At 32.4% G+C, this 70,126-nt stretch overlaps 9 protein-coding genes across 11 annotated transcripts in view; 5 read left to right on the forward strand and 4 right to left on the reverse strand.

The window, feature by feature from the left end:
- LOC133689828 (uncharacterized) overlaps nt 1-718 on the reverse strand; it is a 5,876-nt gene extending 5,158 nt beyond the window's left edge. Inside the window, exons 1-2 of the mRNA XM_062109892.1 lie at nt 515-718; nt 79-236 (exon numbers count right to left, since the gene is read on the reverse strand). Of these exons, the coding sequence (XP_061965876.1) occupies nt 79-236; nt 515-575 (219 nt within the window). The 5' untranslated portion in view covers nt 576-718. The remainder of the gene's footprint in view (nt 1-78; nt 237-514) is intronic.
- A 5,599-nt stretch (nt 719-6,317) lies between these two features.
- Nucleotides 6,318-12,290, forward strand: LOC133688673 (protein EARLY FLOWERING 3). The gene is made up of 4 exons (XM_062108250.1): nt 6,318-7,128; nt 7,976-8,847; nt 10,926-10,977; nt 11,083-12,290. Exons 1-4 carry the CDS (start codon nt 6,913-6,915, stop codon nt 12,082-12,084), a joined length of 2,142 nt encoding a protein of 713 aa, XP_061964234.1. The 5' UTR covers nt 6,318-6,912; the 3' UTR covers nt 12,085-12,290.
- A 405-nt stretch (nt 12,291-12,695) lies between these two features.
- On the reverse strand, nt 12,696-15,381 carry LOC133688674 (protein neprosin-like). The gene is made up of 6 exons (XM_062108251.1): nt 14,797-15,381; nt 14,308-14,580; nt 13,791-13,952; nt 13,616-13,669; nt 13,362-13,508; nt 12,696-13,270 (listed from the first exon to the last, which is right to left on the reverse strand). The coding sequence occupies exons 1-6, from the start codon at nt 14,911-14,913 to the stop codon at nt 12,887-12,889; spliced, it is 1,137 nt and encodes a 378-aa protein (XP_061964235.1). The 5' UTR covers nt 14,914-15,381; the 3' UTR covers nt 12,696-12,886.
- A 2,170-nt stretch (nt 15,382-17,551) lies between these two features.
- On the reverse strand, nt 17,552-20,048 carry LOC133690353 (protein neprosin-like). 2 transcript variants are annotated; one of them, XM_062110620.1, is made up of 7 exons: nt 19,658-20,048; nt 19,465-19,551; nt 19,104-19,376; nt 18,862-19,023; nt 18,665-18,718; nt 18,348-18,494; nt 17,552-18,256 (listed from the first exon to the last, which is right to left on the reverse strand). In XM_062110620.1, exons 1-7 carry the CDS (start codon nt 19,814-19,816, stop codon nt 17,876-17,878), a joined length of 1,263 nt encoding a protein of 420 aa, XP_061966604.1. In that variant the 5' UTR covers nt 19,817-20,048; the 3' UTR covers nt 17,552-17,875. The 2 variants fall into 2 exon arrangements, with proteins under 2 accessions (XP_061966604.1, XP_061966602.1); XM_062110618.1 differs by having other exon boundaries at nt 19,643-20,048.
- An 8,002-nt stretch (nt 20,049-28,050) lies between these two features.
- On the forward strand, nt 28,051-34,725 carry LOC133687887 (uncharacterized). The gene is made up of 4 exons (XM_062107224.1): nt 28,051-28,321; nt 31,910-32,017; nt 32,878-33,045; nt 34,393-34,725. The coding sequence occupies exons 1-4, from the start codon at nt 28,220-28,222 to the stop codon at nt 34,513-34,515; spliced, it is 501 nt and encodes a 166-aa protein (XP_061963208.1). The 5' UTR covers nt 28,051-28,219; the 3' UTR covers nt 34,516-34,725.
- A 4,776-nt stretch (nt 34,726-39,501) lies between these two features.
- Nucleotides 39,502-43,801, forward strand: LOC133689763 (glycosyltransferase BC10). The gene is made up of 2 exons (XM_062109782.1): nt 39,502-40,682; nt 42,949-43,801. Exons 1-2 carry the CDS (start codon nt 40,164-40,166, stop codon nt 43,585-43,587), a joined length of 1,158 nt encoding a protein of 385 aa, XP_061965766.1. The 5' UTR covers nt 39,502-40,163; the 3' UTR covers nt 43,588-43,801.
- Nucleotides 43,802-52,332: 8,531 nt separating this feature from the next.
- Nucleotides 52,333-54,663, forward strand: LOC133688619 (ADP-glucose phosphorylase-like). The gene is made up of 3 exons (XM_062108166.1): nt 52,333-52,938; nt 53,127-53,417; nt 54,271-54,663. The coding sequence occupies exons 1-3, from the start codon at nt 52,444-52,446 to the stop codon at nt 54,535-54,537; spliced, it is 1,053 nt and encodes a 350-aa protein (XP_061964150.1). The 5' UTR covers nt 52,333-52,443; the 3' UTR covers nt 54,538-54,663.
- Nucleotides 54,664-58,477: 3,814 nt separating this feature from the next.
- LOC133689644 (uncharacterized) lies at nt 58,478-66,132 on the reverse strand. Its single transcript, XM_062109594.1, has 8 exons — nt 65,866-66,132; nt 65,644-65,768; nt 65,264-65,529; nt 65,062-65,136; nt 63,947-64,344; nt 60,974-61,349; nt 58,830-58,907; nt 58,478-58,715 (listed from the first exon to the last, which is right to left on the reverse strand). The coding sequence occupies exons 5-8, from the start codon at nt 64,327-64,329 to the stop codon at nt 58,665-58,667; spliced, it is 888 nt and encodes a 295-aa protein (XP_061965578.1). The 5' UTR covers nt 64,330-64,344; nt 65,062-65,136; nt 65,264-65,529; nt 65,644-65,768; nt 65,866-66,132; the 3' UTR covers nt 58,478-58,664.
- A 2,251-nt stretch (nt 66,133-68,383) lies between these two features.
- The window catches only part of LOC133690114 (uncharacterized), a 5,668-nt gene continuing 3,925 nt past the window's right edge, over nt 68,384-70,126 (forward strand). For both annotated transcript variants that reach the window (XR_009841394.1, XM_062110305.1), the window contains exons 1-2: nt 68,384-68,628; nt 68,828-69,168. Coding sequence is in view for 1 of the 2 variants with exons in the window: in XM_062110305.1 (XP_061966289.1) it covers nt 68,828-69,168 (341 nt within the window). In the remaining variant the exon portion in view is untranslated. The remainder of the gene's footprint in view (nt 68,629-68,827; nt 69,169-70,126) is intronic.

Genomic DNA, 70,126 nt, shown 5'->3' on the forward strand with positions numbered 1-70,126 from the left:
AAAAAAACAATGCAGTATCAAAATTATAAACTTATACTTTCTATTACGCGCACAGAACAACACTAAACTATAGCTGACCTGCATAATACAGAGAGCTCCATGACGACAGAGATTAACACCCTCACAGTCAAAACCAATGATCAATTGCTTTGCGGCAGAAGGGTTAAGGAACTCGACCGGAAGTTGAGAAGGTTCGGTGACAACATGGATCGGAACATCATCTAGTGGTTTACCACCTGCTTTCCATAAATTTTATTTGAACATAGAAATTTCAAAACCAGTAACTTCAAAAGGAGGCTAGCTAACTTAGAATAATTTGCATTAAGATTTAATTAAACCTGTAATTAATCAATAATTATTAGTTAAAATGTAAGATGGATACCTAATATAAAATCACATAAAGCATAATTTAATTTTGATCACGTATAATTTATACAGTCACAATCACAAAGGTTAATTTATGGATTGATTGTGGTTAAAAAAAATGCTAAAAAAGAGAGAGAGAAGGAATTACCTGGGTCGGAAGGGAAAGGAACGCGAGTCTGATGAGAAGAGGAAGAAGAAGAGGAAGCCATGCGATTGAACCATCAAGTTCAATCTCCCTTTTCCCCTTCCTTTCTTAAAATAATACTTTTGAACCTGCCCTGCCTTTACTTGGGGCCTTGCCTTGTCTTGCTTTTAATTTTTCTTTTGTTGGAAATGGAAAAAAGGAAACCTATTAATTCTGGTGTGAAAGCGAATCCAAAGTCCAAATTAGAAAAATCATTAAGGGCCCTCTCCCTATATTCCTTTCTTTTCATGGGTCAACCAAGGAAAAGTTATTAAGCCATAACCGGTTATGACCCGACACAAAACCTAACTTATAGATTGGATGGGTTAATATATATATATAAGTTAAAATGATATTATTTTAATTTTAATTTTTTTTAAAAATTAAAATATAATTATTTTGATAAAATTCTAAGTTTATAGATCAGGTGACCTAATTTGAATTAGATCAATTTATTTAATTTTTTTAAATTTAATTTAAATTAAGTCCCAAACCGACATGATTTAAATACCAAAATTCCAAATCATTGGAAACTTTTGTTTTTATCAACCAACCAAATAAGTTTTAATTTTACTAGTCATATCGTTAAAAGATTGAGAGATCATGCATGGCATATGCAGGCGAATCAAATAACCTATTTCAAAACAATTTTGCTACAACTTAACTATTATCGGTTTCATTTTCTTCATAACATATTGTTTATAATCTACAATTTCTGAAAGTCTTTTTTAGGAATAAAAGAAGAACAACTTTGCAGTGAAAACAAAAGTGAATATCTTGAAAAAAAATAAAGGGCCATTTAAAATATATATTATTAACTACCATAAAATCAATGTTATTAAATCTTATCTAGTTCAGCAGGTTAACCTAGTGACCTTTGAATATGAGACTTGGCCTAAGTTGAGTTACATCAAACCAAGTGGGAGTAAACCTAGTCTAACTTGGTTGACACGGTTAAAACCTAAGTGAAACCCTACTTGACCTCTCTTAAAAAAAATTCAAAACGACATCATTTTAGATTTAACATGGCTTATTATATGGTGAATAGATCTTTTTTTATATAGTTTTAGACTTGAAAACTTCATATGAGATATGATTTGGTTCTCTTGTTGGTTATTCTAAACTAAGAGTATTCAATTGTCATGTTTATGCTCATGTTAGGAAAGATAAACTTGGGCCGAGAGCGAGGAAATACATATTCCTAAGCTATGCATTTAGGGTGGAAGAATATTAATTGTGGTGTGTTGATCTCAAGTCACCTAAGTTTATTATTAGCAGGGATGTAACCTTTGATGAGTATGTTATGTTTCATAAGAAAAAGGAATCGATTGGTATTGATATTGAGATTAATCAGGTACTAGCAACACAGGTGATGCAAGGTTTAAAACATATCTAGTTTCTAAAGGGTTTTGCACAAAGAAAATGTATTGACTTCAATGAAGTGTTATCTCTAGTTGTAAAGCATATTTTCATATGAGTATTGTTTGTTATGGTAGCTTTATTTGACTTAGAGCTTAAGCAACTAGATGTCAATATAACTTTTCTATATGGTGAGTTGGATGAGAGGATCTATATGCATCAACCAGAGTGTTTTATTGCTTAAGGTTAAGAAAACTATGCATGCTTATTGAAGAAGTTATTATATAGATTGAAGCAGTCACTAAGGCAATGATATAAAAGTTTTGATACTTTTATTCTTCAATATAGTTAATTTAAGAGTGATTATAATAGTTATGTATATTTTATAAAGCTTTTAGATGGTTCATTTATGTTCTTCTTGTTGTGTGTTGATAACATATTAATTGCCTTTAAAAACATATCTATGATCAACAATTTGAAAGATAAGTTTAATAGTGAATTTGAGATTAAAGATTTAGGTGCGGCTAAGAAGGTTTTGGGATGGAGATATGTAGAGATCAAAGTGTTAACAAGTTATACTTATCACATATAAAGTATCTTAAGAAGATACTTGAGCATTTTGGCATGCAAAACCGTAAGCCAATGAGTACTCCACTTGCAGCCCATTTCAGATTATCTTCGAGTTTGTCACCAAAAAGTTATAAGAAGAATAAACACATGTTAGAGGAACCTAATTGGTTGCTAAACATTGCATTTGATCTTCAAATATAAACCAATCAATTATTGAATTGATAATAAATTAATTTATCTAATCCTATTTTATTTATGGTTGTTATTCATATTTGAGCTAACTTATTAAGGAACTTAATTGGCCACACATATAAAAATCACTGTTTAGAGATTAAAATGGGATAATTAATCAAATGTGACTTGATTATAAATAAGTTTTAGAAATTAAGGACTATGATGTAATTTACACAGGGAATTATAGTTTTAGACCTAGAAAAATCAAGTATGGACTTAATTGAATAAATTTCTAAAATTTAACATGTGATATTATTCAAAGAGTAATTGATATTTTATCATTTATAGGGTTTTTAAATTTTTCTATAAATAGAATGCTATGTTTCTTATTTTTTATGTTGAAAAGAATATAAAAACTATGTAAGTTACATAACACCTGAAAAACACAAAAGAAAAAAGTTAGCACTCAAATGTATAATAATTTCTCTCTTAAAAAGGTTCAAAAGATTTCTCACTTTAACAACTTATGGTTTGCGACAACTCGACCTTTGAACAATTATTCAAAATTGAAAAGAACATCTAATTTTCAGATAATTTTTGAATAAACCCTAAATAACTCTAGATTTATCTAACAATATCCTTGAGACTCCTAAAAAAATTTAAACTCATTGTTTATGCTGTGTATATGTGGTTTGAAAAACCCAACAATAATATCTTGGAGAAATATCTAGTTTAGCTTACAAAGATAACCTAGTTCAAGGTTATGTTTAGAATTGCACTAGACGTGAGCCCGCGCTAAGCCACGGGGCTTAATTTTTTATATAAAAAATGATATTTAAGTGTCTCAAGCATGTATTAAAGAAGGAAGAAAAATTCATGACTCGGGTTATAGACCCGATTGGGTCAAGTAAGTTGCTTTATTTTAATTAGATGATTAAAAAATAGACAGTGGTAATAAATGAACCAACTAAAAATAAAAAAATAATCATTATAATATGAAAAAAAAAATTTCAAAAGGAAAAAAATAATGCAGCTTAATTCTTAGCTAATTAAGGATGAAAGAATGGAGTTAGGTAAAAAAAAGAATAAAAAAATTAGCCCGACTCAACTTGAGTTAGCATAATAAACATTAACTTTGATAATAAGGAGAGAGCCAGCTCGCCAAACTTACATCAAAATTAAGAGATCAGGGTAACTCAATAGAAAAGAACACAGAGAAAACCACAAAGTCTATTTTTTTTAAAAAAAATCAAATTTTGAATGATGAAATCGAAAAAGAAAATAGGTAAAAAAACAATGTCAACCCGCATTAATTTTTTAAACCTGTAACTTGGTTCATTAGATTAAAAACACCATATTTGAAAAAAGTATAAAGCTCAATCCCCAACTAATAAAATGTTAGAGGATAAAATTAAAAAAAATATCAAATTATACAAAAGGATCCAAAATAAAAAATAGCAATTCAAAGAATAAGGATCAAAATAAAAATAAAAATAAAAAACAAATTATATGACAACCACTATTTTTTGATTGAAAGGTAAAATTAAAAAGAAAAATAAACTTAAAAAAAAACCCAAAAAAGTGACACAATAAAAAAAGAGGCCCAAATTGAAAACAAAAAATAATATATCATAAATTGGGATCAAATGATGAAATAAAAAACAAATAAGAATTGTATAAAAGCGTTAAGAACAAGAATTAGAAATTAAAAAAATAATGACCAAAATTAAATATTAATAACTAAAAGAAAAATTCTAAAATTTTGAATGGTCAACGTAAGTTTTGAGGGCAAATAAGAAGAAAAAAAAACCCTGCTTATGAAAATTATTCCTCTGCTGCCTCTACGCGCCGTACCAATAAAAAGAAGACGCCACAAGGATTTCAATAACATGGCGAAAGGTAATTTTTTATTGTTGGGAGCGCTACACTAGCTACCTAAAGACCATGAACGCTTCTCACACGCTTGCGCTTACGTTGTACGCGCCAACCACTTTCCATTTAAACAATATTTTATATTTATTAAATTACTAAATTGCTCCCATTCAATTAGATAATAACAAAAAAAAAACATAGTGAAAAAATGAAAAGCTTTTGAAATAAAGTTTTAAAATTTTTGCTTAAATAAATTATTTTATTATGCTTAAAAAAATGAAAAGATTAAAAAGCTTTTAGATTCCATTTTTTTTTTAAAAAATGATTCTAAGGGTAATTACTTTCTACTATATTTAAAAAATAATAAAAAAGATAAAATTCTACTATATTTAAAAAAATAATAAAAAAGATAATTTTACCCTAATCCCCATCCTCAATCTAAATTATATTTTATATTAAATTAAGTGAAATTTAATTTGATATGACATAATTAGCATGACAAGTAAATTAAATTAAATTAATGATCCTATCAAACCCCCCCCCCCCTTTTTATCAAATAATATAGTAGTTTTAACATTTAAAAATAAAATTTTAAAATAATATTGTTTTAGATTTATCAAAATCAACCCAAAATAACTCACAGAACTCGTTATACAGCCTTGCTTCGGGCCAAGTTTATTAAATTTGTGCATAATAAGCTGTCATTTAAGGCAAGGCAATGCTAAGGATGAGGAACATAAAACAAATGGTGTAAATTGCAAATTGCAAATTGTTAGGCACTGAGTGCAGGGACAAGGGAGTATGGTATTTCTTTTGTATGTTCGAGGGAGGGCAGTGCTCTAGAGGTAGGTGACTGTGAAGTTCCAGTCTAGAGAGAGAGAGAGAGAGAGAGAGAGAGAGAGAGAGAGCGAGCTAGCTTGGAAATAGAATATTCATTAAACCAGAAGTTTATTATATAAAGGTTGCTCTAATTCGGTTGAGGGCATGAAAATCTAAGGGTGTTGGTGAAGATTTGCGAATTAAGGAGAAAGAAACTTCAAGATCCCCAACTTCTCTCTCGTAACATTTTCATGAATTGTTTTATTTATTTATTATTATTAGAAAAGTTATTCAACGAATCATGGATTAAATCACAAGTATAGCTTTCTTTCGATCCTTAGATCTCTACCTTTTTTTTTTTTTTTTATAAAAAGACATAGATCCTATTTTTATTTATCAAAGAGAGCAAGAGTGAAAGAAAATAAGATGCACTCTAATAACCTTTTATTATTTACTCTAATCAGTGACTTTTATTTTTATTTTTTTAAAATCGATATCATTTTAATTTTTTAATTTTATTTATTCGTTCATATCAACTCAAATCAATACCGGAGCTTTTCACATGTCAATTTTGAAATCGAATTGCATTTTAAAATATGTTACGAAATTTGGCACGAGTCCACTCTCTCTTCTACGTGGCTGCTCACATGTATAGAAGAGTATATATTTGCTTTCACGAACTGTTTAGGCAAAAATTATACCCATGATGCTGATGTCTTGAATTTCAGAATCCATTTCCAATGGATTTCCAGCTATTGGTTTATACGATACGATCATCAAAGTTTGAACAACTTGCACTATAGATTTTTGTATCCTCATGCTTATCCACTCCAACAATGGATTAAACACTGAAAGGGATGTTCGATATTTATTGGATTCATGTCTGCAACAGATATTAATACAAAAAGGACCAAAAAAGAAAAGGAAAAATAATTTACAAATTGGCAAGAGGCAAGGTGAATGAACCACACAATAAAGTTGTTCTCGTTCTATCCAAAAGGGGTCCACCATCTAGCACTTTTTTGCCCTTTACCCTTTTCAAAGACTATTTCGACCAATCCTATCGTTTCTCGAATCTCCTTTTTATTTCCGGTCTCTTTTAACCCTAAATGCCACACTCTTTCTGTTCTGTTCTGTCCTTCCTTCTCCAATTTCTGCTTCAAAGCACGTTTTTACTCCCTTATTTGGCCAAAACAACCCCTTTTGGCATCTGGGTCGCTTTGATTTTAGCTCTTTTGGAGACATGGTCTATCTGGGTACTTGAGGTTCTGTTTTATTATTAAAATATTGAGTCGGTTTTGATAAATTTGGGATATTTTGGCCTAGTGGGTTTTGTTTGGAGGTCTCGGTTAACTGATTGGTTTTTGAGAAGAGGAACTGATTTCAGAATCTGGATCTGCATAAATTTCAGTTTTGGAAGCGGGTTTTGGTTAAAGTCTGATTATTTTTTTTGATCTTGGAGTGGTGGGTTCATGGGTTATTTGGTGGGTTAATGGTGAAATTAAAATTTTTTATTAGGAGTTTGTGTGGAGTTTGAGATAGAGAGAGACAAATTGAGAGATTTGGAGATGAAGAGAGGGAAAGATTATGATAAGATAATGGGGCCTATGTTTCCTAGGCTTCATGTGAATGATACAGATAAAGGAGGGCCTAGAGCTCCCCCAAGGAACAAGATGGCTCTTTATGAGCAACTTAGTATTCCATCTCAAAGGTTTAATCCTGATGTTTTGCCTCGTAATTCGAGTAATACTAGTGACTTAGCTCCAACAGGATCCTCAAGCCAGGTACTTTCTGATGTATTTATATCTGTTGTTATTTATCTTTCGATATGGATTTTTCCTCTCTATGCGACGTTTCTTGCAAGTGATGTTTATTAGAGTTGGTTCTGAGCAAGAGAAGTTCTGGTTTCGAATTAGATTTAGTAATGATTTAGAATGCTTCTGGTTCGTTAGAGTTGGTCTTTTGACTTGTTTTAATTTCATACCATGGCTGTTATATGGTTGTTGAGTTGTTTTTGGTTGTAAATTTTATAGTTTGAGGAACCCTTCACTTAAATTGGTCCTTTTCCGTGTCATGTTTAAGGTGGTTTATCTGTGTATTGTCTTTCAGAATTTCTTCTCATTACTGCTTATTAGAAGAATAAAAGCATGGTTTCTATGTGGAAAGCATGCACAAGTGGTTTAGCATTATTTTTCCTTAAGCTTGATGCTATGGTTGTTGACTATGGTGAAGGAGCCAACAAGCTATTTTCTGTTTAATGAGTAATATGACTAGGTTGAACATTATTGCCATAGAAGGTAATGAATGTGTTCCATATGGTGATGCTGCTAGTTGGTATTTATGATGTCTTAACTTTGAGGCATTCTTATGCCATTAGCTCCTCGGAGAGATAATGATGGTGGTTGATACTGGGTCTTTATTGGGATGTTTAAGAGAAACTTTCACCTGAGAGAAACTATTTGTATTACATAATGGTTCCCTACAAGTTTCAAGCACTGGAAGGGGTTATGGTGGTCTGATATAAACTTTTATTCTTTGGATGCGAGCATGTGACTGCTTCTTGCTTTTGTTCTCTTTTAATAGGGATAGTGGTTTTACCTTTTCTGATCGTCATGAGTAATTGATATGCAGGGCAGTGGCCTTGAAAGACATTTTCCTTACCCTCATTATGTCCCTTCTCCAACACCCACTGATGTGGCTGAGAAATACCATTCTCGCCAGCCTGATGGAAGAAATTTGAACACTCCAGTGGCACCGCTGATGCAACGAAAGAAGGTAGGTGAAGAAGATGATTTTACAGTTCCTGTTTTTGTTCATTCCGGGAAGGGTCAAGGTCAGACTAAAATGCAGACTAGTGCTGCTCAGGAAAATCTCGCTTCCCTCTGCCCTACTTATTTGGGTCATTCATCTAGAATCCAAAATGCTGGTGATAATAGTCATATTGGCTCCACAGGTCTCAATCTGAGACCAGACACAAGTAACCAGAGTGAAGATAACCTAGAAGTGTGTGTCTCAAGTAGTGATCATATAGCAAGACATTCCACAAATTTGCGAACCAGAGAAAAGAATGACATTCCTGAAGAAGGCAATGAATCTCAAAATCAGCAATATCGAAATAACCTTGTGTCTAATTTTACCAGATTACATGAAAATGATACTTGTTTGCAACAAGAGACTTCAGCTAGGTTGCAATCAAATCACAGTGAACATGGTGACCATGTTCCCGAGTCGAGGAGGCAAAAGGAGAAAATAAACATTTTTCAGCCTGGAAATGACTCTCATTTGAGGAAGGATTGTAGTAGTCCCAATGAACCTGAAATTGACAGCGAATGTTTTGGAGACAAGACTTGTGGGTCACTGCAATTCAGAAATGGAGACAAAAGCAATGATGCCTCTGAGACCTCCATGGTGGATTCTGTATCAGTGTTGGATATTTCTCCAGATGATGTTGTGGGAATTATTGGTCAGAAACATTTCTGGAAAGCAAGAAGAGCAATTGCCAAGTAAGTCTTCTTGCTCACTTACTGCTACTCATGATTTTTTCATCATGGAAAATTCATATTTTAGGTTTGCACAGAAAGGTTTTTCTAAATGTGGTGATTGATAGCATATTCTTATATAATGGATGAAATTATTACAGGTTTTGACTTCGTAAAATTTTTGCAGTGTCATGTTTTTTTTTAAAATGAGAACATGGAAAAATCTCATCTTGTTGTCTGTGGCCTTGCATTCCCCTTTGAGTATGTCTCATGTCAAAGGGAAACACAAAAATATACTCTACAGACATAGCAGATTTCTTTGGCTCCACTATAGATTTTAGTGAGTTTGATTTTGATGCTTTGATCTTGATGCTCTTACATTTTTATTGTGCTCTCTTAATTTGAAACATGAGAGTATGTATATTCTTTCAGAATTTATCTTCATATTTTTTGTTGTTCTAAAAATGGCTTTTTCTCAGAACACTAAAGTAATTTTGCTATAGTTCCAATGTTATTTGTGGCTGTATATGTGTGTAAAAATTGCCTCTGTTCTTGGATTAGGGCAGCCTGTAATTATAGTTGTTGATTTAAGTTTACTGTAGAATTTTGGGGTTTTCCTGATAGGACTGGAAAACATAAGGTGATGTTATTTTTCTATGGGGGAAGAGAATGATAAGTGGAATCCAGGAAGGTTCTACATTTTCTTGGTCTCGGGATTAGTTTTCTTCTTATTTAAAAAATGTAGATCTATTGTTGAAATACTACATGGAATACTAACTTTAGGAACATGGAATGATTCTTTGACTTTAAACTGAAGACTTGTAAATGTTGCTATGGGCAAGGGAGAACTCACTGGTGTGGAATCCCAGGATCTCTTCCAATCTGGCATGTTTATGTGTGCAAAGGCCCTCGATAGCATTTTAATGGCAGATCATCTGATAGCAGGGAGATGGACAGTACTAATTTGAGGTACTTTGTCAATGTGCCCCCGAGACTGGATCATCTCAAAAATGCCCTTTTGCTTCTGCTTTTGGGATACATTCCTGTCTTGGTTTGGTGTTGCTCAATTTTCCCTGCAACTTTTGTTTTTCCATTTGTGGTACTTGAGAGCTTGGCGCAAGAAGGCAACGAGGGGTGGTAGATGATCCCAGATGATGTTGCTGGGCGAGTCATGGAAGAGAGAAACTGGAGAATAACTGCTAGTGTGGGATTGTTGGTGGACTGGGTGGTGAATATAATTGTTTTGTGTTTGGTGTTTTAAGTTGGAAGATTTATGGGGCTGGGATTCCTTTTGTTTGTGCCAATCTTTTTCGTGATTTTCCTGATGTACAATTTGCACATGTACTCATTTTTTTATAACTAAACTGGTTCTAATTTACAACAGAGTTGTAAATTATGTACATGATGTAACTGCAAAGCTGGCTTGAGCTCATCTATTTTTTGGACTGAATATGTTTTGAGTATGCAACTATGCTTAAGAATTTATTTACCAGAAAATGAAGAGCTGAAAACATGTATTATTCTGAACCAAAATGGTAGTTCAGTGTGTGAAGCTTCAACATTTACATTTGGATGGCTCGGTGACTGTATTCTAGTTTTGAATTCTGTGTTGTTCCTTTCTCTTCCTCACCCTTCCCCTCCCCTTTTGTGTGTATTTCTTTTCCCATGACATTATCTTCTTGTGGTCAGTAGAATAATATGCCATTGTGGTTCTATTTGTATAGTAGTGCATAATGATATGATTTCTGCCAAGTTTTTGTAACTATAGTTGTAGAAGGCTTCAAAGTTTTGGTGGCCTCAGGGAAATAGGCATCATGGTTTTTTAGACAAAAACTAACCACTCAACTAATAAATCAAACATTAGATTTTTCATTTCCTGCAGAAAATGGCCTAGGTGAACTTTTTAAAATTTTATTTGAACCAAGTGCTTGCCTGGTTTCAATTTCTGGTCTGCATTGAGGTCTTTAAAGAATAATGCTACGTTGTGCCTGGTTGTGAACAAATGTTGAGGCAAGATGATTCTGCTGTTCCTTCTATGTGCTACATGTTACAAACTCTTGTGGCTTTTTTGTCCTTGATCCAACTCCTGTTACTTTCTACAGTCAACAAAGAGTGTTTTCCGTACAAGTGTTCGAGTTGCATAGACTGATAAAGGTAAGGTGGTCCTTGTTAAGTAGCTTCTTCTAGCCCTGGAATGGGTTTCGTTGAATTTATGCTTGCTTGGAAAGACAGTGCCTTTAAAAATTCTCGTTCATACAGGTTCAGCAACTGATCGCAGGATCCCCACATCTCTTACTTGAGGAAGAGGTTCATCTGGCCAAACCTCCTATGAAGGGCTCTCCTTGTAAGAACCTTCCATCAGAATGTGTTGTAACACCTCCAGTTCATGTTGCCAAGCACAAAGATAATTCAGAGAACCCAAACCATAAGATGGAATGTTCTGCAGAGAATGCAGTTGAGAAGACACCCTTCGCTTCTGTGAACGATGGTCAGCCTCCAAATTTTGGGCCCCATGCAGGACCGACAACAGTTCCTATGGCTGCTGACACCAAAATGCCTCCTTGGTGTTTCCATCCTTCTCCTGGACTTCAATGGTTAGTTCCTGTAATGTCCCCCTCAGAAGGACTTGTATATAAGCCTTACACTGCCCCTGGATTCATGGGATCGGGTTGTGGAGGATGTGGACCCTTTGGGCCAATTCCCTTGACAGGCAACTTTATGACTTCAGCTTATGCGGTTCCAACATCTCATTATCATCAAGGAATTGGGGTCTCACCAGGTGCTCCTCCAGTTGGTAATGCTTGCTTTCCCCCATATGGCATGCCAGGAATGAACCCAACCATCTCAGGTTCTGCGGGGTCTGGTTCTTGTGGTCAAACTGCTCAGTTTCCAGGAGGCATTTTGAGCTCAAACATGCCACATCAAAGCTCATGTAATGAACGGACTCAAAAGAGTGAAGCTGTTTTACAAGGCATGAAGCTTCAGGCATCTAAAAACACTTCCGTACAAGGAAGTACAGGTAGTAGTCCCAGTGGCAGAGTGCAAGGGGTTGGGACTGTTCAAGCTGCTGATGGAAGAGCTGCGCTCCCACCGCTCCCAGTGACGACTCCTTGCCCTGAGGGAGCCCCTCGGCATCAAGAGACAGACCAGCTGTCGAGAGTGATCAAGGTTGTGCCTCACAATGGTAGATCTGCTACTGAATCAGCAGCTCGAATTTTCCAATCCATACAGGAAGGGAGAAAACAATATGACTCTCTTTAGCCTTTTTTTTTGTCTGACAACTGTTTGGAAACAACATGAGACACATCTGAGTTACTAGTGGTTCTTGGTTATTTGCCCCAGTTTTTTTATTGGTATAATGTGTAATGTACTCCTCTTTTCAAACCTGATTGTAGGCTATTTGTATGTAGATAGTCTGTAAGAAAACAGCGATGTAACATGAATCTGGTGGTCTTCATGCTGTTGTATACTTGCGTGTACTGTGCCGAAATAATTTTACAGAGTTACCATGGATCTTAAAAAGGGAGAGGATACATGCTGCACTGACGTCTTCGATTCTCTCACTTGAAAAAAAGTATTGCATTTCTAAAATTTTCTTCTGTGAAGCTGTCTTCGCTGGTCAATTATCCAGTGCAGTGGAAGTCCTATCCTGTTTCAGAAACCAGGATTTGTAACAAGATTTTGCGTCACTTGCGATATCAAGTAGCTGCAAGAGCCAAGACGTGCATTTTCTCACTTTGAAGGACACTGCCATGCCAAAATTTCACATGCAAATCTGGTGATATTCAATTCATACCACAAGTAATCTTCAAGTTTGAGCATAATCAGAAAGAGTAAGCCAACAATCATATTGTTGAGGTAATCAGAAAGAGTAAGCCAACAATCATATTGTTGAGGTTTATATTCAAAATAAAGTTGATGACGGATCAAAGGACTGCTGGATGAATCTCCTAAACGTCTTTTCCAAACCATATTTCAAAGAAAAACGTTTCAAGACACTTATTTTTTAGGTTTATATTAAAAAAACGTTTCAAGACATTTATTTTTTAGGTTTTCAATACTCTTATGGACAACGATAGCTTTGACCTGGCCCCCCGAAGAAAAATGTAGCTTCATCATTTGCATTCCCTGCTTTGTAATTAACTGCAGAGTAGCAATTATATTCGTCTTTCCGAACGGCAACAAAGGTAGGGTACTTGTATGACTTGGAATAATCCAGAATCCTTGGCTGTCCAATGAAACATGCAAAACCATACAATTCCTCCGCGTCATATCCACTTCCCATGGCTGTCTTTGTGTGGGGAGTTTTCCTGACATTAACACTATAAACTTGTCCTCCCCATTCAACAGATGTGGCGCTGTGTTTTAGCAAAGAGAAGAGACTTCCAGGCCAGTATCCAACAGCAATGTTGTGAAATACCAGCCACCAATTGGTTGTGGTCGGATCCTGTGTGATTTAACGGATGAAACTCATGTCAATTGCAACATCATTAGTAAATGTTTCAACGAAGATAGAAAAGAAAAGATTACTTCATTACCATGAAGATGTTGATTGGGAGGACATACTGTTGTTGAAATGAACTAGAACCGGGCTCAACAGCTCCACCAAGAGCAATTTCGGTGCTAGTTTGCACGAATCCATAACAAGTAAGGTCGAAGCAACCTGTTTTCTTGTATCCATCAACCTAACAGAAAATGAAAATGAAAGGACATGAAAATTGTCAATAACTGATGTAGAAATATTGTTGTTTGAACATTCTTCTGCAAATATGTATTTTTCAGAAGAACTTACAGTCCAGTACACAAAAAATCTAGTCCGTGCATCACTATATTGTGCAGGGTGTACCTGGAAAGAAATTAGTATCATGGAGAGCAGAATAAGGACATCAAGCTATTTCAGAATAAAGATCACTAACTCTATAAGAACAACCGGAGGTTTACACTATCCTATTTGTTGATGAACTAACCGTCCATCCTGCTTCCACGCTTTCAAAATTGTTTACCGCACCACTCTTAAGCCAGATTTGAGCAGTAGTGAATTCAGGTAACCTTTCAACACGTGGGTTCCAGACATTTATTTCTCCACTGGCTCCAACATAATTGTATCCATATGTCAAAAGGATTGCGGTCTGGTTCAGGAAGAAAATCAATTTTTAGTGTTAGACATCAGTATTATCATAGGGGCTGATACGGAGATGATTAATATAGTATATAGCATCAGAATCACAACAAAGAAGTGGTTTTAGTTGCTGTGTATGGAGCAGGAAAATTTTCAGTACAGGTGTGCCACTGTTATGATAAACAAAAGCATGTACCTGATACTAGTCGAAGACCGAAAAAGAAGAGAATGCTCTTGATATTTAAGCCTTTCATAGCTGTGATATATAAATTTAAAAAGTATATATAGAACATGCAGATTATTCATTAGCATAAGATTAGTGTACAAGCAACCATCAAGTTCATGGGTTTTAAAAGGACGCTTACAGAACGATTTTCTGGAGTAGGATAAAGAATTGAGCCTTTGGTGTTGTTGAGGTGCATAAAGCGATCCTGAGTGGCTATTTTTTTTGTCCCTTTGAGATGTTCAGGGCTCTTTCTCCCATTAGTTCTCAATAACTCCCGCCTTCGGATTTTGCGGATAGGAATAGTTCCCTTTGGACAACTACCTCTTTTTTTCCATAGTTGAGACACAACTGGCCGAGAATTCTCGCGTTCTCCATTTGGAGTCTCTGTTGAAGGAATAAAACTGGGTTGCATCTGCATATTTTGGGAAGCTTAGAGATAACAGTTGATACTGTCTGGTGGATTTTGGGAGGAAGAAATGAATAATAGTAAAAAGAAGACCATACGCAAAGAACATGGATTTTCATGGAAGGATTCATGCCTTTTTTTAGCAGATTCACTAATCGCTATTGCAAATTTAAGTACGAAAGTGAAAGGGAAAGGTTTATGAAATGGAGCTTGGAGATTCACCTGAATAGTATGGTTTTTCAGAGCAGGATGATCAAAAGCAGGTTGCTTGTAGATATCAACACAAGCAATAATATCTCCATCTTCACTCTGCAAGAACAATACCAAGTGGCAATACATTAGGCTTGCTATCCATGCCTTAATAAGTAAAAAATATAAGGGGTTAATTCTATTTTGTCAAGATTTTAATTTGCAAAATTGGAATAAACGCTTCCATGGATAAATGGGAAAAACAAGTGATGTAGATGACAACCACACAATAGAAAATAACTAATTAGACATAATTGAAGTCGATCGAGGTTGTCAAATATAATCTTAATTGGTATTTTTATTACCGCATAAATAACTCTATATATTTTTTCTTTATAAGAGGTTTATATAAATCAAAAAGTAACTTAAACAATATAGGAAACCTGAAAATTAAAAAAAAAAAAGAAAAAAGAATTGAAGTTCTAAACAAATTAATAAAAAATAAAATTATCAATCTAATTTTCTAAATTGAATAAGAAAGAAAAAATTATAAAGAGAAATATTTTTCTAAACTAAATAGAAAATAATAATCACTTAGCAAAACAATATCCTCCTAAAATTCATTTTGTATCAATCTCTCTGGGATGGAGCGAACTCGCTCTCAAATTCAAAATTTTTTTGCTTTAATCTCATGGATGCCCAATCAAACTACTTTGATATCATTTGACATAGATAGAAGCAAAAGATAATGGAGTTTGTTACATATTAAAACCTTCAAAGACTAAGAACACCATAACTATAAAAAGATTTTCAAACACTTCAAGTCTTCATTTGCCAAAAGATATTACAACCTTTTTTTTAAAAAAAAATCTAATAATAATGAATAATAAAAAAATAGGGAAAAAATAAAATTAACAAATAAAAATATTTATTTCATAAAAAAATTCATGCATTAGTCTCTCGAGTTGGAAAGAAGTCAACCTCGAGTTCATACCTCAATCAACCACTATCCTCCATGAACATCCTTTATGTGCAGATTATTTTATTATGAGTTCCTAACATAATATATTTATATGGATTGTTTCATTTTAGATTTCACTATTAAATTTTTAATAATAGTAACTTGGTACAAACAAAAATAACATACTAAACAACAACAAACTTTAAATATAACCTTATTTGATATTTTTATCACTGCAAAATATTTTTGATATAGTCAATTTTTTTAATAAATTTATAACTTTTTAAATAACCTCAAAACACAATCTAAGCAGTTACAGAAAATAAAAATATAAAATAATCAATTTGATTTTTTAAAAAGATAGCATAAAAAAAATATTTTCCTGAACTAAAGATCCGTTTATTTAGGCTTATCAACCTGAGATTAAAAAACTCAGACAAGGAAATAATAATGACTAAGAAAAATAATTTGTCCCTGGAAATCTTGTTGCATCAACAAGCTAAAAAACTTGGACTAAAAGAAACAGTTTCTTCTCCAACAGGTGAGATCTGAAGAGGAAATTTATGAAGTACAATACAATATTTAGCCCAAAGCATAAGCAGTGAGTACATGCAATCTTTTAGTGTAATATCCAGAAGCTCTGATATAAATCCTAAATCTTTAGCAAAAACCTCATCTCTAGATGAGATTCATCATACATTGAGACTCGATGGAGTGACATCATTTGAAAAGAAATTGATATGAAAACAATTACGCATCTGAGGGTGTTAGTATGAAAATTAGCTGATAAGAAGAAAGAAACTCGTGCCAGCACTGACTCATGATAATGTTTGTTTGAAGATAGTGTATATAACTACATGGCATCATATACCTTAATGGTCTTGACTGCAGGTTTATTGAGAAGCTTTAACCTCCTCTTGATTTCAGATCGATGTTTTCTAGCTTTAGTTTTGCCATTTACTCCATTGCTCAATATGCAAAGTAGTATCAGCAACACAAGCATGGAAAGTCTTTTCTCCATCTGTATGAAAATTCTGTTCTCTAGCTATCTGTTCTTCTCTCTCTTGCACTCTAAGATGAAGAACACGAGTAGGCTCTCTTTTCTCAGAGCAGGAGGAAAGACAGCCCCAGAAACATATATAGAGGCATATGAACTCCCCAGAAAGGAAGTTGAAATTTGAAATTAAACAGAAAACATTTTTCAGTCCTGGAAAACATTAATTACATTCCAAGCTATTTCGAAAACCTTGGATTGTATTTCACTATGATCGCTTTTTCTTTCCATGAAAAGATTACCAAATTCTCCCGCTGTAGGATTTACGATAGAGATCAAGATTTACGTCCTTCGGACAGCAGGTGATTTCCTTATCCTATAATTAGCCCTCCAAGTCAGCGTAATTAACTTTTTTGAGTCGGATTTCATGACGGAGTCTAGGAAGATAAAATTAACAACTAATAAAGGAAAATGCAAGGCAAAGACATGAAGAAAATGGACATATACAATATGTGGGTACTTCATATTTTGAAAATACAAAAATTTATTCCAAAACCATTTATTTTATGTTTCTATTTTTATTTCTTTAACTAAACACATTTTTATCCTCGCAGTCTTGTTTTTCCCGGGATAATAACCAAATGCTATTATCATAAAACTCCCAAATGCAAAACGGCATTTATTGGAGACATGGTCAAATTCAGTTTTGCTGTTGCACATAGAAACAAGACAGGAACAACTGCATTCTCTGATTCTTAAAGTTCTTCTGCCAAGTGTTCTAAGAATTTGATTTCTTCATGTGATTATGTTCTCTATTTTTAAATGCAAGAATCTTTTTATCAAGGGAAGCGTGTATGCATTTACATTTGGCAAGACAGAACCTATGAGTTACAGAAGCAAAGAATCTGAAATAAGTCAATCTTCAGCAATTCAGCGCACTTGGGAATTGATAAGATATTTGTTGTTGCCACCTTTTACATTACAATCTCAATTGAAGCAACTAGGCAGGTCCAAATAAAGAAATTGCATGGTGCTCAAGTTACAGCGTGGTTTTTTATGATCATCCATATTAAAACTAGAAGATAACGTGACAAGCTATAATTTATAGGATGCCATTAAATATAGAACTGCATCCTAGCAGACATTAAAAGTTATGATCAAGGGCACAGGGGATTCTGACCAGGCCCTCCGTAATAGAACTCAGGATCTTCTATGTAATCACCAATATACTCAGCATCATAGCACCTGTACTCGCGTAAGAAAGTTGAGACCCACTCTGGGAACTTCAAGACTAGAGAATTTTCACGAATTCGCATTCTCTTGATACAACCGGAATTGCCTGATACATAATCAGGAAATTGTCCATTACCCATAGCTGTCTTAGTATGGGGAGGATGCTCCAGTTTTGAGCTGTACACTTCCCCTCCCCACTCAGCTGTTTCTGCATTACCACGCAACCAAGCAAACAAGTCAGGTGGCCAGTAACCCAGATTAATTCTCTCTCCATACTGCACCCACCAGTTGCCTGTGTTTGGGTCCTAAAACAAAATAAGATAAAAGAGAGAGATGTTTCAGATGATGGGGGTGACTGAGGTGGGGAAAAGGCAACCAACAATTAACTTTTCTGACCTTAAATATGAAAAGGGTTATTTGATATGGGAGACCAGAAGGGACTGAAAGAGGATATATCGCTGCACCAAGAGCAATTTCACTGCTAGTTTGAACGAAACCAGGACATGTAAGATCAAAGCAACCTGTTTTCTTTGATGCATCAGCCTGATTCCAGACAGAAGAGAAAATAGTGAATCAAGGCTTGTGCTGGCTTTTTCAAAATGGATGAGATTTTAACACTGTCACTTATTCATGAAGTTAAGTAATGCTTCGACAAGCACATTTCTCTTGATTTAGAGCTTGCGTGCAACAAGATAGGCCTGGCTTGAACTTACAGTCCAATACACAAATAATCGAGTTTTTCTGTCTCCATAAACACTTGGATTTACCTGCAAAGTTGAGAAGTGTTCTGGAAAATCAGATTTTGTGCAAGAAAAACTGAACATTGCACGGAGACAACAAACAATATGCAGTTGTGTAGCTTTGAGTTATGTAAATCAAACACGGTACTAATTAACAGTGTTTTGCTAACCGCCCATCCAGCTTCGACACTCTCAAAATCATAGTAAGGACCACTTTTCAGACTAACTTGAGAAGTACTGTATTCATCATCAGATTCAACATGAGGATTCCAAACTTTTATGTCTCCCTTAACCCCTGAATAACTATACCCTTCTGTGAGCAGTATAGCCACCTGATTAGCATAGCGCAAAGTTAGATCAAGTAGGACACAATGAATGTCATACATGCTTAATTAGAAACGATGTTCTATACCGAGCGATTACTCTGCTGAAGGTTTGAGCTGATGTCTTTATTGATACGAGTAAGCGGAGGAGAAGAACAAGGCTTCTTCCTTCCATAGTCTTCAAGTGAATTTGTTTTAAGCGGTAATTTTTGCGGTAATCTTCGGACTGGAATTGTTCCCTTAGGACAGCTTCCACTTTTCTGCCATAGTCGTGATGCTAAATTCATTGAAGAGTCTTGATTCTGCAATCTATTTGCTTTTGTTGTTGTTTCCTCTATATTTGGATCGTAACTGGGTGCCATCTGAATAAAAAATGAACTTGAAACAATTTAAGCCAGAAAAACAATCGGAGAAAAGGACTTCTGCTAAAGTAAATAGTAAAAATATGACCTGGATGGTGTGATTCCTTAAAGCAGGATGATCAAAAGCAGGCTGCTTGTAGATGTCGATGCAATCTATAATATCACCATCTCCTGTCTACAGGCACAAATATTGTCAGTGAATGAATAATCTACCCGTTCCACTACAAACAGAAGAGAAGTCCCCAAATTTAGCAGGAAACTTGTACCGGAAGTCTGCTTACTATGTTGCTTTTGAGGTGTTTTATCTTCTCTCTGACTTCCAAAATCTTCTTTCCCGGCATCAAGTTACACTCCCCGATCCCAAAACCAAAAATAATTATTCCCGACAGAATCACCATTCCTTCAAGTGGCAAACCGCGAGAACAGAAGCTTCCAGCCATTTCTTACAGGAAGAAGTTACTTTAATCAATAGTAAATCTAGGAAAAAACAATGCTTCACATAATCCCCTGCCCCATTAATGACAAATGAACTTGAATGTGATTTAATCATCACTTGATGATGATCAAATCATGCGGACATTCCAAGTACTTTCAAATTCAAAAGCACACAGAGTTGGTATGGTACACCTTCTAATCATCCATTTTACGTTTCCATCATGTCATGTGATATGCAAAATGGAAACATGCATATACAGTAGGTTCTTGAAGAATTTAATTTTGGAACATTCTGGGACCAAACCTGGAGGCTGTAGTGACCAACTTTTGAGATGAGCAATTAAGCTGTCAATAGCATAACCTAACTCCTTTTGATATTATGTTGCAACTCTTTGGATCCCCATATCTTGACTAAGTAGAAAGAACATTTCCCAGCACATACAGTCCGGGGAATTTGAAAATACAATCTTTGCCACTTGGTAATCAACACCATCATGATTCCCATCATCAAAACACGTAATTGTAAGGTGAAGTGTAGAAATCAAATTTGATCCATTTATGTTAATTATATCTTTTCTTGCTGTTTTTCATATTGTAATCCCATCAATTTATGCTAAAACCTAATCCAGAAAACATTTAAGCGTAATCCCATCAAGAACACTTGAAATCTTCAAACCAAATCACGGGTCCAATGCATTTGGTGTAAAACTTCAACGACTCGGCAACGGGATTGAAAAACTTCGGAAATTGGCTGCAGTGATTTCAACCGCGCACGGAAATATTTAGCTGAAGTCTTGTTCTTTGTTAGTAGTTTCGAAATTCTTTTTGTATCTGGTTGAATTTTTTCGTAAAAAAAAATATAATGGAATTCTCTATAGCACATTGATCAGAATTTTCAACTAGAGTCAGTTTAGGCCCCGTTTGTATGCAGAAAAGTAGTTTTTTTTTGGAAAGTGAATTTCTGGGAAAGTGAATTCCGGGAAAGTATTTTCCGATGTTTGGTAGTGTAATGGAAAATAAGTTGGAAAACACTTTCCAGTGCTTGGTTATGTTATGGAAAATGAGCTGGAAAATAATTTATTAATGTTTTATTTTTTCAAGTTTATTAAAATAATGAGGAACAAATCTTACAAACTAAAAAGTTGAATGAGAATGAAATTGAAAAAAAAATATAATTTCATAAATTATCTCAAATAAAATAAATAATAATCAAAATAATAGAGATCAAATCTAAAAAATTAAAAAAAATAAAAGGTGAAGAAATTAAAATAATAATAATTAACATTTCATAAATTATTTCAAATAAAATAAGTAAAAATCAAAAGAATGAGGATCAAATTTGATAGATAAAAAATTTCAATAAAAAAAATGATAAGGAAAAAGCAAATAGCAATTATAAAAATAAGAACCAAAATTAATATAAAAATTAAATTTTAAGAGAAGAAATTGAAAAATAAATATTCAAAACAAATTATATATAGCAATCAAAAGTTTGAGGATCAAATTTGATATAATCAGCAAATAATGACATTTCTAAATTTTTCACAACTTCCGGAAAGTGTTTTCCGCCCAAATTTTTCAGGAAAACACTTTCCTGAAAACCAAGCCAAATTTTCCTTTGACTGGAAAGTGTTTTCCATTGACCAACTTTTCCAATGGCAAACAAACACATGAAAGTTTGGAAAGTGGTTTCCCGGAAACCACTTTCCGGAAAACAAACACAGCTAAAAGAGAAAACATTTTCCTAGAAACCAAACCAAATTTTTCTTTGACTGTAAAGTGTTTTTCGTTGACCGAAAAGTGTTTTCGTTGACCGGAAAGTGTTTTCCGTTGACCGGAAAGTGTTTTCCGTTGACCAACTTTCCTAGTGGCAAACAAACACAGGAAAGTTTGGAAAGTGGTTTGCCGGAAAATGAATTCTGGGAAACAAACATGGCCTAAGTCATTGGTATCCATTTGGATCCTGCTTTTATCTTAAGCTCTATTTGTTTGCTAAAACATAATTTTTTTTAAAAAAAATAAATTTTAAAAAATAAATTCTGAAAAAGTAAATTATTTTCTGATGTTTGGTACTATAATAAAAAATAAGTTGGAAAACACTTTCTAGTGTTTGGTTATGTCATGAAAAATAAGTTGGAAAATAACTTATTAATATTTTATTTTTCTCAAGTTTATGTAAATAATGAGTAACAAATCTTACAAATTAAAAAGTTGAATGAGAATGAACTTGAAAAAATAATAATTTTATAAATTATCTCAAATAAAATAAATAATAATCAAAATAATAGAGATCAAATCTAAAAAAATAAAGATGAAGAAATTAAAATAATAATAATTAACATTACATAAATTATTTCAAATAAAATAAGTAACAATCAAAAGAATAAGGATCAAATTTGATAGATAAAAAAATAATAAGGGAAAAACAAATAAAAATTATATAAATAAGGATCAAAGTTAATATAAAAATTAAATTTTAAGAGATGAAATTGAAAAATAAATATTCAAAACGAAACACACACACACACACACATAGCAATCAAAAGTTTGAGAATCAAATTTGATATAATCAGCAAATAATATGACATTTCTAAATTTTTCACAACTTCCGGAAAGTGTTTTCCACCCAGATTTTCCAGAAAAACACTTTCCTAGAAATCAGGCCAAATTTTTTTTGACTGGAAAGCGTTTTCCGTTGACTAACTTTTCTAATGACAAACAAACAAAGAAAAGTTTGGAAAGTGATTTCCCGAAAACTACTTTCCGGAAAACAAACTTGGCCTTATACTGTTTTTTTTTCCGCACATGTACCATTCAATTGTGTATTTATTATTTTTTATTAGTTTTTTTATGAATTAATTCAATAGTTAATAGTTGAAAATACAAAGTCTATGTATATTTATTATAATAACTCCTGAAAATAAGTTTTAATTTTTTTTGTATAATTTCCTTGTAAGTATAGTTAAGATTAAAATTGTATTCTTTATATCATGCTATTGTAAGAAATGTCATTTTTTCAACCAAAAATAGAAAGAAAGAAAGAGCATCATTTTTTCTTGCAATGTACATAAAAAATCGTTTCAACTAAAAATAATAATTCTATCATTTTTTTAATTAAAACTAAAGTTAGTTTGGTTAACTGATAAAACTAATTATGATCAAATATAAAACTAAAAATATGATAAATATTAATCTAAACCATTTTTATTCTAATTGCTTATATTCTAAATTGAAAACTCTTGAAAAAAACTCGATAAAAAATAAAACTTGACATGATATTGGACCTCAAATATTTATATTTATATTTCAATATTATAAAATTAAAATTTTTTCTCCTATCAAAATTACTATTATATGAAAATATTTGTGAATTATGTTTTATTAAAGAAGTCATATGTTCAAATAAAATCTATATATAAAAAAATGCATAAGGTGTATGGTGTGAATAAAAAAATTATTCAGAATTCTTTAATTTTTAGCTTGATAATATTAGCATTGTAGTTTTTATGAATTCATTTATTTTAAAGAGCTCATCCTTATTATTTGTGAGTAAAATAATAAAGATATAGGCTTGAATAGAAATTTTATGTTACCTTTTGACAAATGAATTCTTTTTTCATATTAGTAGAATTGGTCAAAAGGAATAAAAATTTTAATCTAAAAGAGTAAAAAAGATAACACAAGATAGTAACTAAGGATCCTCTAAAAAAAACTAAGGTCTGTATAATTTAATAATTTACTAAATTTTATTTATTTTAATTTTAATTATATATAAGGTGAATAAAAGTAAAGAATATAGGCATGAGTGAAGGTTTTATGAATCATTATATTTAAAGGAGTCTTTTTAATAATAGGAATGATTATAAAAAGTGAAAATACAATAACTTATAACCTTTTTTTAATTGTTTATATTGATATTTTATATTTTAGAAACATCTATAACAAAAACAAATCTTGAAAAAAATGTTCTTTTTCTTTCATCTAATTGAGTCAGAGATAACATATATATATATATATATATATATATATATATATATATATATATATATATATATATATATAAACCTATTTTAAGCCTTTTTTAGAGTTTCCATAATCAAAATAAAGTGTCAACAAGATTCTACATATGCTAGTTGTGACTTTAGAAACTTATTTTATATTGTTAATTTATAGTTTTATATGATATATAAATACCATATGTTGAAAAACAAGATTAACCCTATGTTTTGGTCTTTTTCCTAATTAGATATAAAATTGAATATTGGTATATATTTCGTATTACCATACACAAAAAAAAATTAAATATTTTGTTTATATAGAATAAAAGTATTTCTTAATTTTGGTATGTAGGATTTTTTTAAGATAAGACAATATGTTTTGTATTTACCATAAATTCCTTTTTACCATATAATTAAATATTGTTGTGAAATTAAATATTTCCACATAGAGTCTGTACTTTTATGGATAGTTTTGGATATGTTGAGAATATATAATATTCTTTTGTTTAAGGGTAGTAGAGAAATTCACCAATCTCGTTCCTTTATCATTTTATTTTTATTTTTGGTGATATACCTATAAATGTATAACTCATTAATTAATTAATTCTTAAAATCCCTAAGAGCTAAATTCTTTGTCCCTCCATGTCAAAGAAACTCGGTCTTCCTTTCATAGTGTTTATAATTTTAGTAGCTTCGGTGTCTCTGTGTTTTGCCACATGACTGCGATATTTTTATTTATTTATTTATTTTTGTGTAAAGAGTAATATTTAGATACTGAAATAGGGTAAAAAAATATAAAAAAAATTTATCATCACAAACTTGTAATCATAATAATTAGGGTCGAGTAAACCCGAGATATCCTGTCAAATCCAAACCGAGATAATAAAGCTGAAATAACCCAAAAAAAAAGAGAGAATTAGAACTTTTTTACAAAAAAAAAAACTCGTATTAACTTTTTAAACACGTGACCCCAGTTATTAAACCCGAAGTATTTAATATGGACAAATCATGAAGTCTAATTCCCAATTAATCAAATATTAAAGAAGTAAAAAAAATCAACTATACAAAAGGATTAAAAATAGCAATTAAAAGAATGAGGATCAAAATTAAAATAAAAAATAAGTTGATTGAAGGGTGAAGTTGCAAAGAAAAATGAATTTAGTAAAAGAACAAAAAAAACTCAAAAGAAAGAGGATCAAGATTGATATAGAAAAATCAAAACAATGTCTTAATTTTCAATGTCTTAACTTTTACAAAAGGACCAAGAAAAAAAATCAAAATAATAAGGATTAAATTGAAAAATATAATATCATCAATTTGAATTGAATGATAAAATTAAAAATTAATAAAACTTCTATTGAAGAGCCAAGGTAAAAAATTAGAAATCCAAATAATAAGGAGTAAATTGAAGAATATAATATTTGGTAAATTTTGATTGAATAATGAAATTAGAAACAAATAAAATTTTACAAAAGAACTAAAACCATAAATTAGAAATAAAAAAAATAAAGATTGAAGTTGAAATACCAACAATTAAGAGGGCCGGGTTATTATTTTAAGGAGGTGAGAGAGAATAAGGAGAAAAAAAAGCTCACGATGACAAATTAGACCACCATTAGAGACATGCATTGCGCTAGCATGAAAAGGATATATTGATGTTTCCAACAACACAGTAGAAGGGTATTTTTAAAAGTCGAGAGGCATCATATGCATAGCATAAATGGTTTGGGTGCCTCCCATGTGCACGTCCTTTTTTTATTCAAATACCAAAGTGTTCTTAAGCTGTAATTATATATATAAAAAATCATTGTAAAAAGATCATTAGGCCTTTTAACTCAAGTTTTTTTTTTATTTTAAAGGTATTCTGGTTGTTTTACTATGTATTTTAATTGTTTATTATTTTTTATATTTTAGATAATACCGAATTGCCCCTCAACTTATATTATAATAACCAATAAAACATTGTGAAAAGAAAAAAATGCCCTTTAACGCTAATTTTTTTTTATTTTTAAAGATATTTTGGTTGTTTCACCGTGCAATTGTGATGAGAAAAGACTCATTTGTCCCAAGTGAATTTGTAATGATTAATGAGCCTTATAAAAAGACTTTGATGCTTTTAAAAACCAGGGTTAAGTATTTTTAGTGAAGGGGCAAAATCATTATACTATTCTAATGAATAGTAACTCTAAGTCTGGAGTTATAGTGTTTTTCCAATGGGTTTTTATTTATTTTAACATTATAGGTTTTTGTTTAATAAATTTTATTTTAGTTTTATTTTCTTAAGAAAAGAAAATAAGGTTTTTGTTAACAAAATACTAAAAAAGCTAAGCAATTTACTATCTCAATTATTGTAAGCTTCAACTAATTGTATTTTGGATTTGCATGGTGCAACTTTTTTTTTCATCAATTGAATTTATTTTTTCTAATGTGATCTTTTCATGTTGATTTTATTTGAGATTGGCCTTGATTATTTATCCCGATAAGCTTGATGTGGGTTTTCTCACGGGATTGAAAAAGCATTTTGTCATTGGATTGACACTCTATTTTATGAAAGATTGTTCAAAATTTTTATTTTACAAGAGATTAAAACTAAATGGACTACAAAGAGAGGAAGAATTGGTTGTTGGAGCCGCACCGTAACTCCATAGCCAACACATGTCACAATGAAAGGAAACCCATTCAGATGTTTTTAGCGTACCACGAAAGGTCATATTTAGAGCTAGGAGAAAGCCACACACCACCCTCAATACGGCAACTACTCTCACGTGCACCAAATAATTTTTGCTTTCTTTACTTAATTTGATCTCTATTTTATAATAACTCTTCAATTAAGTATCGAATTGCATCTCATCTATCTCATCCATGCCCAAAACTCTTTTTTTTTTAGTTTAATCTTTAACTCTCTTGTAACTCTTCAATTTAGTTCTAAATTCATTGTACTCAGGCCTAATGAAAACCGAACTAAGGTGAGAATAAAGAAAGGGAAAAGAGAGAGACAGTTGGTCAATTGGGTTAACCTAGGTTTTGAATTTGGCCCCGACTAACTGGAGATGATTCAATATATCGACTTCTTAATATTAAAAATAAAGATTCCATCCTAATTTTTTTTAAGTCAACCTATATTTTTACTAGTCATCCAAGTTGTTTTTTGATATGAAAAATCAACTTTGTCACATCGTGACAACTCCTATACAATTTAAATGAAACTCGGGCTAGTGAAGGAATTGAGTTGGGAGATTTGACTAATTGGGCTAGATTGAACGACACTACTAAAAGGTTCTCCACAACTTGTCTATTTTTTCATATTAAAAAAATATATCAAAGTTCAGACATCTTTGTATTATAATTTTTTTTAGTTAAATCGGGTTTTGATGAAGTCAACTTGATATATCATGAGTTTACACATGTTATTTAAAATGAAAATTAAATTACTCACAACAACGTAACTAGCATATCAGATCTATGTCTACTAAATAGCATAGCAACATAACTAATTAATACTAAAATAAATATAAATAAATCATTACGAGTCTTATTTGTTTTTACGTTTTAAAAGTGTTTTTGAAAAAAAATAATTTTTTTTATTTTTTTTAAATTAATATTTTTTTTAGTATTTTCAAATCATTTTGATGCACTGATATCAAAAATAATTTTTTAAAAATAAAAATATATTATTTAGATGTATTTTTAAATGAAAAATATTTTGAAAAGTAATCATAACTGCAATCAGATTTCCAAGTATCCTGACAAAAAAAAAAAAAACACCCTCACAAATTTTCAAATTCAGGCTACCTATGTGGAAATTGATTGCATCTTGTGCATTAAGATGAGTCTGAGTTATCACAAATCAATGAAAAAATGAGTCACACTGCCAGGCCCTATTGAAGAAAGATCCAAAATGATATATCGGTGTCAATCTCCTCCATCTATCTATAAACAATTATTTAAATGGAGAAAAATTCCGACTAATTCTTCTAGCGATTTCATTTTATGACTATAATTCATGGGTGAAGATATGTTAACTTTGGTATTAATTTTTTTATTACCATGAATATCGGATAAAATATACTTTAATTAATTTTACATATTCTAAAATTAATAATTATATAAATCTTCAATTATCTTAAAATTTATAAAATTCAACAGGTAAGCTTTATAAAGCAAACTCGGGCCCGATAGCTACACCCATCAGGTTAACTTTGGTACTTTAATTCTTTGTTATGTGACTTTTCATAATTATTGTAATGCGGTAGTATATTTGATATTTGCTCAAACGTGGATACAAAACCCCAAACGCATTTCTCGTCTGACTCACCCTCTCACTCACAGTACGAAGATAATCACAACAGAAAGTGAGAGAGAGAGAGAGAAGAAGGAGAGCTTGGTTTTGACGCTGAAAGGGAGAAAAAAATGGTGAATCACATGCTAATGATAACAGCTGATTTCGACAACATCGCTAGCCTCCAGCCTCAAGGCGGTTGCGATGATCCTGATTTCTCTTACTTCTTCAAGGTCCACTCTCTTTCTCCTATCAATTTTTTTAACACTTAAATTAACATATGTTAGGGTTTCTTACTGTATCTGCTTCTTCAGATTCTTGTTTAGTTTGTCTTTTTGTGTGTGGTTTTATCTGCTTCCGCTTTTTCCAATGTGAATAATTAGCATAATCAGCGGTTATTTTCGGTTTTCGATTCTTTACTTCAAATCCTATACTCTTTACTGTTCTTAAGTTTTGTGTTTTTGGTGCATTTTTTTGTATTTTAGTGGTTATTAATTTGTCTGGTTGTTATTTAAATCTGTATTGTTTTTCATTTTACTTAAATTGATGTTTGTTTTTTGTTACTTTATTATACTTTTTTACTTGTTTTTTGATATCCACCTGGTATCAGAGCCTTGTTAGCCATGGGTTAGTGATGGAATATGAGTCTAGTTCAATTTGTTTTGGTTTTTGAAACGGGTGGATCTAAGCTCATAGGAATGGTCCCGGTAGCAAGTCCGAGAATGCAGTGAACCCGTTGGTTTAGCTCTTATCTTGTAGGAGATCATGTTAGGGTAGCCCAAACGAAACAACAAGATGTACTCGTACTTTAGAGCTTCTTCTTCCCCCGCCTGTAATATCACCGGCAATAGAGTGATCAACCAAGAAGAAATAAATACTGAGAATTTTAGCAAAGCCATTGACAATTGAGAAATTCCAAAAATTGCTCAAAAAGAAATCTACGACCATAGCAGTTTCAATTTCTTTGACAAAATGGATTGCACCATCAAAACTGAGGAACATGATATTACTCTGTTCAATGATTATGAAACCATTAGAATTTTGTCTCAAAGTTCTATAAACCATCATAGTAAGAAATATAACTTCATCTATGTAGGATTTATTTCAAGCTGGTGTTAAGGACTTCATATTGCAATTCTTATGGTTCTTAGTAGGTTCCTAGAATTCAATGATTCTTTGTTAGTAAATATAGAGTCCAGTCTTTTACAGTGGACCAATATATTTTAGATGTGTTGACCCTACAAATCACGACTCACAATTACAAAATTCAGAGTGGATTCTTACCTCTTTTGTTAGTCTGGCATGCTGATATTTGATACTAGTACAATACCAACCAATTTTTCTATATAAGGAAGCATTCACTTCCCAAATCTCAAGAGCACATTAGGAGAACATTCCATTCTCTTCTAATCTCTCAAAACTCAGAACCTCATTTTCTTCTACCAAAATCTCCTGAAAATAAATAGTATAAAATTTGGTACTATATTTGTAAGTGTTCAATCCTGTGTTCAAAATCAATTTGTTTGTTTTTTATTTCAACTTAATTTCAATTGCATATACTTGCTTCCAGTGGCCTGCTCTGTTGCCCAATTCTTTTCTATTTTCTTCAATCGCATAGATTTGCATGTAGTGGCTGGCGCTGCCATCTAGATTTTATTTTTTTGTGTTAACTTTCATCAATTTATTTTCTTTGTTTGCTTTATTATCTGATATCAAAGCTGGGTTGGAATGGGCATCATTAAGTTGTAATACCTGAACATCAGTGGGTAGCCTAAGTCATAAGACCTAGTGGGCCCCCATATAGGACATCCAAAGTGAGAGACGTTACCTGATTGGTTCTGGGCTAAAAGGATTAAGAAGTGCCTTCACTACCAGCTATAGCTTTTAGCAAAATGGTGACGTTGTCCAATTGGTATCAGAGCCACTAGGGTTCAAGTCTTGCTTGGGAGGAATGTGCAGCATTAAGTTGTAAGACCTGAATCACCAATAGATAGGCTAAGTTGTAAGACCTGGTGGGCCCTCCCACATACCTAATAGACCTTACTAGGTGGATGATAAAGGAACAAAGAAAATAAATTGATGAAAATTAAAGCAAACCAATAAAAATTAGGCAGCAAGGCCATCCATTAGATGAGAATGTATGTAATTAAAGAAAATAAGGGATGCAACTGGATGTAATTATGCAATTGAAATCAATCTTGGTACAAGAATTCTTCACAGATAAAAATGCTGTAACATTAATGTTGAGGGTTGTTTGTTATTGTAGAAGTACTTGAACATCAAAAAATTTGTCTTCTAGTGCCCAGAAAAATTTTCTTTTTTACTGAAAATGATGATTTAATGGGACCAAAACTTCTGCATCTAATTCACAATTTGTAAATGGGTCATTAGATTCATGTGAAGAATTGGAGACAAAATCTGCCAAAATATCTTGCATAATCTAAAAATATTCTTCTTTGAATTTTGCGGGTTCTAGCGGTGCATTAATTGAAGATTTTTGTTGGAGAGAATGATTGGTTGATACTTAGATGGTTTTAGATAATTGGGGATTTTTCAAAATCCATGCACAGATCCATAACATACTAAAATTATGACAAAATTGGAGAAGTCTTGGAAAAGATACTTTCTTTGGAATTGGTTGAAATTTATTGCCAAAAGTTTGATATCCTTCTGGAAGAATTTCTAGATTGGTTCCAAATCAGGACCACCATTAAATGAACCAAATTGGGAATTGGATTTTTGTTCTTGATTTTCAGTAAAACATTCAAGAGTGCTTGAAATGTTGATTTTGAATTATAAAGGTATTAAACCAGGCTTGTTCATGGTCCCAACAATTGAATGTTGGGTGGCTTTTTAGCTTCGTGTTATTTTGGTTAAAAAATTTTGGTATGCTTTTGTTCACTCTAAGGAATGAATGGGTTACAAAATTGGAATGGCCTTTTTGTGTATTGTGTTTGATTTTGACTGGCCCAATTTCGATATATTTTCATAATAATTTCAAGACTTGCTTATATCTCAAGCTTTGAAATGCCAGTTTGGAGGGAAAATATTTTTGGCAAAAAATCCTTGGATTGTTACGGTAAAACCCATGTTCTATTAGCAAAATCTTTTGAAAATTGTTTTGTTTCTGAAAATTATTTTGAGGGGTTTTTGAAGTCACCACCTGAAAACAGTTTGAAGAGGGGTATTTGACTATTTGGAATTTAAAACCGTCACACCCTTGGGATTTAGAAAGATTTTGATGGACTGATTTTGATTCATCAAGTTCAAGATTACTTGTCTTGATAGAAATTTGTTTCTCATGCCATGAGGAATCTTCTTTTGTTTTAGCAAAAGAAGACACTAATTATTGGAGTAACAATTGGGCTTTTAACAGAAGAACCTTTATTGGACCTATTTCAACAAGTGTTTGGGTATTATTTGGTATGGTCGAACAAGAGGCTGAGGAACTGGTTGAATTGTTAACTTCCAGTGAGGAAATTTCATCTTCATCAGAAATCATTTGAGCCCATGTTTTGACTTTTAATCTGCTTTTTTTTATTGCGAGGGCATAATGCCCCTTCCTTCGCTTTGTTGTTTAGGTGGCATCAGGTCATCTTCCTTGCAAAAACTAGAAGTTTGGAAAGGAATTTGAATCTCCTTTGCTTTTACATCAATCTATTTGGGTCATACATATATATTGTATAATGTTTAGAAATTTTTATGGTTTTTTGTTTCTATTTTCTGTTCCTTTTGTTATTGAATATAGTCACTATTGAGATCTGCTAGGTTGTTTGTTGATTTATATATTTATTTATGTGTTTTGCTTGTTGGAGATGTAGATTAAATGTGGAAGGTGTGGAGAGGTGAGCCAGAAAGAAACATGTGTGACTTTGAATGACACTGTTCCACTTCTTCAGGGAAAGGGAACTGCTCATCTCATTCAAAAGGTAATCTTTTGTTTCATTGCTCCTTTTATTTTTGTAAAATCAATCACACAAGCTCATGCGATTAGCTAGTAGTGGAATTGATTTATTGAGATGGAGAGTTTGTTTAGTTCATGAAATGATGCTCTGGTTGGTTGCTGGGAACGAAAAAGGGAAAGTTGTGATCTTGAAAGCACAGCTTTTACCATGGTGTTTCATAGTACGGCTCTGTTGACCTTGATTCTATGTTTTCTTTGTTTTTTTTTCAGGTGTAATGTGATTCAAACATAGCTAGGACTTTTGTTATTGATTTCTTGTCGTGACCATTTCACCTTTGCAGCAACAAAAGAAGCTGTTTAAATTTCTTGAGTTATGTTTAGTCATTATGTGTAGGATCAAATCTTGTGAGAATTTTTAGGCAACAAGATGTTATTATTTAGGTTCTTGAGTTATGTTTAGTCATTATCTGTAGGATCAAGTCTTGTGAGAATTCTTCAGCAACAAGATGTTATTATTTAGGTTTTTCCTGGTGTTTTATAATTAGTGGCTGTGGTATTAAGCTTTGAAAGTATTTAAAATTTTGATCAGGAAACAGGGTGGTATGTATTTGAGCTAAATAAAGCAAACTATAATTAGAGATGTGCATTGAATGATCCTTGTTGTGTGAAAAGCAAATGAATTGCGTAAATTGTACGTGCTGTTTCATAATGATTGTTTGTGACTATTTATATGTTGGTAGGTTTGGGGAATAGATAGTAGTTTGAGTTATTTGGCTATATCAGCTTACTTCTGTTCTTGGGCATCATGTAATGGCAGTATTTTGTATGAAATATCATCTTCAAATGCTGAATGATAATTCTATGAGCCTTTTTTTTCGTGAACAGTGCAAGTTTTGTGGGAGGGATGGAACTGTGACAATGATCCCAGGCAAAGGCAAACCACTGACCCAGGAACTGAGTGAGGGAGGAAAATATGCCCCATTGATGTTATTTGACTTCAGAGGTTATGAGCCAGAGGGTTTTGTATTCAGTGGTGCATGGACAGCTGAATCTGTAAGTTTCTTTTCCTGAAACTCTCTTACTGAACATTAATCATTCAAAAGTATGGATAGTTTGTGGATTTGTGAAGTAAAGGACAATGTGACTCAGGTGCATTTCTTTTGTTTAATCCCTTGGAATAATAATGGATCATTAAAGGAGGATTGGGATCTAATCCAAGCCATTGGTTGAATATCAACAGTTATGATTTCATTCGCACAAATTAGTGCGTGATTATAATTTTTTTTTTAAATGGTATTTACTTTATTTTGTGAAGAAATCCTAACCATTGATTTCAAATCAATGGCTTGGATTTCATGAACATGATCTATTGTGTTCCTTGATCCAAATCCATTAAAGGAATACTGTGCTCAAACTTATTTCTCCATCATTGCTGGGCCGAAGGAGCATGCACTTACCATTTTACTATCAGACTTCTTATTTGCAAAGCTATTTTGTTTTTTTTCCTTTCGTGGTTGTCTTTGAACTTTGTGCTGCATTTGAACATTCAAGACCCGTTTGCATTTAAACATTCTCAAACTGGGATACATTTATATGGAAGAAAGCTTTATATCCAGGGTGGATTTGAAAAAAATCTGATCAATCTCGGTGCCCATTACTGAGTTGCAAACTTGCAACTGATAAGATGGAGAAATTTATCATGAATTATTGTTATAGAATGCAAAAACCATGTGTTCAAGCTAGATATGTAAGGGAATGGAACTGGTAGGCATAACACATTAGTGTATTCACCATTTTATCAATATCTTAAATTTGACATATCTTTTGTCGTTCAAAATAGGTTTACATGCTTGGTGAACACCAATGATTTTAAATATACTTCATGTCAAAACTAAAGGTGGACCCTCTTCCCTCTCTGTTTACAATGAATTGCATGAGATGCACCTGTGTATGTGTGTTGAGGTGAGGTGGGGTGGGGTGGGAGAACAACAGAACAGAGTGATAAACAACAAGTTCAAGAACTTAAAGAATGGAAAATTACTTTTTCCAAGTCTTTGGTAGTTGAAATTTGGATTCATTATACACCCTACAGGCTACAGAACAAAAACTGGTAAGATTTAAATGAAACCAGCTAATTTCTATCCAGCAAGATGGAACCACAAACATTTGTTTAATTTCTTTGTTAAATAATTGGTGTAGCTCTTATGATTCTTATTCTTTTATTAATAGATGAACTTTGCTATTGCTACATTGTGTATGGCTTCAGTTGCAAATTATCCATGCTTCTTTTTGTGAACTAATCTTTATGCAATATCTTGAATCACAACATGTCTGGAAGTGTTCGGTGTCTTCTCCTTTTCTTGATAAATATTTCCAACTTATAGCAAGTCATTTTTGCAGATTGCAGGGACAAAATATGAAGACATTGACTTGTCTGGAGAGGACTTCAACGAGTATGATGAGAAGGGAGAGTGCCCAGTCATGATATCCAACCTCCGTTCCAAATTTGAAGTGGTGAAGTAAAATGGTTGTTTTTCCACATGCACGGCCTCGGTAAATAAGAGTAATTGATCTCTTGCTGATGAGGTAGAAAAATCATTTGACTACGGTAAATATAGTAGGCCATGAGACCGATGTCTGGCAGTGGATTGATGCTCTATTTCAAGTTTCTGAATGATGGTTGATTATCTGCCAAATTATCAATGAATCACACCATGGTTGACTTTTGTGAAATGCGTTTCTTGGTTATATTTTTCCAATAATGTTTATGATTTGCTTTGATGCCTATTGATCTTGTATGCGGACCATCAAAATTTATTGGGTCTCAACTCGGCATGGAAACTCTGCTGAATTGTCGTGAGTGACAAATTTTCTCAGCACCATATTTTGTTGAGTGCGGAAAGGCATGTGGAATCCGTGGCATGGCTTGTGACTTGTGAGAAATAATTACTGTTTAATTTTCTTGCTGAGTTCCTGTTAAAGAGACTTGCCGAAATTTTATCCCGTACTTGATTATATTTTTATTATCATGATCTTACGTTCATCACTAGATGGGGAATCCACGATTCGCTGCGTGTCGGGCTGAAGTTTCTGTAATGTAAAGATTCGCTGTTTGTCGGGCTGAATTTTCTGTATTGTGAAGAGAAAATGTAAAGTGTATAGAAAAAAATTCATAATTTGACATTATATATAAAAAAAATTACAATAGCCAATTCTCAAGAATCCAAAAGGATGAAAAAAAAAATCAAAGAATCAAGTTTAAATTTAAAATTGATAAAAAGAACCAAGAATTAAAATAAAAAATAAAAAATGTCATAAAATACAAGAACAAAGTTGATTTTTTAATTGTCAGCATGGGAAAGAAAAGGAAAGGGCGGTCGACGACCAACTGTAACTATAAACATCACATGCATCGCCCCACATGAAAAGGGGCGTCATGTAGCTTCAAAGATCATAGCAAAAATTGGCGTTATTCCATCGAACGGTAGCTCATGTGCTGCTCAAAGCAACAATTTCATTCTGTTCTGTCTAGAATGGCCGAAATATTTCATACCAATTCAAAAAACGAAATAAAACAGAATAAATTTCATCTCATTTTAAATCTCGGTCCGTTCCGGATTTTTCGGCTAAATTCCGCCCAAAACGTTCCGGTTTCATTCCACATGTTCCGTTCCGCTCTTGAAAAGCCATTGAATCAAATTGAACCTTATTCAATTTAATTAATTAAACCACCTAATTATAAAAAGCTCTTTTTTATTACTATTTTCTATAACAATGATATTAATAATAACATTGAAAATTATTATTACTATTTTCATTAACAATGATATTAATTTTTTAAAATTAGATTTATCACTAATATATATGGTTTATATTCATGTTATTTTTTTCATGTTTATACTTTGTAGGAATTTGAGCAAAACAAGGGATGCTTTAGATTTCATTAGCCTTAATAACATTGACCTAACTTTATATTTAAAATATTTGTGTTAAAACATTTTACTTTCATAATATTTTGATATTTTGTTTAAGTTGAATTACTTTAAGTTAAAGATCTATTTAATCTTGACTATTTAGAAATATTTTAAATTTTGAAATTATATTTGTTTGGCATTGTGATTGTATTGCATAATTTATAATTAATTTATCTTGAATTTGAATTATGTTTGTTGAATATATATATATATATATATATAAACAGTACAACCTCGAAACGGCACGCCGAAACACTCCGAAACTGAAACATTCCGTTCCAATTGAAAAAACAAAAAACTTACCGAAACGGAATTGACAACCTTGGCTCAAAGAGTACGAAGCTGCTTCACAAAGTGGTGCGTGCTAGCAGTTTTTTTTTATAATTTTTTTTTTTAAAAAAAACTAAATCCCTCGTAACCTAACTTAATAATAACATAAAAACCTATAAAAATAACAAAAACATCCCTGAACACAAAGCTTAAAATTTTTTATTTTAGTGGGAACTTAGTCAATTCAATTTTTAAAATAACATGGGAAACTGAAAATGCCTCTTAAAGTAATTAAATGAAAACATGTCATTTAGTAATTTTACTTTGATATAAAAATACGAGGTGATTATAATGCCTCTTATGAATTTTACAATGATATTTGAATCCTTATAAAAAAACTGAATTACTCTCCTAGCAAAGCAAATTGTTTTTATAAGACATGGGTAAAATGAAAATTTTATTGCGAAAATATAGTAAATTGTGTATGGGTGTACTGAAAACTTAGGGTTTTTCTAATAGTGTAATAGAGGTTGTTTTTAAAAATATTTTTTAATTTAAAATATATTAAAATAATATTTTTTATTTTTAAAATAAACATCAAAACGATCCAAAAATATTTAAAAATTATTTAAAATTAAAAAAATTAAAAAAGTTCAAAAACACGGTTGGACCAGTAAATTCTTTTTAGCATTTTGTATAATGTATGCAATTATATTAGCTTCGAGTAGGATGGTTTTATACGAATGGTCGACTTGTTCCAGCAATATTCCCGTGAGGTGCTTTGAAGAATTCATGCACTAATGTGAGGAGGATAGGCAATTCTTCATTCAAGGGTTATGGTCACAGCAAACAGTGTTATTATCAACTCTAGCAAAATAGGTTAGGCGTCTCTTTCTGCTTTTTTGAGACGGCTGAAGAAAGTCAAGTTCGAGTGGCAGACATAGGCATAGCACCACCTAGCTCACCTTCCGTGCCTAAAACGATAGGATGGCAACGTGACACGAGTCTGGACCTCTAATGCATCCAGCCACTCGTATTGATGACTGGTGAGCAGTTAAAGTGTGGTCAACCCGGGTGGCTACTTGGATGGGATAACTTCCTCACGTTATCTATCTCATGTGTTTTATTTCTTAAAAATTAGTTTTTAAATTTTGTTATGTTTATTTATATTAAAGTTTGTCAACAAAAAATACTTTCTGGTTAAAAAAAAAATTAGCTTGATTTTTATGAAAGTATTTTTCTTTTATTTTGGGCGAAAAATATTTTCAAGAAGTTGTGAAAAATTTAGAAATATCATATTATTTACTGATTATATCAAATTTGATCCTCAAAGTTTTAATTGCTATATATATATATATATATATATATATATATATATATATATATTGTTTTTCAATTTCATCTCTTAGATTTTTAATTTTTATATTAACTTTGGTCCTTATTTTTATAATTATTATTTGTTTTTCTCTTATCATTTTTTAATTTAAATTTTTTATCTATCAAATTTGGTTTTCATTCTTTTGATTGTTACTTATTTTATTTGAAATAATTTATGAAATGTTTATTATTATTATTTTTATTTTTTTATTTTTTTATTTTTTATTTTTTATTTTTAATCTCTATTATTTTGATTTTTATTTATTTTATTTGAGATAATTTATGAAATTATATTTTTTTCAATTTCAGTTTCATTCAACTTTTTAATTTGTAAGATTTGTTTCTTATTATTTTAATAAACTTGAAAAAAATAAAACATTAATAAGTTATTTTTCAGTTTATAACCAAACACTGGAAAGTATTCTCCAACTTATTTTTCATGATATAACCAAACACTGGAAAATGTTTTCCAACTTATTTTTCATTACATTACCAAACATCAAAAAATAATTCATTTTCTCGGAATTCACTTTCCAACAAACAAACGGGGTCTCAATTAAATTGATATTTTTAAAAAAATAAAAAAATTTAAGATAACATAATTTTTTTAAAAATAGTTTAAATTTAGTTTTGACTATAAAGTGAAATATCCTGCTGGATTATTCAGTTTGATCATATTAATTTTTACTTATATATATATATATATATATATATATATATATATATATATATATATATATGACCCGTATAATATATTTTTTTGAACTAGTTCTGATGACGTCGATATGTATGTGCGGGTTGGTAAAGTATTGAGATTCTTGTTTTACATCACCACTATTTTTCAAGGAAATGATTAATTTTCTCTCTAAATCGAGGACATTTTGTTTCTTTTGTTTGTAGAAACTGTTAGCATTTTCAGAGATATACTAGGTTAGCATGTAAATTAAAAAATAATCTGGATTAACGATAATATATGGTTTGAATTTTTAAAAATATTAAAACGATAATATATTAAATGAACACTAATTTATTTGTAAAATACATAATTTAGATTATAAAATTATAATAAAAATAAATTAATCATATATAAATCAAACTGAAATATATAACAAAGACTGATTCAAAATAAACTAAATACCTTAAAAAAAATTTAAAATTACATCTTTTTTAGTCAAATATTAAGATGATAATATTTGGATCACCCCGTGTTTCGCGGCTTAACTCGCAAACCTCAACTGAGCTCATTGATGATTTTCATTATAATTCAATTATTTTCTCTCTCCTCTCATATTTATAGTGATTGAAATTTATAAAAATATTTTTTTTATTAAATTTAAAATGATAAAAATTACAGGAACTATAAAGATAGAAAAGGAAAAGTGTGAGGATGAAAACATCTTTTCCCCTAATTTTACATTGGCTACGAGTTTCTCCTTGTTTTATATTTCGGTTACCGATCATTTAATTTTTATCTCCTAATAATTGTTGACAAATTAGATGTTAAATCGAGCGCAGAAAGATATAATTAAAAAAAAAATTGAGAACGAATTGGAAAAAAATCTCGGGTATATTTCTGCTGTAATTTAGAGATTATTTGTTATCAAATATGACATTAATTTCTCCAATTGTCAGTCGTAAAACCGAAATTAATTGTCACTGGCCATCTCAAATACAAAGATTTCTCTTAAAACAAAGAAAAGATTACCGATGAAGTGTTATTTGTGAGTGTGGTTGGAATATATTATTTAAAGATTTTGAATTTTTTTTTCAAAAGTTTAATTTAATATTTTTAAGTTTTTTATATACTGATAAAAAATATATTTTAATTTATTAAAAAAAACAAATACTTCAAAAAAAAACAAACAGCACAGGATAGGCACGAAGCCGAAGCTAAAGCTAACACTCTCACTTCAATAACAACCATTCGCGTGACAAAACATTCTTAAAACTCCCAGATTTCACAGATCATCAATCTCCCCTTCCTTCCTTCAGTTTCACTCAAATCCCATGCACACATAACTCTCTCCCTCCCTCCCTCCCTCCCTCTCTACTCACTCTCCCGGAGTCAGAGAGACCCACCTTCTCTCTCTTGCCACCAGACTTTCTATTTCCTTTTGTCTAACTCCGTTAGCCAGTCTCGATCTCTCTCTATCAAAACTCAATATTGGCGTAATTGAAGCACTGAACGAAGTAATAAAAAATCCCCTGAACTCTGCCTCATTTTGCACCCCTAAATAGCAACATGGTATGTTCACAGCCTTCTTTGAATGTCTAGAACCCCATGTGCTGCAAACTCGGATTTCAACATAGCATTATCTTGTTAGTTTCCTTAGCATTAGGTTTTAGATCTGTGTTGGTTTTTGTGTGATAGAGCTTGGTACCATAAATTGAGCTAACTATTTCTCTTGAAAGATACAATCTTGGAGTTTTGGGGCTCTTAGTTGGAGATAAAAGTTAATTTCTTTTCGAGTTTTTCGAGGTTTTAAAGCAATTTCAATGCCAAAAGGGTGTGTTTAGATCAGACCCAGAAGGTGAATTCTGACTATAAAGATGCAGTCAAGAGTTGTTCCATTGGAGGAAGGGAAGGACCCTGCAGTTTCAATCAAAGCAAGCCAATCCAAGCCCTTTCCAATAAGGTTACTTCAATTATTTTTGCTGTTTTTAGCTCTATGTATGGCCTTTTCGATCGTCAGTATGTATACAATCAAGCGTTTTGGAGTTCAGACTGCAAGGACAACTGTTAAGCCTGCCTTTAAGCCTTGCTTTGATGAACCTGATACTTTAGATCGTTGGATTAGGCCTCCATCTAATCTGCTCCATAAAATGAGTGATAAAGAGCTCTTTTGGAGGGCTTCATTTGTTCCTGGAATAAAGAAGTATCCCTTCAAGAGAATTCCAAAGATTGCATTTATGTTTTTGACAAAGGGGCCATTGCCTCTGGCACCTCTTTGGGAAAGGTTTTTGAAGGGGCATGAAGAGTTATATTCTGTTTACATTCATCCATTGCCAACATTTGAAGCCAAATTTCCATCTTCTTCAGTTTTCCATCGGAGACAAATCCCAAGCCAGGTGTGTAAATGCTTATATTTAACATCCTGATTTTTTTCATTCGTTGTTCATTAATTTCAGATTTTTGGTCTTGACATTTGTTTGATGATTGATCTATTTGTAAATGCCATTGCTCTTGTGCTCTATTTTTGTATTTTATTTTTAGGTTTCCATTGTCTGCAAATAGCTACCTTAGTTTGTTGAGTTTTTTGTGTGCTTTGACAATTGTGATGTTTTTATGGACTTGCATGCATCTTATATATAGATCCTTGAATGTGGAAAATTTTCCCCTGCTGGAAGCAGTTTTCCCTGAGAATAACTGCATGTTAGAGATACTGAGATACAGATGCAGTTTTTCATGCCACTGAATTTGTGTTATGTCCATGTTTCCTCTAACATTTATTTGAGCGCATCAAATATACTTGCTGTTGGAAGATGAAAATAATTTTAGGTCCTCAGAAGGTTCATTTTCATCCCAACTTTCAATTTATGTTTATACTTGAATTCTTGTCATTAGTCTTCCCTTTTTAAGGAAATTTTGTGTTCTTTCAGGTAAAAGGGAATTTTGATGACTATAATCTATGAAGGCACACTTTAGAGACCGTTCTTAGAAGTTTTGTTAGAGGTCTTATTCATTTATGACGGGAATTTTTTTTTTCAGTAGGTAGGGACAGCACACGAAGAAAAACTATTTTTCTCCCTTTAGAATTGCCACTGCTTAGCTTTCAATTTGCCTCTGACCATCAATGAAATGTGAATAACCCGTCCTCCTCTCTTTGAAACAAGGGGCGCTTCTGGTTCTATCGGTGCTTAAAACAATTTGTACTGCAAGATTTTTCTCTTTAACTGAGTGTGTGGAATTTCCAATAACTTGTGCGAAAGCCTGTGGTGGTAACACCATGAAAGAATTGTGATTGCACAACATATATCCAGCAAAACTATATAAGACTCTGGAACAAGACATTACTGGTGTATTAGTCAGTTGAAGGTGAGATTGACTTGACAATAAGGGGTGTGTGGAGAATGTTTGAAATGGATTAAAGCTGGATTAAAGCATGACGTATGGTAAGGAAAAGGGGTTCTGATGGTGTTAAGATACATAGAATATCTTAAGTGACAAGGCTCCAGGCAGTTTTTAATGCACTACTATTAGATGTCAGTGTTTGGGTTAAAATTTGGCTTGAAAATGCTAAGGTTTAGAATTAACATATACAAGTGTTCAACAACAGAGTTGGTATCATTACTTGAAATCTTTGTGGAAGTATTTTGATGGCATTTCATTGTTTAAAATTGGATTGAAGGAGTGCTAAAAGCTGGTAAAAGAGGAGATGTATATCCTGGAATTTTGTAGTAAAGATAGAAGGCTGTAATGGTTTAGGTAGTTGATTAAAGATTAGAGATCTTCTTTAGGTTACATTATACATGAAATAGTATTTTAGTAAGATGACTCATGATAACTCGCAACCTTTTTGCTTCAAGTCCAAGCATCACACTGCTATCTCGCACCTTTATGCTTCAATTTCATTCTTCTCCGCTCCATACCCATTCCTTCCATGATGCCCATGTCTTTGTTTCAAGCCCACACCTTGTCTAAAGCTAATAATGACAACAGATTTGAAAGAGCAATAGTTGATATTGGAATGAACTGGCTATACCCATTGATCGACTGCTGTCCAATTGATGGGTTCCTGCAGTTTCTTTTGGCTCTGATACACAAATTGAAAAATACCCTCCTTTCTCGAGTAAAAGAAGCTAGAGTCTGCAGAGCTGGAGGTAGAAGAATGTTAAATTTATTAACTTGAATTTCTGGGGTACAGTCTGGAGCTTGTGATGGACCAGTTTAGAATTTAAGACAGAATATGCAGCGGTGCTAAAAGATAGAGGCATGCTCATTCACGACCTTGTTGATGTTGTTGTGTTGTTAGACAAAGTATGTGCATGAAATCACTTGAGCCTGTTTCAAATTGTCTATTAGCTTCTGTTCCTTGTTTGTTGAAGGTAGCCACTTCATACCTTCTTAGTTATTATGCCTTTGGAATAATTTCTTATCCTATTAACTGTTCAAATTTTTTCCTTCATTGAAAATGTGAATGCCAGCGTGTCCAGGAAACTAAATCACTGTTACACAAGCAAGATATATAATTGAAGAATGCCACAAAGCTATACATTTGGTTTTCAGTTAACGTTTTCTGTTTTATCATCAAGACTCGAAGTTTTATTGACCATTTGAATTTTGATCTTGTGATACAAGGAAGCTTACATTTTATCCCGATATTTCCCAATACAGGTTGCTGAATGGGGTAGGATGAGTATGTGTGATGCGGAAAGAAGACTCCTTGCAAATGCATTGCTCGATATCTCCAATGAGCGGTTTGTTCTCGTATCTGAATCTTGCATTCCTCTCTATAATTTCAGTGTCATCTATGACTACATGATGAGATCCAAGTATAGCTTCATCGGTGCATTTGATGATCATGGGCCATATGGGAGAGGACGGTATAATGAGAACATGGCACCTGAGGTGAATATTACCCAGTGGCGCAAAGGATCTCAATGGTTTGAGATCAACCGAAAGCTTGCAGTCAAAATAGTGGAAGATGCTAGATATTACCCAAAATTTGAAGAATTCTGTAAGCCGAGTTGTTATGTTGATGAACATTATTTCCCCACCATGTTAACCATTGAAGCAGCACCTCTCTTGGCTAACAGAACCCTTACTTGGGTGGACTGGTCAAGGGGCGGGGCTCACCCAGCCACCTTCGGAAGAGCGGACATAACCAAGGAGTTCTTCAAAAAGATTCGTGAAGATACGCATTGCGTTTACAATAATCAATCCTCCCCGGTTTGCTTTCTTTTTGCAAGGAAGTTTGCGCCGAGTGCTTTGGAACCTCTGTTACAGGTATCACAAAACGTATTGGGATTTTGATGAATGGAATCGCCAGCCAAGTTCTAGCAGTTGTGAATGGTTGGGAGGAACATGCTACTTTCATTCTTTGCATTTTATGTTGGTTCCTTTTCAGGCACTATCTTGGATGATGTGGTGTGCTTTCAAGCTTGTTCCCTTGTAGGAGCGCTCATGTCCAAAGCAAAATTAGATGTACAGAGTACGTATAGCTAATGCCACATGCTTGATTTTAATAGTTTCTATGCCTCATTTCGTGACCAGGTCACCCCTCCCCTGCCTCCCTGATAATGAAATGAAATTAATATTTAATTTCATAATTTTTTTTTGCGTATAATCCTTTAGCAACCTTTGGATTTTAGCCATTTCATCAAAGATTATTCTAGTTCACGACTTGAGACAATACTTAACCATCTTATTTAGTCACATCATTAATTCTAAAATTAGCAAACAATAACTATGTTGCTCTGTGTTAATTTAAAAAAAACTTACAAAATTATAGTTCTTTTTTAATCCGGCTTTGAAGAGCTGTTTTTTTATTTTGTAGAGTATTAACTAAATATTTTTAAATTTATAATTAGAATCGCATCTTACCGCATCACGTAAATAAACAAAACAAAAAAAGAAGAAACGTTTTATATGGTCCTATTTGTTTGCTGGAAAATAATTTATTTTTAGAAAGTAGTTTTAATTTGAAAAATGAATTTCTAAAAAGTGAATTATTTTTCGATGTTTGGTAGTGTTATGAAAAATAAATCAGAAAATATTTTTCCGTGTTTGATTATGTTATGAAAAATAACTTATGGATATTTTTTTTTTCAAGTTTATTAAAATAATAAGAAAAAATGTTACAAATTAAAAAGTTGAATAAGGATGAAATTGAAAAAAAATCTAATTTCATAAATTATCTCAAATAAAATAAATAACAATCAAAATAATAGAGATCAAATCTAACAGATAAAAAAATTAAAAGATGATGAAATTAAAATAATAATAATTACAATTTCATAAATTATTTCAAATAAAATAAGTAACAGTAAAAAAAATAAAGACCAATTTTACAGATAAAAAATTTCAATTAAAAAAATAATAAGAGAAAAACAAATAACAACCATAAAAATAAAGATCAAATTTAATATAAAAATCAAATTTTAAGAGATAAAATTGAAAAAAAAATCAAAACAAAATATTTAGCAATCAAAAGTTTGAGGACCAAATTTGATATAATTAGCAAATAATATAATATTTCTAATTTTTTCATAACTTCTGGAAAGTATTTTCCGTCCAAAATAAAAGAAAAATATTTTTCTTGAAACCAAGTTAAATTTTTCTTTAACTAGAAAGTGTTTTTTATTGGCCAGTTTTTTTAATCGCAAATAAATATAAAAATAAATTTAAAAAAACTACTTCATGTGAACAAATAGTATCTAAATATTTTATTTCCTAATATGGCTAAATAAGATTATATATCCTCTCATAATCAGTTGTTTTTTTTTAGGCCCGAGTCCATAAAGGAACAATTACACGGTTCGGACACGGGGTCAAGCCGTCAAGGCCACTCCAATTACATCAGAAAGCAATAAAGAAAAAAACGCCTTAGGGCACGGGCAGTAAGAATATGGTTGTCGAAATTGAATTCTATAGAATCTATACTAGAACAGTCTTCCTCTCATCTCACCTCTAAAATATAAGTAGGATTTGTTTTTTAAAATAATTTTTATATAAATATATTAAAATAATATTTTTTATTTTTTACATAGTACATTAAAAATATTTAAAAATAATTTTTAAATAAAAAATAAAATGTTTTTGGCAATCTCTATTTGAATTGGACCAGACTCGCTAACAGGAGCGTGATGTCACTTGCCTTGTGGAGAGGAGGTGGTATGATCATGATCCCAACTCGCCACCAACTTCACTCGTTAATGGCATCGGGGCACGGTATCTTACCTTCCAATTCCAGTTAAATTTAAGGTAATCAATCACATAAATGGACAGATATATCATAATATATATTTCTTCGAAAAAGGAAATTACCATAATCTCCAGAGACAAATTTGAGGACGCTTTCCTTTCTTTTTACTGTAACGGTATCTTCAAAAATGACACCAGAAACAGCTTATCATTCCTCCACATATCTGAATTTTATTTTTAAAAATAAAAAATATTTATTTTTAAATAATATTTCTGGTATGATTAGCCTTATATAATTTTTTATTTTTTTTAACTGTTGGTTCATTCTTTCAGTTTTATTTTTATTTTTTTTAATTAATTTAAATAAATAAATTTAGTAAGTATAACCGGATAAATATCTTGAACTACATTCATTGATTATTTTTTTTAATTTATCTTTTAGTTATTATTAATGATTTTTTTTATTTATTTACATAAATGTTTATCAATTTATTTAATTAGATGTTTTTATAAGGTTTTTTTATTTATATTTTAAATTTTTTTATATTAAAAAACACATCAAAATAGCTTGTATGCCTAATGTTTTTTTAATAAAAAATTTATAACCCAAGATGAAGCATATGTTAAATAACTAGTGTGCGCGCGCGCTCTCAAGGTAATCTAGCTGTTGACTCTTTCTTACCCTGAAAGTATACTAGAATTAGCATACGCGTTAATCACAGGTATACTAAATATTGGTTCCAAGATTTATATCCAGGAATTTATTTTTATTTTTTTTAAAAAAAACTTACTTTATCATCCTACCAGCCTCTTGAGATTAGCTGTTTTAACTAATAATAAAGAGTTTTACAAAATACCTATATTTTATGATCACGAATTTTTAAAAGAATAACATTACTCGTAAATTTATCATTTGTTTAAGATTTAATAATGACGTGGCATCCTAAGCTATTCTAAAAGTTTGAAATTTACAACAATTTTACTGCCCACATTGTTTATGATGTGAGAAAATTACTTGATTAACAGAACTACGATGGGAAATCAATCTCATAGTCATAGTCTATACTGAAACTCATGACTCTTGGAAATAACTAGATCTGTTGGCAGTCCAACTGAAAATTACAAAAAAGAAAAAAAAATGTTGAAAAGATCGAAGAACTCCCATGTATAAGTTTAAGAAATTTTAAAATCAAGGATAATTAAATTATTTTATTATGCAATTAAAAGAGAAAAATAGAAATAACTTGTGCACTCCAATTCAATTTGTTTTGCTTTGAAGAGGGTGTTAGTAATTCTAGATTCTGTTTATTTTTGTGTTTCAAAAGTGTTTTTAAAAAATTTAAATTTATTTTATTTTAAATTAATATTTTTTGATGTTCTTAAATTATTTTGATGTACTAATATTAAAAATTATTTTTAAAAAATATAAAAAATATTATTTTAATATATTTCTGAATAAAAATCACTTTAAAAAATAACTATAACCACATTAATAACGTATTAGAGTTTCAGTTTATTACCACAATATTCGTGTCAGAGTTTCAATTTTCTAGTTCTATCTTTTAATATTTTAAAAATAATAAGCGGCCAGAGTTTGTAGCCAATTCAGATACATTTTCTTAGAAGAGTCTTGGCATCTAATCCATCCATGCTTCCCCATACTGTTTTCGAGAACCACACCTTTAAAATGCAGGTTCAACGAGGAGGCCACGAGAAGGGAAGTTTCTGGAAGTGCTGGAAATCAATAACAAACAACGCGGTTGCTCGCTGTAAAATAAAAAAATCAAAATAGAAACCAAAACGGTCATCAACGTGTCCTCTAACACCTGGCCTTATTTGCAGGGTACGTGGTCCCCGTGTGAGCCAGCGATCACGGAATCCCGTTATTAACTGCGCTGAACATTCCTTCCCGAATAATATCCCACGCGCACAGAAATCATACTCGACACCCTCAGCTGCTGTTTCACACGAATTAACAAGTGAAAACCCCGCGTATTGTGCCAGCGTGTTTTCATTGCGGTCCAATTTAATAAGCATTGTAAGGTACCACATTTTAATCATATCTATGACAGCTGCTTTCTTGTTCAATGTCTTTGAAGTCTTTCTCACGTGGTAGGCTAGAAATCCACCCTCGCCAATGGTAATTGCGTTGTGCATTTTTTTTGGCAAATGATTTTGAACACGTTTTTAGGTTTTTATTTTTAAAAAAATCTTGTATATCATTATTTTATTTTTATACTTAGATTGAGTTCTTGTTTTTTTTAAGAATTTTACTTGTTAATTTTTTTAGGTTTATTGTATATGGTATAACATGCTCTCGTGATTCAGATATTAATTTTAAATAATAGACTAGTTTGATTTTAATATTTTTTTCAACCTTATAATTTCTCTCATTTTTTTATGGGATTATTTTGATCTTACATCTTGGATTACAAATTAATCGAGTTAACCTAAGTTGACTCAATTTTTTATATATATATATATATATATATATATATATATTTCATTTTCGTCTTTAATTATTTTGTTTGTTTAGGAGTTGATCTTAATTGTTTTTTTTAGTTTCTTTTATACGAGGTTATTTCATCCTTGCAAGCTAGCTGCGAATTTATCGTGCTAACTAGAGTCAGTATTTTTTTATCAATTTTTAAAATTGATTTTGTTTTTAATTTGTTATTCAACATTTGATTTGCTAGTAATTGATCATTTAATTTTATTTTATTTTTCTCTTTATAGGGTTGTCTTGTTCTTATTTAATTTTTACTTTGTTATTAAATAATATTGTTGAGATATTTTAAAAATATTTACAAGGTGTTTTTAATAATATCTACAGGCATTCTTTTTTATTATTATTATTAGTCATTGTCATTTTATTTATAATTATATTATTAAATTAATCAAAACTATTAAATCTATTTAAATCAATAAACCAGGTTATAATTTTTTTATTTTTTAAAAAATACTATTAATTCTAACATGATCTGCGAACCACCTATCTATTATATATTTTACGAACTCAAATGGAAAAATACGGAAATATGAAAATTATTAAACAAGCAATCAAATTGAATACGAATAAAATAGAGATTTAAATGGTTTGATCATTCGACTATGAAATCCTCTCAAAATCAATTATAAAAGTAAAATCGACTCCTTTGCTACTGCTTCTCCATAGATTTGCCTTATCTTTATACCTTGCACGAGTTTAAGCAGCATTTTATACAAGACTCCAGCAATCACGACGAGTAGACTGCCATTAATATCGATACTCGATGCTCTCTAGCTGTCTAGCACGCTTGATCCAATTTTTTTTTTTTGAAGTTATTATATTGGCTGCCTTCTTTTATTTGTTACTGTACTGTTTAAAAACTAAAAAGTCGATCAGTATTTTTTTTAATTTATTTTTTTATAATATAATCTAATTTTTATAATTGGTGTTACGAGTTTAAAAAATGAGTTGGCTTCAGGGTTTTTAGATATATTTTTAATTTTCTTAACACGTCTCTTTAAAATATATGCCAACATTTAATTATGAAATCAAAGACCTAACCGTTGATATTTCCGTCCTCTTCTTTCTAGAACTTTCGGATTTGAATTTATTTTCCGTTATTGAAAAAAATACCGATGATTAATGTGGAAGTAATGGTGTAGGAAAATTTAGAAATTTAAAAATCCCAATACTAAAAAATCCATAAGACATTTACGATACAAATGGAACAATCAAGACCCGCCAAAAACGGCTAGAAAATATCCGGAAGTGTCTTACACGCTCTAAACTCTGCGTCAGTGTGAGTTTACCTAATTTTAGCATGCCGAAAGTATCTGTTCTATTTTTTTATATATATAGGCATTTTTTTAGAAGAACACTATACGGCTATACGACACCACTTCATGCTATAAACGGCGCCGTGTAAACAAAACACTCACTTCAAATTACAGAACGAAAAACCATCATTTGCAAGCTGTCAGAAAACCAATAAATGCCAGCCTGTAGATTCGGGCATCCCACGCTACCCGCAACACTGCCCAAACCCTCCCCCACCCCTCTCTCCCCTATATAAACGCCCCTTACCTGCCTCTACCAATCACTTCTCTTCAAAAACCACGAAACTTTCTTTTGCATTCTCTCTCTTCAAATTTCAAAAACCACAGTAAGCAAACAAATGGCACTCTCAAAAGCAACTCTCATTGCCGTTTTGGCTTTAGCCTTCACTGTGCTCGCCGTTCACGCCGCTGCTCCTATGTCATCTCCAGCTCCTGCACCAACCGCCGCCGCTGCCGGGATCTATCCTTCCTTGGGCTCGGTCTTTGTCGCAGCCATCGTGTCTCTCTTCCTTGGATACGGACTCAAGATCTGAAGGAGCTACATGGAGCTTGGAGACTGGGTGTGGGTTTGAGATTTATTTAGCGACGAGGGTTTTTACGGGCGGAGAATATAGGGTTGTTTAGTGAGAGTGGTATATATGAGTATTCTAGAGATTTAGTGTTTGAGGTTTTTATCGTATTGTTGGTGGTGCACAGTTGGTTATTGTGGATTGCACTATTATTATGAATAAATTCATTGGTTTATTTTAGTCTTTATGCTCTTTTTAATTTATGTTTTCATTTATTTATGGATTTATTGTTTTATTTTTTCTGCGATTGGAACTTCTGTCATTTTATATTAAAATTAATTTTTAAAACTGGGCATAAAAAGAGACAAGGAACAATCTGGAAGCCAAACAGTCACGAGAGTAAGGAAATGTAAATATTCTATTTTTAAATACTATGTAATTTGGGTTATTACGTGTAATTTTAATTCCTCTGTGATTAATGGGTAATGCAGATTAATTTGAATTCCTTAACCACTAAGCTTAGTGGTCTCTTGACCAATGCTGGCTCCACTTGAAACAGTCCTCTAATGCCTTTCCTTTCCAGGGAAAGGAATCCCGATTATGCCTGCCACGTTTTCAGGCCACTTTAATGTGTTCATAGAAATGCTTAACTTGTAAGTCACAGGCCACCGCAGCTGTGTCGCTTGATGATTGGTCCCTGCATAGCTCATTGAGGATGTCCTTTGTTCGAGCCGTGTAAGGCTCTTGGGTTTGGGATGACTAGAAATTTAGATCTCCTATTTACCAGAGAAAACTTGCGAGTCACAAGTCCTAAATGCTCTTTAATTAATGATAAATAACCCTCTTGTTTATTTAATCACAATTAGTTTGTGCTAACCATGGTAACGTGGATGTGATTATTGCTAATAAACACACCCATAAAAAGCTTCCCCAATGTTAAAGCTTTGGGTTAATTAAGGGGCTCAGCAGCGCAACCACTAACCACTGTTTCGTCAAATTTATTTTATTTTTATTTCTAATTAATTTTTTTATGTATACTTGTATTATTTTAGTGTATTTATATCAAAAATAAATTTTAAAAAATAAAATTATATATTATTTTAATATATTTCTAAAAAATATAAAAATAATATCTACCACTATCACAAATACCATTTAAAACATTGTATGTATGATTTAATAAGAATTTAGGAATAATTCGCGTGGAATAATGAGTTTTATAAGAAAATATATTAAAATAAGAAAATAAGAATATTAATTTAATATAATATAATTTCAAATAAAATATATTTTGAAAACGTAACAGAAGCAATTTAAAAACGGTTTGTAATAACTGAGACAAAAAATCCTAGTGCTTGATTTAATATTTGCTGTCACCTGTCTAGAACACACAAGAATCCATCGTTGAATTCAGGAGACCATGAGTCAGCTGCTCTCTTCCCCGTTGTTTATGCTGAATTAATTATGGATTTGTTATTATTCCAGCAGGACGCAAAATCTGATGTCCTCTTCCACTTGCTTCATGCTAAACTAACCAATCATCAGAGTCCACGTATTCTAAAACCATGTGAAATGGGAAGAATTAATATGTTTATTAGAAGAAGAATATTATTGTCAGCTTAATCAATAGTATATGGTTGCAATAGGGAATTGTTAGATTACTACGCTCTCACATTCACCGCGTCATTAAACTGGACAGCTGTAACCAAAGGACAATAGATTCTCTTTCCTCAACAGTAATGATCTGGAAATTTCGGTGATGTTTTTATTTTTTTTATTAATGATAATGTTTCGGGTAAGTTTATATGTATTTTAATTAATTTAATAAGTTCTAAAATTAATAATTATATAAATTTTTAGTGGCTTTAAAATTTATTAATAATTTTTTTTATTAGATTAGAGGTTAATGTGATGCAGTTCCAGGCACAAGTGTTTTTTTTTTAAATGATAAAGGCTAAAAAGTAGAGTTTTTTTTCCTTACGTGTTTGTTATGTATTTAATACTGTGATATAAATTATTTTTTAATTAAAAATATATTAAAATATCTTGTTTTATTTTTTACATTATTAAATCAAAATTATATAAAAAATATTAATATAGTACTTTTTAGTTAAAAATAATTTAAAAAATACTCTAAAAATAGACATTAAAATGCAAAAAAACAAACACCAATATTTTAGATTTAGATGGATCGTAGAATCTTCTTAAAATGCTGAAAACTTGTTTGACAAACTTCATCGCATGGTTATTGAATCTTAACTTTGCCGGTGAATTAGATGGGTGAAGGATAAGGTTGTCTTTTCCCGGGTACCTTCAGAGGCCAAGGCCCAAACACAGCAAAACCTAGTCACATCTTCTAAAATCACCCATCTTTATACAGCTGCTCCGAAGTAGCAGCAGAGCCTGCGTACGTCGTACAGAAGGCCTACTCTGGAAACTTAACCAGTCAATTTCTACGATGTTTTAGATGTATTTTTAATATATATATATATATATATATATATATAAAACAATTAAAACAATATCGTTTTATTAAAACAAACCTAATTAAGATGACACTCAAGCCGAGCAAACCGAGTCGGTGGGGATAAAGAACCTCAACAAGTAGAATATAGAAGTGATCTAGAAAGAAATGGCATCACAACATCAAAACGGTGGTCGGAGCCCCGAACTGAGGCACGATCCAGTAACAAACCGATGGGTCATTTTCTCACCTGTCCGTGCAAAAAGACCCACTGATTTTAAATCAAAAAACCCTCAAAACCCCAACCCCAACCCCAACAACAATTCCTTATGCCCTTTCTGCATCGGCAACGAGCATGAGTGTGCGCCCGAGATCTTCCGAGTCCCACCCGACCTGAATGACCCGAATTGGAAACTCCGGGTGATTGAGAATCTCTACCCTGCCCTGAGCAGAAATCTTGAGTGCCCATGTGAGGAAAAGCAGGGCATGGAGTTTCCAGGTCGGGTCATTGGAGGTTTTGGGTTTCACGATGTGGTGATAGAGAATCCAATTCATTCGGTCCAGCTAAGTGATATGGAGCCGAGAGAGATTGGTGAAGTTTTTTTGGCTCATAAGAAGAGGATTCAGCAGATTATGAGTGTTCAATCCATTAAATACGTGCAGGTTTTTTTTCTTCTTCTTTTTAGTGAATTTGTGTGTGTTTTTGGTCATGTTCAAAGTATGAGCAGATTGTTCAGTGCTTTTGGTGATGTTTTTTTTTCTCGAATCTTAAATTTGTAGCAAAACAAGTTGAGCTATGGTTTTCTTTTTCGTGTTTGTCTATAACAACGGTCTTTGCTTTCCACTTTAAGGTGTTCAAGAACCACGGTGCATCTGCTGGAGCATCGATGAGTCATTCTCATAGCCAGATACTGGCTCTTCCCGTTATTCCTTCATCAGTTTCTGCTCGACTTGAGGGCATGAAGGAGCACTTTGAAAAGACTGGAAAATGCAGTCTCTGTGAAGTTCGAGCAAAAGAACTCTTGATTGATGAATCATCCCATTTTATATCCATTGTTCCTTTTGCTGCCACATTCCCTTTTGAGATATGGATTATTCCCAGGGTTCACTCTTCTCATTTCCATGAACTTGATTTTGAGAAGGTAAATTCTCAGTTATTGGTTCTACTTTCTACAAATCGGATCTTTTATTTTGCACAAATTTTCAAATTTTGAGGATCATAGAGATATAATTATCATTTTTGATGAGTTCTATGCTACAATTATTGGTAGTTACAACTTCTAAAGAGGAAAAAGGGTATGAAGACATTCATCAAAAAATCATTATATACATGTGTGATACTTTAGAATATTTTGTTAGTTCAAATTTAAACCACAATGAGAAACAAGGGTGGTATTTCTTGATTTTGTTGAACCCAGAATTTTGATTTTAAGTGTTTGTGGCTTGAGCTTGGAGCAACTACTGCCCTGTGCCAGTTTAGACCTCAAACCTTAAAATATGTACAGAATACGTTTGAAAGGTGTCTTTGGATCCCTTTTGTTTTGATAATTATTGTTATAGTTTTTCCAAAGAACAGAAAGATTTTTTCTTTTGTCTTCAGAAATACAAAGAACGATTGTTAGTACATAGACAATTATAAAGCTAATAAGCTTTATATTTATTTGTGAAAAACTAAGATCTCATCAGATGGAATACCTAAAAGTAGATTAATGAGATAAATGCAGATTTAATGTGGATGTTTATTTAAGGATAACTTAACTTGCTAGAGTTTATGATAAAGCAATAGACTATGATTCTGCATGTAAAATTCTTTCAACTTGTTTTTCTCTGTGAAGTATGAGATATGTACATTTTATTCATGTACTTTATGTAACCTGTAAACCATGTGATGGTTTTGAGCCATAGATACTAGTTTTTTTGTGTAATTTTCATTGCTCATAGTAGGGTCCTTCTCTGTGATTATCATTTTATCCTGATTTATATGCAATTCTGCAGATGGTTGATCTCGGCGGATTGCTGAAGCTCATGCTTAGGAAGATTTCTCTACAACTGAACAACCCACCATTTAACTTCATGATCCAGACTTCTCCCGTTCAGGTTAAAGAATCAGAATCATGTTATACTCACTGGTTCTTACAGATCGTCCCTCAATTAAGTGGGGTTGGGGGTTTTGAAATTGGAACTGGTTGTTACATAAATCCTGTTTTGCCCGAGGATGCTGCAAAAGTTATGAGGGAAGTTAATCTTCCAATGCAGGATTGAACTGATCTGATCGCATTCATACCTGTAATATTTAATTAGAAATAAATGAGACAGTCGAAAAGAAAGATTACTGTGGAGAAGAGAGTCCCATTTTATAGAATCTATTGACACCGTTTCTTTTTGGTATTTATGCTTGTCTTCCTCAAGGCTGCTGCTTGAGTGCTTTCCCTTTGTCGCTAGTACTAGATTTTTTTTGTCCTCGCTATACTACCACGGGTCTAAGACAATATTTTTTAAAACGTAGAAAATGATGTAAAGGTGATGATTTGACTAGTATGTGAGATGTGAGATCAGGATATTTTATTGAATTAAAAATAAAAAAAATCATCACACTTAAAGTTCAATATCTAATCTTAAATGATAAAACTAAAAAACAAAATTAATTAAAAAAAAACAAAATGTTAAAGAAAAATATTTGAGTTAACCCACCTGCAAATCACATCATGAGATGAGATGAGGACTGAAATTTTATTTTTTAAAAAAAATAATCAAGAAAAAAAGTTCAAATTGAAATAAAAAAGAAACAATGAAAATAAAAATGACTCACCTTAAGTTAATTCAAGATAAATTTATAAATAAAAAAAAATAAAAAATAAGAAAGTTTGAAACTCAGTACCTATGGTCAAGAGATAAAACTAAAAAATAAATTAAAAAACAAATATTAAAAAAAATCTGAAATACCTCGAGTTAACTTGACTAATCTGTAACCCATAATCATCCCATAAAATAAGAAAATGATAAAAAAAAAAAGAGAAATTAAAAGAATAAAGATCAAAATTGGATATGAAAATAAATGAGATAAAATATCAAGGAAAAATTTGAAAAAAAAAATAATAAGAAAGGGGTAAAAAAGAGAGATACAAAGAATGAGAACTAGAATTGAACAAAAAACTAAGTGAATTCAGACGTGGAGGGACAAAATTGAAGAAAACAAACAAAAAAAATGATAGAAGAAGAGAAATTAAAATAATTGGGACCAAGATTTGATAAGAAAATAAATGAAATAAAATGTCAAGGGATAAAATTAAAAAATTAAACAAATCAGGAAAATAAAAAAAACAACAATCAAGAGAATGAGTATCATATTTAATTTTAAAACTAAATAAAACAATATAAAAAAAAGATAAAACTGAAAGAAAGAAATTATAGAAAAGAATACAAAACAAATAAAAACTAATTAAAAGAAGAATGATCACAATTGAAAGAAAAAAATAAATGAGAGGTCAACTTTGAAATTTGGTTAACTGCACGGATTTTAAGGAAAGAGAAAGAAAAGAGAAGGGAGGAGAAAAAACCGTACCCGCGTCAAACCACCGCAAATTGGACTACATGCATCGCACCATCAGTTGACTGCCACATGATGCTTTGGACAACATAACAATTTGATATTTTTGGCTGTTAGATGACATCGCATGCATTGCTCGAAGGTTACAGACAGTTTTCACTTTGTTGGCTCGTGCATGGCATGCACAAGCTACTTTTTCTTTTTTATTACTATTTTTCTCTCCTATATTGACTTGCCCCCAATTAAAATAGATTATAACATAAAAACATGATAAATATATCAAAATACGCCTTGACCCTTTCTTTAGTTTTTTTTTTTACATCTTCAGCAATGAAGTTATAGTCTTTTAAAAAAAAAGAAATAATGGAAAAGACCCTCTTTTTCTTTGTTTTTTTTAGTTCTTGTTAAGGATATTTATGTAATTTAATTAAGTAAAAAATAGTTAATAGACCATTGTATCTCCAATTAATTTCTTAATATCAAATGAGCACCCTAAGAAATACCATATTACCTTCATTAAAAGGCCATTTGTTTGTTGTATGAAATGTAAGAATATCATTATACTTTAGCAATTCACAGTGCAATGTGTCTTGCTCTTCAATAAAAAATTGACAGGGTTTAGTGTTTTCTTAATATATATTAAGAACCAGGCTGCTTTCTGCTACAACGATGATCACGTGACCTCATTAAAGCTCTTTGGCTACTTGTAAATTCATTGAAGGCACTATATCATCAAAGTACGAGAGAATTTTATATTACTTCAAAAGTAATTTTTATTACTTTTATAGATTCATTTGACAAAGATATAATAAAAGAAAAAAAGAAATCTTATTTAATTTTATAGATTCACATATTTGTTTTTGGTAGCCACGCCTGGATCTAAAACGTGTCTTGCTAATCAAGGTGAACATGCTCATATAAAGCTCTCTCCAAGTTCTCACCAGCTGATGTGAAATATTACAATAGGGGCTTAGGCATGGGTTAAGCTCGCATTTTTTTTTTAAAAAAAAAATAGGTCATGTGCTGTCTGTTTAGGGAAAATGACGTATTATCTGCCACTACCTGATTTATAATCTACCAACCTATGTGATGGTAAAAAAATAATGGAGCAGGGTTTTTGAGTTGAAAATCCTTCTTTCAATTAATTGTTCACCTAAAAACATCTAATAAACACCATCAAAACCTTCCTCAACCACCTATTGACATCAAAAATCATCAAAATCACCCAAGTAAACCAAAATAAATCAAAATGGATAACCCAAAGTTTCTATTTGCTACCCCATTAACCGTCTTCACCTAGAATCATAAAAAAAAAGTTACAATTACCTAGCTAAACTTAGCCCAATAAATTTTTGACTAGCCGAATTTTAAGTGTGCCTGTGCTGTTATTGTAAAAGAAACTTTTAAATTAAAAATATTTCAAAACTATATTATTTTTTATTATTATTTTCATTCAAAAACATCTGAAATTATTTGATGACTTTAAATAATTTAAAAAATAGGTTGTAACACAATTACACAAAACAAACACTCATTGAGGTTTGAGGAAAATCAGAAACCCCTTAGTTTTGGAAATATAAATAATAAAACAATAAAAAAAATAATTTGCATAATCCAAAATTATTTGAGTATTATTCTAATCATAAAAAACATTGGCTGACTATACGTATTATTTGTTTCTCAAAATTTCGAAGAATTTTCTATCCGAATTGGATTGAATAATTCAGTTTTTTTATTTAAAAAATATTGCTCAGCCCCATCTATTTTCAAGGGAAGGAAAATGATATCAAATAAAATCCACACGACACGTGAGTATGTGACTAGGTGCAAGCATTTCATTGCGTTGTTTCTGATCGTATCGTATCCTTGCTTGGCACACTCCCCTAATTTCACACCATTTTCCATCCACTATACATATACTTGCGGAAATTGAGTATTCAAATATCTCTGATCTTGTCTCTTTTTTTTTCTTTAAAAAAAAGGTTTTAGAATTTAAGTATTTCCAGAGAAAATGACCATTTGATCGAAAAGAGGGCAAGGAGTGGAGGGAAGAGTTTAAATTATTTTTTTTCAAATTAATTGATTTTTGATTTTTTAAATCGTTTTAACTTGTGAATATTAAAAATAAAATTTAAAAAATAAAAAATATATTATTATAACATATTTCTATAAAAAAAATACTTTTAATCGTTAACACCATCCCTAACATCCTCTTACCAGTGTATTTTATCCTCATTTCAATCGATGATTAATTCTGGATGCCTGATTTATTATATTTTAAAATTAACCTTAAATTATCCTGCAAGTAAAAACAGTCGTGATGCTTTCTCAAGAGACACATCCCTAGCAACACATGTATCTTGATACACTGCAAAATCGACATTGAACAGCATCACCCATTTGCTTAAGATCCAAGGCATAGGTCAACTCGATGACCGGTTCGGACTCGGACCTGAATTCGTGTAAAAACCTGGTTTTTTTTTCCCTCTCCTATAAACAACAACATTCCAGGTTTCTTTTTTTAATTAAAAAAAAGGCTTCAATTGACCTAAAATAACCCATCAAATTCACTATATAAGACGAGCACTCAATTGAAAAAAATCGAAGGTTAGAGGCTTAGGGAATAGGAAGGAATTGTTTTTAAGAAAAAACATATACGACTGAAATTTTATCCTTTTCTTTCTTGCAGGAGGTGAAAGGTCATGATTTATACAGTACGGGGGAGCCAGCATTTTTCTTACCTCCTCCGAGAAAAAAAAAACCCAACAAATTCCAACGATGTTTTGTCATCAACATCCATCTTCCTCCCAGGTACATTTGTGATTTGTCCAGAGTTTTTTTCCTAGTCGGAGTCAGAATCCATGTTTCCCATGGCCTTCAACCCTCTCGGTCTCTACATGGAAAATACAAAGATGCTACTTGTCAAGCTCATAATAGACCCGGCATTACAGCAACAATCATGCTGATGTGAAAATAAATACTTATGGTTCATCGTTTAGAGTAGTACCTTCTTGGTGATCTTCTTCTCTCTCACTTCATACCGTTCTAGTGTCAAATCACATAGCCATGCTCCAGGACTCACAAGCTGCGCAGCATAAACCAGAATCAGAGTTCCCTCTAGAAAATTGAAATTTCAAACACAACCCAACACAGTTCATGGACAAAAAAATAAAAAAAATAAATAACAATAGCACCATTTTTAATTGTGGACTATTCCCTCCCCCTTCGATTTAACCAAGAGCCACCACTTAAAAAAGAAAAGATTTAGCTATGAAGGAATGGCAATTTGCCCATAAAGTAAACAATATTCCCAAAATATCGCACAAAACAACTCTGAAATACATAGATAATCTACAATGGAAAATAGATTAAAAGATGGGCCAAACAAAAGTTGGTCATTGACAAGGCGCCGTTAGGTTCATGTCACTTTTGTCGGCTACTCTAGAGATAAGCATGGTGGTGTACATTAAAATCCTCACCCGACACATTTACTCTAATTTAATCTAATGCTTCACTACAATTCTGTCACAAACCTAAATTTTCATGATATCATGATAAGCATAGCGTCATGTTTTTTAAAAGCAATTTTTACTTGAAAATATATTAAAATATATATTTTTAATTTTTAATATTATCATTTCAAAACTATAATATAAAAAAAAATGGGGCCTTGACAAACTTCAACACCAGATGCGCACCCTTGCTAGCTGTATGCCCCCAATGGAGTTCCCTAGGTTTTTTCTTTTCAAAGGAAAGTTTCATGGGTTGTTGCTTATCACCGAAGCATAAATTTATAGCATCACAAGAACAATAATGGCAAAACATATCTGTCTAAGTGTGGGCGGTCCACAATGACAATCGTGCTGATAGCAATAATGGGTGATCAGTCGTATTATTATTATTATTATTTTACTCAAATCAATTTAATATTCTCCCCGTCATCGTCATGTAAATAGTCAAAAAAAAAAATAATCAATAAATCTATCTTTAGTTGAAAATTCGATCACCTAGCACGTGCCAGATGATTCAGCCAGCCAAACCCCACTCAGATTGTGAGCTGATCAAATGGCTTTCTAGTGCCCGGCATATTCGGGATAAAAAAGGAATGCGCACCTACCTATTAATTGCTAAAATAATGGCCTGTGAAAATGCATTAAACTATTCGCATGATATTTTCCTATTAATTGTTTCTTTTCGGTACAAATGCCCTATTTATTCTTAAATTTTAATCATAATCTTAACATTCGAAATTACCAGTGCGCCCCCCTAATTTCTAGTAGTAAGCAACTAAGAAATACACTGAAAGAAAAGAAGAGAAAAGGTTAGTGCTAACAAACTTAGGTTATTATTGGTTAATAGGTAGACATCCACGGCTTGATTGACACGTGCAACAAGTGCATCTGTCACTTTACACGCTTTCCTAGCTTTTACAGGCAAAGAAAAACACCAAAAAGCAGAACAAAATAGATGCCGTGTTTGTCAGAGAGATATAATTGTTTTTAAAAGTATTTTTTTTATTTAAAAACATATTAAAATATTTTTTTTGTTTTTAAAAGTTTATTTTTTATTTCGGCATATTAAATTAATATAAAGATAAAATAAAATTATTTAAAGCAAAAAATTAAAAAAACAATAGTGCAATTGTGTTGCCCCAAACAAGGTCCAGATATATCGTTTGACAAAACTTTTAATTCTGTTTTTTTGAAGTTTTTTTAAAAGATTTTTATTTGAAAAAATATTAAAATCATATTTTTTTAATGATTTAATGTTAAAATTAAAAAAACTAAATATTTTAAAAAGACTCTACTCCACGATCCGTACACTCTCTAAACTTGCAATTCACGACGGTATCCTTAAAATTTGTGTTCTCTTTTTTCCACCGCCACCCATCACTTGTACCTTGTGATATAAATGCTTGTACCTTACTCTGCATATGATCTTTTTTTGTGTTTTACAATTCTATCCTTTTTGAAAGTTCTACAAAATGGGTGAAATAGGTAATGAGACAATACACTGATCATCTAGTGGTTATGGGTTTACTTTTTCTAATCTTCAAATAAGATTGTAAAATGACAATTAAGAAGATAATCAAACATAGACTGCTAGAATAAAAACTTGAAATAAAAAAACAAGGAAGTAGAAGGGTCTTACATTGAGGGTGCGTTGAATGAACTTGGCTCTCTTTTTGGGTCTTTGAGGCAACTTAGACCCTTTAAAGGCAAAGAAATCTTCCTCTTTCTCTTTATTAGTTAAAGCAATAACAAACTTCGGTGGCCAAACTGGTGGTGGTGGTGGCGGCGGTGGTTCTCCACTCCCCCCAGAAGATGACCTTCCTCCTTTCTTGCTATCCGAAGAAGCCGCGGGTTTGTTATTATGGTTATGGTTCTCATGGTTGCTGCTGCTGTGGTGGTGGTGGTGGTTATTGTTGCTTCTCTCATCGTGCGCACCCTTGTCCGGTGAAGCAATCCTTCTCAAACCACCGCCGTTACTCTGGCCTCCTCTCATGACACTTGAATTCTCTGAGTTCCTATTGAAATTAACAACACAAGTATGGAACAAACATCATCAAACAAACAAAATTAGACCATATGCGACACGACTGACTAGGAAATACAATAAAAGAAACACATCTGAAGTGTTTTTATGTAAAGTAGTAAAAAAAAAAAGATTTGAAGTGGGTAATTATGAAATTACAAGAATACCCTTTGAGGAGTTTCGATTGATCATAGATCGGTGGGTGTGACTGGCTAGAATCTCGACGGGTTTTGCGTAGAAAATGGGGTTGTGGGTTTTTTAGCTTCTTTCGTGGACCATATAGGCCTTTAATGGAGGGGTGTGCTAGTGGGAGGTGTTGTTTAATTTTCTTATATATGCCTTTGTTTATGTTTGAGAGAGAAAGAAGAATGGAGATTCTATTTCTATTCGTGTTTCCAACCAACGTGAGCAGCTGGTCTTTTTAGCTGGTTTTTTGTGGCCGTTGGATTTTGTTTTTGCTCCTTTTTAGGGGTTAAGATTACGTATTCAATTGTAAGATAAAGTGGACCAGATTCCTAATCCTATGTGTAATCGAACGGTGGATGGTGTTTTTTTTTTTTTCCTTCAATTATGGTAACTCGGGTGGGGCTTGTCTTTTCAATGTTATCGACTCGCCCCATGCCCGTTGTGGATTAGAATTTGAGAGGTTACGATCAAGTTTGATAGGCCTGCTACAGACCAAACTACAATAGGCAAAGCCAAACCTAATTCAGTCTTTGTACTATAATATGTTAATTCCGACAGTCATTGGGACCAAAGAATTCCTAGCTAAAAGCATACAATTCATGTCACATTTCTAATGTATGCACCTGAATTCTGTTAAGAGAAATTGCAACTAGTTCTTCAACAATCACCATAGCTATCAGCAAGGTTTTGGCAGTCAGAAGGATCAACCCTAGATGGGGGGCGATGCTACGAAGTTGCATCACCCAAATCAGAGAGTAAGTGATGACCAATTCATAAATTCTTACCTTTCTGTATAAAAACCATCAATCAAGTTCTTGGAGTTTCCCTCTTGAGGACTCCGTCCTAGATCATTAAAATAGCAAAGAGCAGCAGCCTATTTTACTCGAGAACCCAATTTTGACTTGGAAGAAGGCTAGAGAGAAGGCGCTTTCATGCACTTACCATGAGCTCTACTTCTGAGCCATACACATGCGCCCACCTGACCAATCGGAAAGTGGACAAATATAAGCCTCATATAATATTTTACTCAAGCAAGCAAAATTGTTTGATCTTTTCAAGAATTTGATCAAACCCCTAAGCACCTGTTACATTAAAGTAGCAAGTTGCATGTTGAAGATGAAATATTTTATGAGGCCCATGTATTTGCCATCACAGCACCAGTCAGGCCAGGTGGGGATTTAAAAGTCAAGGGCACCCACGACGTGTGGCCTTCTTATCCATTTCTAGAACAGCCATGTCCACCCCCACCTAAAGAATGCATGTCAGACTCATACCCTTACCCTACAGTGAACGCATTTCATTATTTCTGCTCGCAAGTCACAGAACTGAAGGGTCCTATACACATGATCGATCATCAAAAGCACTATAGAGATAAGGTAAGGTGTCGAGTTCTCTTAAGGCCCAACCATGACAATGCTGCATTTAAGAAAATGCCGCAGCTGGAACCACTCAGCCAGCGCATGTACGTCTGTGAATACTCTACTCCATTCAACGACTCCAGTCCCACACCATAATGCCTCCAAAAACTAAGAAAGCCCCGAATTTCCCAAGGAAAAGTAGTCTTCCAATGAAAACCACACCATCAATCATTCATGACAAGGGAGAAAAAAAACATTTATTGAAATTATTCTGTAGTGCTCTAATTTATGGGCTGATTTTCGTTGAAGTTAAATCCTAAGGCACTCAGTTTAAAAATATAGAAAAATCCCAAATATACCATGAAACTATTAAGGTGGTATCGATTTCCCACCCAGACTATTATTTCTCATATCAATTTTATCATTAAATTATCTTGATTTATCAATTAATAAAAAAAATAAGTTCCCTAAGAAATGAAATATCTTTTATATTAAAAAATAATTTGGATGAAGATATAGATAGAAATCTTTAAAATAGATTGAAGTTATTAATTGAGATTTTTTAAAAATATGATAGTAAAATTGATATAAAAAAGTGGTTTTAAGTGTAAAATTGAGACAATAGTTGAAGGATATTTTTGAGAGGGAATGGCCAAATAGTGCACATAAACGGTGGGACCCAAAACCCTCCTCCCTAATCAATTATTGAAAAGCCTAAAATCTCCCAAGACTGTCACTCTATGATCCATATGCTAACTAAAAAGTTTCCAAACCATGTAGAGCCTCGAAGGGAAGGTGAAAAATGCTAAGATATGATTCAGGAACGAAAACTGTAAATTTGCCGCTTGAATAAAATAAACGACAAACACGACCCAGTAAGAATCGTGGGCCCAGCCCACAACCCGATCCATATTCCACCACCACATCCCGACAACCTCAAGAGAATCAACACCCCCACCACATAAGCTCAAAATTTCCTCATCACATCAAGTAAAAAGTTCATTTAAAATTCACGTGCTGTATGGTAAAAGGAATGGATCTGTACCTTAAACTCCGCTGAGGTGGCGGCGGTGGAGGAGTAGGCGGACGTTGGCGGAGATTAAAATATCCGTTACTGTGATTGGTGGGATTATTGTTGTTGCTGCTGCTGTTGTTTGTACTTCTTGGCTGATGATCAGAGGTGTCTATGTTATCAGCTCTAACAACCCGACGGTCCACCCGAACAGTTGTCTTATGAACCAGAGCGGTCGAGACGTCCTTGACTTGAACTTTCATACACCTGAGCCGCTTCCGGTTCCCCCACTGCAATACAAAATCAGACGACGTCGTTTGCCCATTGGGATCTAAGCTGGTTCTCTGGGCACTGCTATGGGTGGTGGTGTTGCTCGTGCTTCCATTATTATTGCTCCTCAATGAATCCTTTTCCATTTACTTTTTGTACACCTGTCCCATCCCAACAAAAAAAAAAAAAAGAGGGAGATCAAGCTATTAACGTGGCTTCCTGCAACTTCCACAAAATTCAAATAAAAGAAGCCGGCCCTGGCTTGCGAGAAAATAAGGGAAAAGAAGAAATTGAAGCAAAAAAAAGGGATAAAGATTGGCGTAGGATGTGAATACTACAGGTTAGATTGTTCACAATTGAACAGTGGCCGTGAGATTGGCATCTCTTAAGGTGGATATGAGTGGAAATGTAAGAGGTGGATTCAATCTATAAATGCATCTGTGAAGTTTTAAAAACTTTATCCGCGTGGAGAAACAAAGCACACAAGAAATTTCTCAAAAGTTCAGAGGAAGAAAATTCAATTAGCTCCCCTTTGAGTGTCGAAACTCTTAAAAGTAGAAAAGACAAAAGCGAAGGTGGTGTAGTTGAGTAGCAGTTTGTTTCAGCCGAAGTTTTCTTGGTAACACAAACGGAGATCGTCGTCTGAGAAAATGATAGCGAGAACAAAAATTGAAAGCAAAGCTAGTTCTCTTGATTGCACGCAAAATCAGAGAGAAGAAAGGAAGAAAGCATCAAGAACAATTGAAAAATAAAAAACCGACCAGAAAGTGAGGTCAAAGTAAGAATTCTTCGGAGAGAAAAAGGTTGGCCTCAATACGAAAACCATGAAGGGAGGGAGAGCAATCGAGAGCCTGTGAAGAGAAAGATAGACACATTACCTAAAAACTTCAAACTTGTTGAAGAAATCTGCTGATTACCGGAGAAACTACTGGTTGTTCTTGGGACACTGTAGACTGCACAAGCAAAAACAGAGAAATCAATTGATGCTGAACGGAAAAAAACAGGGAGGCCTAGTAAATTGCAGCTACGAAACTGACAATCTAGAGTTGAACTGCATAATCAAGACTTGGATTCTCGTACCTTTCAATATCATTCAGATTTTGAGGAATTGTCTCTTATGATTATTCACCGATTCACAACACTTCGCTTTGTCTAGTTCTCTGTCTTTGCAGTATTCAAATCTTTTATCGGATTTTCAACTGAATGACATTTCAAAGGACTTTCATGTCAGATTCCGATCTTTGTGTATCCAGAAATCTGATTTAAAATTGTATCCTCTAACAGTACACCGTGTGAAGATGTCCTCCGAATTCTCTCTGAAACGGCTTAAATCTTTCACAATGTATCTGCAAAACAAAAAAGAACGAGACAAAGTCGTGATTACTTGAGGGAATTAGCCAGAAAAACATCCACAGAAATCGAGTTATGTTTTGAACTCCGAAGGTGTAATATTCTGATACCTTCTCCCTATAAATCTCAATGAAACGAAGCCCAATCTTCAAAACTCAAAATTAGTTTCGTAAATCAGAATCCAGCGTGGAACTCACTCCCTGCGAAAAGCACCTGCAAATCACTGCAAATGTACCTGTAGAAGAGAGAATCCAACAAGTTATTAACTACGTTTTCAGGTTCAACCACGCAACACTTGTACCAAATCAGATTACGTTTTCTTAATTACACACCTAAAACTCTTCTGTCTCCGTAAAAGTTACAGATCCTCGACATTTATCCAGTTCTCTTCAATCCCATTCAAAATCCCATGTTTGGTTAGCTAGAAAGAGAGAGAAAGTGCAAGAAATCTGGCACTGGAAACTGTGAAGAAGAGCCGACCAATACTACAGAGAGCTTCGTCTTCTTCTTCAATAAAACGAAACGAATGCTCTCTTTCTCTCCCCTTCAAGCCCAGCCTTCCATACCCTTTCCAGCTCTCCGTTATATCCAACCCTTCAATTCCGAGTATAAATAGCCCTTGATTCATAATCGACGGTCCGTATTAACCGTCAAATGCCGTCCATTCCTTGCCACGTTACAACCTTTTCTGTGTTGCTGCTGTTGCATTTGGGCTCACGGTTCTCTCACTAGTCCAACGGAATCTTGAAGCGCGTTATGTGTTTTATTTTTTGTCAAATTATATAATATAAGTTGATTACGGTGTTATTTTATTTAACACCTGTCAGCTAACTATGGTTAAATTTAGTGAAGAAAATGAGCTCTGTCGATAATGTCGGGTTATTATTTCGGGATTGAAGGAATAAAGTAAGTTGAGATAGAAGGATTGAGACGAAATAAAACAGAAATCGGAGTTATAGTTGACAGTGTTATACAATATAAAATAAAAATTCACAAATCATGTTCTGTTGATGAGGAATATTACAATACAAGATATAAAAAATATATTTTATCATTGATGTATATTATTATTAAATTTAAAATGATTGAATAAATAAATATTATTATTTTTATTTAGTTTATAATTAGCATTAGGTTTTTTTAGCAAACTTAAATTGATAATCTTTTCACTTGTCAAAATTTTATTAAATATATATATACATATATAGAGGGCTATTTGTGGGAAAAGAAATTGGTTATATTTTTATCTTAATCCTTTTCTGCCTCTTCTTTAAATGAAAAAAATAATAATTAAAAATATTTCACGAGATAAAAATAAAAATAATTATTTTTATTTTTTCTATGCAAGAACAATTACGAAATGAATTAAAAACACTTGGAAGGCATGCATAACAGCATTCACATTCACATTCATGATACTTATTTTTTAGCTAAAAAAATCATTTTAGCTAAGCTCAATAGAAAAAAATTATTTCTAAAATAATTGAGTATTTTTTTATTAATTTTTAAATCAATTAAGAAACAAGAATCCAGTAATTAATGAAGTGGAACGGTGAAAGCAGGGCACATGCCGGAAATTGCATATGCCGTTCTTATTTTCATGTTCTGCAAAGGGAATTAGAGAGATTCCACCGAACCCGTATGCACACTTCAGTGAAGAAGATGGATAGAGGACAGAGAAAGACAACCAATCAAACCAGAACAGGCTCAAAAGCAGAGGACGGAGCCAATAATCTTTTTTTTCCTCCAAGCTATTGCTCAAATTATTGTTTATTGATTCAAAATCAAATAAACACCAAATATTTACACAAATTTTATTAATTTCACTTATTTTATTTAAATTTTATGTTAATCCAAACAAATCAAATCGGCCCAAACATAACTCATGCATCAATATTTAATATCCACAAAACAATCACAAACATAACAAATAAATCAATAATTCAACACAAATAATCAAATTATTTTGAAATTCAAACACAAATTAACAATCCAAACAATTTAAATATTATAAAAAAAACAAGCATTTGGTTCAAAAAATGATTTGAGTTCATATATCAATCTTTCAAGGTGTTTAGCATGTCTATGAGCTACTGGAATTACTGTTAGCGCATGTACCATATGTCATCACCATTGTTGGTGAGTGGATTCACACACAGTTACTACTAGTGGAGTGTGGGTTATTGGATCTGAAACTCTATGATCCCCCCGCACTCCTCCGATAGGGAGAATTAAATGGAATTTTTGGGAAAAGTCATGATTCTAAAAGAGATAGAATTTATTTTGATTTATTTATTTTTTAAACCGTGATAATATATACTAGCCATTTAAAACATAATTGAACAAAATTTACAACCTTGCTCCTATTAGCTATTATATCTAATGATTAGATTGGGCTAGCAAGAATGTGGATGCTTCATGCAATTGTTAGGGGCGAGTTACTATTGTTGAGAACCTATTTATTTTTATATTTTAAAAATATTATTTTAAAAATTTAAATTTATATTTTTTACTTGAAATTAATATTTTTTTATTATTTTTAAATAATTTTAATATACTAATATATAATTTTTTTAAAAAAAATAAAAAAATATTATAATATATTTTTAAATAAAAAATATTTTTAAAAACAACCACAACAATGTCAAATAAACTCGAAGCCTTCTTCCACCTAGATACCATTTTACTCCACGCAATCGTTATAGAAAAAACACTGGGTTTGTAGCTATTGGACTAGGTCAATTATCCATACTACTGGGCCCATTACCACTTTTTTTTTTTCTTGAGAAAAAGGCCCATTATCACGTTGTAACAAGGGCAGCCGTATCCCCTTAAATTAATAGGAGACCCTTCTTCCTCCTGCTGCGACTCTCTCTCTAACATCATCTGGCTGAGATCAAATAGCCGAAGAGACTATAGGTGCACTGGTTCGGTGCACGAGCTTTAAGATTACAACTTAAAAGTGCTGAAAATTTCTTCAGTTCCTTGTTGTATTTCGTCAGATTCTTCTCTCCCTATATCCCGCTTGTCTCAATCTTCTCCGGAACACAGAAAACGGAGAGACCCCATCTGCGACCATCTCATTACTGCTCCAGGCAAGACTTCCTTTTAAATCCCTAATTTTAAATTTCTTTTTTTTTGTGCAATGAAACATCCAAATCTCTCTCTCTCTCTCTACTTAGGGTTTGGTTTAGTTTTGTTCAATTTACTGCAAAATTGATTAGATTCGTCAGTTTTTTTCGTGTGTGGTTAATTAGGTTTCTGATTTTTAATACAATTACTGAATTTGGACAGATGTATAACGGAATCGGGTTACAGACCCCGAGGGGGTCGGGTACAAACGGTTATATCCAAACAAACAAGTTTTTCGTGAGGCCGAAAACCGGCAAGGTAGCACATGATACTAAGGGTTTCGAGGGAGATCAGGGGACTGGTGGGATTACCAAGAAACCTAATAAGGAAATTCTTGAGCATGATCGCAAGCGGCAAATTCAGCTCAAGCTTGTTGTGCTTGAAGACAAGCTGATTGAACAAGGATATACTGATGCTGAGATTGAAGAGAAGCTTCAGGAAGCTAGGAAGACTTTGGAAGCTGCATCCGAAGAGAGTGGGGGACTTACTGCCTCTGACACAAAGTAATGAATCTATGGACTTCTTAGTTTTGTTTTGTTTTCGATTTCCAATAATTTTGATGCTTATGATGCCATTCATTCTTTTGTCAATTTGTTTTATGCATAATTTCTATTATAAGATTGACTCTGTGTGTAAGTTTGATGGTTTTAATGTGGGATGGATGTGCTGGTGACTTGATAAACATGTATAAAAGCAAGTTCATTTTAGGGTCTAGGTGCTTGGATTGTTTTGGAGACAAACTAAGGAATTGTGTTTTTCTTGATGGTCACAGGTTTGGGTTATGTTTCAGTTTTAATGTTGCATTTGGCACTGTCTTGTTTTGACTGGGAATTTGTGTGGTATAGTTGCTCTACTTGTACAAGTGCTGTGTATGGTTAGATGCTAATATGTAGTTTGGACGTGTTTGAGTAAATTATGTTGTTTATGGTACTGTTTTGGTGTTGTATATGTTATTGATGTTATAAAATTTAAGGTATTTGTATATTGCTGTGAGGAATTAATTGAAAGTGTGCCGGTATCATATGCTGTTAATCGCAAAAACAAATTTATGAAGGGAATAGGAACATTAACCCGATCTATAGCCTGTTTATGTTTATTGGAACTGATTTTAGTGACAGCTTAAGGCCGTTCTTGGTAGTTAAAATTTTTCAAATTCTGATGAAATGCACACATGCCCTCACACATTTATATTCGTTGGATTTGCTGACCTGCCCATTCTTTGGGCAGTTTAGTGTTGTGTCCAGTTTTTTTGGGACAAAAATATCCCCACATCTCATTTTATTTAAATAATGAAGTGAGGATAACTTCATAACTTACGCTATAGAATCTCCTACTGTCCCATCTCACCTTTCTTTTATCTTGTTCATTTATCGTTCATATCCGTATCAAGTTCAACCCCATGAATATGGATAAACTGGATTTATTTGGGTTTCTATTGGTTTGATTAAGAACAGCCCATAT

Source organism: Populus nigra, chromosome 3 (assembly GCF_951802175.1).
Source record: "Populus nigra chromosome 3, ddPopNigr1.1, whole genome shotgun sequence".
NCBI lineage: Eukaryota > Viridiplantae > Streptophyta > Magnoliopsida > Malpighiales > Salicaceae > Populus > Populus nigra.

What these genes read in the sequence shown, in the direction of transcription:
- LOC133688673 (XM_062108250.1), top strand. Translation starts at nt 6,913, where the DNA reads ATGAAGAGAGGGAAAGATTATGATAAGATAATGGGGCCTATGTTTCCT. An exon ending in GCAAGAAGAGCAATTGCCAA is followed by an intron (nt 8,848 to 10,925) that starts GTAAGTCTTCTT and finishes TACTTTCTACAG; the next exon opens with TCAACAAAGAGTGTTTTCCG. An exon ending in AGTTGCATAGACTGATAAAG is followed by an intron (nt 10,978 to 11,082) that starts GTAAGGTGGTCC and finishes TCGTTCATACAG; the next exon opens with GTTCAGCAACTGATCGCAGG.
- LOC133688674 (XM_062108251.1), bottom strand. Translation starts at nt 14,913, where the DNA reads ATGTATTGCCACTTGGTATTGTTCTTGCAGAGTGAAGATGGAGATATT. An exon ending in TGAAAAACCATACTATTCAG is followed by an intron (nt 14,581 to 14,796) that starts GTGAATCTCCAA and finishes CAAAATATGCAG; the next exon opens with ATGCAACCCAGTTTTATTCC. An exon ending in TCCCAATCAACATCTTCATG is followed by an intron (nt 13,271 to 13,361) that starts GTAATGAAGTAA and finishes TAAATCACACAG; the next exon opens with GATCCGACCACAACCAATTG.
- LOC133690353 (XM_062110618.1), bottom strand. Translation starts at nt 19,816, where the DNA reads ATGGCTGGAAGCTTCTGTTCTCGCGGTTTGCCACTTGAAGGAATGGTG. An exon ending in GTGTCGAAGCTGGATGGGCG is followed by an intron (nt 18,719 to 18,861) that starts GTTAGCAAAACA and finishes TCAACTTTGCAG; the next exon opens with GTAAATCCAAGTGTTTATGG. An exon ending in GATTATTTGTGTATTGGACT is followed by an intron (nt 18,495 to 18,664) that starts GTAAGTTCAAGC and finishes GTCTGGAATCAG; the next exon opens with GCTGATGCATCAAAGAAAAC.
- LOC133687887 (XM_062107224.1), top strand. Translation starts at nt 28,220, where the DNA reads ATGGTGAATCACATGCTAATGATAACAGCTGATTTCGACAACATCGCT. An exon ending in CTGCTCATCTCATTCAAAAG is followed by an intron (nt 32,018 to 32,877) that starts GTAATCTTTTGT and finishes TTTCGTGAACAG; the next exon opens with TGCAAGTTTTGTGGGAGGGA. An exon ending in GTGCATGGACAGCTGAATCT is followed by an intron (nt 33,046 to 34,392) that starts GTAAGTTTCTTT and finishes TCATTTTTGCAG; the next exon opens with ATTGCAGGGACAAAATATGA.
- LOC133689763 (XM_062109782.1), top strand. Translation starts at nt 40,164, where the DNA reads ATGCAGTCAAGAGTTGTTCCATTGGAGGAAGGGAAGGACCCTGCAGTT. An exon ending in GGAGACAAATCCCAAGCCAG is followed by an intron (nt 40,683 to 42,948) that starts GTGTGTAAATGC and finishes TTCCCAATACAG; the next exon opens with GTTGCTGAATGGGGTAGGAT.
- LOC133688619 (XM_062108166.1), top strand. Translation starts at nt 52,444, where the DNA reads ATGGCATCACAACATCAAAACGGTGGTCGGAGCCCCGAACTGAGGCAC. An exon ending in AATCCATTAAATACGTGCAG is followed by an intron (nt 52,939 to 53,126) that starts GTTTTTTTTCTT and finishes TTCCACTTTAAG; the next exon opens with GTGTTCAAGAACCACGGTGC. An exon ending in ATGAACTTGATTTTGAGAAG is followed by an intron (nt 53,418 to 54,270) that starts GTAAATTCTCAG and finishes GCAATTCTGCAG; the next exon opens with ATGGTTGATCTCGGCGGATT.
- LOC133689644 (XM_062109594.1), bottom strand. Translation starts at nt 64,329, where the DNA reads ATGGAAAAGGATTCATTGAGGAGCAATAATAATGGAAGCACGAGCAAC. An exon ending in CCACCTCAGCGGAGTTTAAG is followed by an intron (nt 61,350 to 63,946) that starts GTACAGATCCAT and finishes TAATTTCAATAG; the next exon opens with GAACTCAGAGAATTCAAGTG. An exon ending in AGAAGAAGATCACCAAGAAG is followed by an intron (nt 58,716 to 58,829) that starts GTACTACTCTAA and finishes TTTTCCATGTAG; the next exon opens with AGACCGAGAGGGTTGAAGGC.